This window comes from Schistocerca serialis, chromosome 1 (genome assembly GCF_023864345.2).
Source record: "Schistocerca serialis cubense isolate TAMUIC-IGC-003099 chromosome 1, iqSchSeri2.2, whole genome shotgun sequence".
NCBI lineage: Eukaryota > Metazoa > Arthropoda > Insecta > Orthoptera > Acrididae > Schistocerca > Schistocerca serialis.
In genome coordinates this window covers 157730281-157802369 of record NC_064638.1, presented here as the reverse complement: position 1 = coordinate 157802369, position 72089 = coordinate 157730281, and the positions used below count along the sequence as shown (strand labels likewise).

Below are 72089 nucleotides of genomic sequence, written 5' to 3'. Positions count from 1 at the left end.
AGGAGTCAATGTTCACATTGCCTACGATTAAAGTGTGATTTTTATGAAATGAGAGTTTATCAGTAAGTTACTCTACATGACAAAAGAATTCTTCCATATTACTGTTGTTGTTGTTGTTGTGGTCTTCAGTCCTGAGACTGGTTTGATGCAGCTCTCCATGCTACTCTATCCTGTGCAAGCTTTTTCATCTCCCAGTACCTACTGCAACCTACATCCTTCTGAATCTGCTTAGTGTATTCATCTCTTGGTCTCCCTCTACGATTTTTACCCTCCACGCTGCCCTCCAATACTAAATTGGTGATCCCTTGATGCCTCAGAACATGTCCTACCAACCGATCCCTTCTTCTGGTCAAGTTGTGCCACAAACTTCTCTTCTCCCCAATCCTATTCAATACTTCCTCATTAGTTATGTGATCTACCCATCTAATCTTCAGCATTCTTCTGTAGCACCACATTTCGAAAGCTTCTATTCTCTTCTTGTCCAAACTGTTTATCGTCCATGTTTCACTTCCATACATGGCTACACTCCATACGAATACTTTCAGAAATGACTTCCTGACACTTAAATCTATACTGGATGTTAACAAATTTCTCTTCTTCAGAAACGCTTTCCTTGCCATTGCCAGCCTACATTTTATATCCTCTCTACTTCGACCATCATCAGTTATTTTGCTCCCCAAATAGCAAAACTCCTTTACTACTTTAAGTGCCTCATTTCCTAATCTAATTACCTCAGCATCACCCGACTTAATTAGACTACATTCCATTATCCTTGTTTTGCTTTTGTTGATGTTCATCTTATATCCTCCTTTCAAGACACTGTCCATTCCATTCAACTGCTCTTCCAAGTCCTTTGCTGTCTCTGACAGAATTACAATGTCATCATATTATATTACTGTTAGGGGATCTGTACAGGCTACCTACTATTAACCTGTTTTTTCTGAGCTTTCTTCTTATTTCATTTGTTTTAAACACTATCCACATGCAAATTTATCTACCCAGTGAATTTTTTCGCATTGGACATTATTTTTGGCATAAATACCAACACCACCACCATTATGTTGCTTATTACAATACACACTTTTAGTTTTATAATTACTTAAATTAATACCACACATTTCCTCAGTTTTGCACCCCAGTTCAGTCACAAGATAAATATGAGGACTACTTGTCACTTAGAAAATTTGTTCAATTTTGTTGGTAATATATTGGAAGTTTTTTTATATTGTTTCGAGTTTACAATCATTTACAATTTTGTCATCAAGTACTTTGCCTTCACATATGCATAGTGAAAGTTGTTTTACTCTAAAAAAGTTTCTGTAGGACTGCTTTCACTTATGAATTAATTGTTTTTATATATAAGGCTTTTCAGTTTGATCCTTTCTTTTATTATTTGATTTAATTTTTCACACAAATAACGTCTTCCTGCATATTTCAAGTCCGACCTGTGGTTAGTGTTCTGACCTCTATCCGACTTTCCTACATCTAGAACTGAGCTACACAGTTTGAACATAGTGCCTTAATTAATATTTGTTTTTCTTACTTCCTTGTTTACATCCAAGTTATTGGTCAGGTCGTGCCGATGCAGGACAGTAGTGACAATCAAGTTATTTTATTCAAGGAAATTCTGCAGAGCTTCAATGGAGACACCAGCTTCATTACTTCCCACATCATTCCCACCACTTACACAAACTATAAAATCATTGCTACACAGCAATTTAATTTTCAAATCAGCATCTTGTACAATGTTTTTTGTTTTTGTGCTGGGTGCCACAACACTGTTCACTTGAAGATGTTTGCTTGAGTTATTTAGGATTTCAGCTAGATTTCTTCCATGGTTATATGAGAGTAAAATCACATTGCACTTTCATGTGCGTTTTGGAGTATCAGAATCATGGAGTTTATTGAAGGAGTCACGGACTGCATTGCCATGATTATGTTCGCACTTTTCCTGTATTCCTTATTAACTGTCTGTTTTTGATTAGTTTTTGGGAGCTGATTACACTTCATTATGGTAGTTTTCAGAGATTCATTACAGTTTTTTTCTACTGAGGATCTGGTGTTGTACCTTATTTTCATATTTGTCACTGTGTTTGTTTCAAAATTACATTTACTAAGTTTGTTATCAAGTTACGTAAATTTACTGCCACCATTGCAACCACTTATTGAGAGTACACTATACCTGTTTTTATCATCAAACTTTTGTTGATCTTCCGTGATTGATAATTTTTTTGCTTTTCAAGCACTTACTTGTTTCCAGTCTTGCTGTTAAGGCCTACTTGTTTGGAGGTCAGGAACTCATGGAGTCTGTAGTTTTCACAGCACTGAATTTTCACTTGTCCGGTGGGTGTTTTTGCATCTTAATGCATTCACTATGAACTGTAGACTTATTAAGCGCTTATTTAACTTCCGAATTTCTCAACTACAATCACTACAAAATTGCTTTTTCACCACTTCACTGTAACTTCTGTTCACTTTATCAACACATACATCTTCACATGACACCATCTTGAAGGCAAGATCTGTAATTCTGGAATGACAAAAATTGTTCACTAGCCCCAAATGTAACAATGATTCCAAGTTTTTCTTATTTTGGGTGCCTGAAATTCAGTTTTGGTAACAGTTTACCATGCCCTGGATGGTAAGAATTGCAGGAATATCACTTGTGAAGGCAGATTTTTTTGGTACAGACTGTTCTCCTCACTTATTCTGTCTGATTCTATGCAAAGATGATACATTAATATAGAGCTCTTCAGTACTGTGACCAAGTGCCCCTGCTGTCACCAAAACAATTTATACTGGGTGTTACAAAAAGGTATGGCCAAACTTTCAGGAAACATTCCTGACACACAAAGAAAGAAAATGTGTTATGTGGACATGTGTCCGGAAATGCTTGCTTTCCATGTTAGAGCTCATTTTATTAATTCTCTTCAAATCACATTAATCATGGAATGGAAACACACAGCAACAGAATGTACCAGCATGACTTCAAACACTTTGTTACAGGAAATGTTCAAAATGTCCTCCGTTAGCGAGGATACATGCATCCACCCTCTGTCGCATGGAATCCCTGATGCGCTGATGCAGCCCTGGAGAATGGCGTATTGTATCACAGCCATCCACAATAAGAGAATGAAGAGTCTCTACATTTGGTGCCGGGGTTGCACAGACAAGAGCTTTCAAATGGCCGCATAAATGAAAGTCAAGAGGATTGAGGTTAGGAGAGCATGGAGGCCATGGAATTGGTCCGCCTCTACCAATCCATCGGTCACCGAATCTGTTGCTGAGAAGCGTACGAACACTTCAACTGAAATGTGCAGGAGCTCCATCGTGCATGAACCACATGTTGTGTCGTACTTGTAAAGGCACATGTTCTAGCAGCACAGTTCGAGTATCCTGTATGAAATCATGATAACGTGCTCCATTGAGCGTAGGTGGAAGAACATGGGGCCCAATCAAGGCATCACCAACAATGACTGCCCAAACGCTCACAGAAAATCTGTGTTGTTGATGTGATTGCACAATTGCGTGCACTTTCTCGTCAGCCCACAGATGTTAATTGTGAAAATTTCCAATTTGATCACATTGGAATGAAGCCTCATCCGTAAAGAGAACATTTGCACTGAAATGAGGATTGACACATTGTTGGATGAACCATTCGCAGAAGTGTACCTGTGGAGGCCAGTCAGTTGCTGATAGTGCCTGCACACGCTGTACATGGTACAGAAACAACTGGTTCTCCCGTAGCACTCTCCATACAGTGACGTGGTCAACGTTACCTTGTACAGCAGCAACTTCTCTGACGCTGACATTAGGGTTATCGTCAACTGCACGAAGAATTGCCTCATCCATTGCAGGTGTCCTCATCGTTCTAGGTCTTCCCCAGTTGCAAGTCATAGGCTGGAATGTTCCGTGCTCCCTAAGACGCCGATCAATTGCTTCGAACGTCTTCCTGTCGGGATGCCTTCGTTCTGGAAATCTGTCTCGATACAAACGTACCGTGCCACGGCTATTGCCCCGTGCTAATCCATGCATCAAATGGGCATCTGCCAACTCCGCATTTGTAAACATTGCACTGACTGCAAAACCACGTTCGTGATGAACACTAACCTGTTGATGCTACGTACTGATGTGCTTGATGCTAGTACTGTAGAGCAATGAGTCGCATGTCAACACAAGCACCGAAGTCAACATTACCGTCCTTCAATTGGGCCAACTGGCAGTGAATCGAGGAAGTACAGTACATACTGACGAAACTAAAATGAGCTCTAACATGGAAATTAAGCTTTTCCGGACACATGTCCACATAACATCTTTTCTTTATTTGTGTGAGAGGAATGTTCCTGAAAGTTTTACCATACTTCTTTGTAACACCCTGTATACATAATCTCTTACACTTATCTATCCAATGGCAGCCCCAAACTTTTCAGCAGTAAAATCTTTGGTACCTCACCCAGCAGCATTCTCCAATGAACTACTCTCAGAAGTACTTTCAAATTACTTACCATTACCAATGTCAATTTCATCTGAACTTGAAATTCCTTATAGAGTTCAGATGATGATGAAAGTAGTATAGTGCAAGATGCAGAAGTAGATGCTGTGCGCTTTTGTTCCTCTTGACTTTTCTCTTCTTCCAATTTTCTCTGCCTCAGTCTACTCCTACAAGTTAGGCTTTATGCTCTGGCTTTTTCTGTTGAAGTAAAACCATCTTGTCTTCTTCCAACTTGATTATCTGTAGAACATGGGAATGTGCGGTATCAAATAAACTGTACAAATTATTTATAAACTTTTTTTCACAGCACTCAAACATGTCTTGAGGTGATTTTGCAATATCTCTTGCCAGAATTCTTGTTCTCTTCCAAAATATATGCACTTGGGAACCACAAGATCAGCACTTCCATTAATAGTCAACTGTACTTCTTGTATGTTGTAAAAAACTTCTCTATGTAATGGCTATTTGGCTTTTTATATTTCACACTAACAACACATGTCTCTTTGCACCACATAATTGTTTTGACATCTTAAACAGAGACTGTAAAATACATGTGATACAATCAGAAACAAATAAATAACTGACTGCACTGGACATACACACACTCTGGCATAGGTTACAGTGCTTCTACTGCAACAGAATTTTGAGTAGATGTGTTTTCGAGTCACATGAACAATACAGGATGGAGAACACACAAAAATATTAAAGTCAGAAAATATGGGACACCTTAACTGATACATTCCACAATAGATGAACACTGTTTACACGTTCTCAAAAGATTCCATCACACAAGTGACCATTGAAATCATGACATCACCACAACACACATAACAAAACAGCACATTCTGCTTTGTGTACTAGTGATTAAGCATTACATGCAGGTCCAGTGAAGTTACGGCAGTGGGATCACACCAGAAACCTATGCTTCATACACTTAAATTGGGTATAGAGTGGGATGAAACTACTGCTGATATAAATAGGACTCAAAACTCACAGCCTCCATCTTTGGCATCAGGGGCTATATTTTTATGTGGACTGGCACAGCCTCATACTGGCAGTATTGTACTGTAGCCAATGCTGTAACTTGCTACTTGACTAACCATACAGGCAGTGCCACCATTAGGCCTTTACTGTAAGTTCACAATTTTCCCAGCAGACTATAATACTGTGGGTGACTGACCTGTGTGACTATCAGTTGCAGTCACATCATGAACATCTTTCAGGTAAAGAATAATTGAACACTGCAGTCCCCCAAGGGAATGTGTTAGGCCCAATAATGTTTCTCATTTATGATGCCAGTGTGAAAAATTTGGAGTCATTACCACATACTAGAGCTAGTGCAGTGATGATCCCACTTAATAATAGGTCATCCTTAATGGGTAAATACATGATGTGTAAGTGCTCTTGGGCAGAGATTCATGGTGCAGATGTCTTCCTTAGCCCAATCATCAAACAGCAGAAAAAGTCAACTAGGCGAAAGAAATTGTGTAGTCACAAATTTTTGCACAGTTCTACAGGGGAGTGTCATGAACAACATACTAAAAATCCCGACTATTGGGATGTCATGGAGGAGGGATTGTTGAAATGTCACTTTTTGTTGTTGTTACTGAATAGCTCAAAAAATATTAGATATTAAATTTCCTGCAGAAAAAGTTCTATTTATTTTCCTCCATACCTGTAGTTTCCAGGTCACAGTGGACAGAAAAACCGCACATTGTCAAAATAATTGTTTTAGCAGTATAAAATCAATGTTTATTTTTAAATGAAGTGGGTTGATTACACATATTAAATGTATGTATCACATCTAAGTGCAGTAGAGCTGTATTAATGGATGTATTGAGTTCTGTGGGTGTAACCAGGGAAAGGGGGAATGTAGTAGAAATACGAGGGATGGTAGGTTGCCAGATTGTGTTTAGGAGCTTCCTTCCTTGAAAAGTCTGCATCAACTCAGCACTGAGCAGGTTATTCCCCATTCCATTTACCTCACAATCAAGTACAGGGTGTTCCACAAAGTTATGATTACTCTCCCCAGTGCCCAGACATATTCGGGGGATCTTTATTTTACAACAAATACATTAACACTGAATGGAATGCAGATATGAGTTAGTAGTAACACTAACACAAGAAATGTATATGGACCTAATCTACATAAATATCTGCACACTGTTCTACACTGCTAGAGAGGAAATTGATTCTTAGTCACCCTTTACAGCAGCTGTAGTTTTCTTCTGGGAAAGACGATATTCTTGACTGTGAGCACTGCTTGAGTTGGAGTTTACAGACAGACAATACCTCCCCAGCATTTCCTGTCGACTTCTCATAGGTGAGTAGACAAAATAACTTTCACTAAGTTCATGTTTATATAGTGGAGTTACCTTCAGTTTATCAAGTGAGTACTTACTCACAGTTGTTAAGTCAGCTATTATGTGAAACAATTCAACAGCTTGAACTGTCAACTCTCTATCACATTGAAGAGCCTGTCCCAAGCGTAATGTGCTATCCACATATTGATTTTATTGTATCAACTTTAACTGTCTGGAATACTTTTCAAAGCCTGAGGGGTATGAAATACATCACCCTAGCCTCCCAACATCTGAACTGACTCAGAGGAGTAAACTATACCCTTCTATAATAGAAGTGGTAGGTCACGTGTGTTATAGAATTTCAGATACTTCAACAGATACTGAGATGACAAAAGTCATGGGATAGCAATATGTACATATACAGATGGCAGAAGTATTCTCTACACAAGGGCATAAAAGGGCAGTTCATTGGCAGAGCTGTCATTTGTCCTCAGGAAATTCCTGTGAAACAGTGTATCATGTGATTATGGTCACACAATGGGAATTAAAAGCCTTTGAATGTGGAATGGCAGTTGGAATTAGACACAGGGGACATTCCATTTTCAAAATCAATATTCCATGATCCTTGGTATCAAGACTGTGCAGAGAATACCAAATTTCAGGCATTAGCTCTCACTACAAACAACATAGTGGCCAGTAGCTTTCACGTAACAACCAAGAGCAGCACCATTCACATAGAGATGCCACTGTTAACAGACTAACAACATTGTATGAAATGACTGCACAAATCAAAGTGGGACATACAACAAATGAATCCAATAGGTCAGTGTGATGAAATCTGCAATTAATGGACTATGGCAGCAGATGACTGATGCAAGTGCCTTTGCTAACAACACAAAATCACCTGCAGTGCCTCTGCTGCACTTGTGACCATATTGGTTCGAGCCCAGATGGCTAGAAAACTGTGGCCCAGTCAGATGATTCCTGATTTCTATAGATAAGACCTGAGTGTGGCACAGACCCTATGAAACAATAGACCCCAAGCTGTCAAGAACTGTGGAAGCTAGTGGAAGCTCCATAATGCTGTAGGCTGTGTTTATAGAGAACAGACTAGGTCTTCTGGTCCAAACTGATCACTAACTAAAAATGGTTATGTTTGGCTACTTGGAGACCTTCTGAAGCCATTCATGGACTCAATCTACCCAAATAATGATGGAATTTTTATGGAGGACAATGTGAAATTTCATCGGGCCACAAGTGTTCATGACTGGTTTGAAGAACATTCTGGACAATTCAAGTGAATGATATGCCCATCCAGATCACCTGTCATGAATCCTATCAAACTTTTATGTGATATAACTGAGAGGTCAGTTCAGGCAAAAAATCCTGCAGTGGCAATGCTTTCACGGTTATGGATAGCTGTAGAGGCTGAATGTCTCAGTATTTCTGCAGGAGACTTCCAATGACTAGTTAAGCCATGTCACTTCAAGTGGCTGCACTATGCCAGGCAAAAGGAGATCCGACACGATATCAGGAAGTATCCCATGACTTTTGTCACCTCAGTGTAAGTCAAGCAATCGATTATAGTAGGTTATTGTTCTAGACTGTAACATATCAGGTCCATTCAATCATACATATCCACACTTATCTTGAAGACACACCATGAATGTGTGGTTAGTGACACCACTTAGTGCAACCGGCTATATATGTGCCAACAATTCCTGTGTGGAAAAGATTTGTGCAGAAACCCATTAACACAATTAATCACATGAGAAGTGCAATAACATTCAGATGTTTCATTAATTCACCACCAAACGACTACAATACAATTACACAGCTTCTCAATACACTTTCCACAACAGGCAGCAACAGCTGTCACATTTACCAATACAATTCCTTTCCCACCGACCCTACACAGGACACTAACAATAGCCATTTACAAATTAAATACTCCTCAGTCGCTGTTTAAAGTAATGTATTTTACATATAAGCTTGCTTAACACCTGAAAGGAACTCTACTATCTACAAACAAGCTCAATGAAGTTATTTTGTCAATCTATATAGGAAAACTGGACAGGAAATGCATTTGAGGTATAGTCTGTACGTAAACTGAAAATCAAGCGGAGCCCATAGTTAAGAAAATCACCTTTCCCATAAGAATACCACAGCAGCTGTACAGGATGGCTAAGAATCTATTTCACTTCTGGCAGTGTAGAACAGTGGTCAGATATTTACATAGATTATAGAAACATACCTTTCCTCACACTCCATTCTGCACCCATGGAACACAATTTATCCCATACTATGGCTCTACCATACATAGATGTCATATACACATTTTGTAATTGTTTTTAACCCACTTTACTTAAAAATAAACATTACTTTTGTACTGTTAAAACAAAATTTTTACAGTCTGCAAAAATATTCTGCAGGAAATTTCAGGTAGTTTCATTTTGTACTTTGAAAGATTTTCAATAGGTTCCACAGTTTCTAAGCTATTTGAGAAAAACTTGAGGAGAATGTGACTTTTTAGCACCCCTTCCCCCTCATATACCAACACTCAGGAATTTTGGTATGTTGTTCATGACATCCCCATGTAGCGCCATGCAAAAACCTGCAACTACACAGTTTGTGGAGAATGGAAAATACTGAAATAAAGAAATGTATGAAACCAAAGGAAACTCATACTGATTTCTGGGCATACTGGAGGACTCTGCTCCTTCATATTCAGTGGTCATCAAGTGAACAAATAAGTTTAAATTTGGTCAGGAAAACTCTGATGATAATTTACTTAGTTATCAGCCAAGATATGCCACTAACCCAGAAATAAATGCAGATGCCACTATCCCAGAAGTAACTGCAGAAGTGCATAAAATTGTATCGGAGGAATGGAAACTGAAAATGCGTGAAACTGCTGAAGCTACAAGTATGTCACCTGAATGTCATATCACATTTTAACAGTGGAATTGAATATGAGAAAACTGTGTGCTAGATTGCTGCCGTGACTCTTAACACAGGATCAGAAATGCAACAGAATGGAAATGTGTGAACTATGTTTGACCTCTTTTCAGAGCAACCAACATGAATTTCGTTTCAGTCTGTAACCACAGATGAATATTGGGTCCATTACTATAACACACAGACAAAAGAACAGTCATAGCACTGGGAACATGATGATTCAACACAACTGAAGAAATCAAGGTATTGTGTTTCTGTGGTCTCCTACAATGCTACCAATCCACATTGTCACACTGCTATGTCATTGCTCCAGCCCCATAGGAACACTAGCAGAAGCCAGCTGAACTTCACCTGCCTGCAGAAAGCAGGCTAGATTTGAGGGCATGCACAAGAGGGTAGAGGCCACCACGTAAATGGATCTTTTGGTGTATCCGAAGTGCCATTTTCCTCAACCAATCTGAGCCCACATTGCCAGACCAATAGGTGTCTAGTAGTCATCTACCACCTGGGTATCACTGCCCTCACCCAGCAAGCAGCATTCAGTTCTGTCTCTGCCAGCAGAAGCAGAAATTCACCAGCACCATGTCACCGCCCAGACTTGATGCCGTCCTTGCCATCTGGAACCAATGCGCATTGTGGCTTGCTGCTCCAGCTGTGAAGTCTGAGCTGCAGACTCCTGGTATTGCTCATGAGATGGGATTTTAATTTTCTGCCTACTGTGCAATCTAAGAAGATAGCTACTTTTTTGCAAGAGAACTTTTCAAAGGATAGTCTCACACAAATATTTATTTGTGTTGTTTTCCTGAGAACTTTAAGTTGTCCAAGAAGTCTTCCCTTTATTGTCAAGAAGGATTTTTCCTATTTGTTTTGAAATGCCAACAGAGTGCAGAACTTACGTTTGTGAAGAAAAAATGATTGTGTCAACAAATTGATTCATGAGTATAATCACTTACTTACTGGAAAATTGCCCCAAGTCGGGACTCTTCATTTTCAGTAATATTACGTAACTGTTAAAGATAGGGCTCATGTGTTATTGTCACTATGTCATTGGCAGGTGTGCCTATAGACCTTATCCATCTGATCCTCCTTCAACAGATGTAGAGGGCCAACAGGGCTCTTCTGGTGAAGCTCATGGGTCGGCTGCACTTGTTACTGGAGGTTTCGAAGCACAGTGACACAACCCTCATCCCCAACCAGGAGTTCCCACAGCCACTGCCTACCTTCTGTGTGTTTGATCACAAAGTGAAGCCATGGTTGTGATATCTAATGCAGATGGAACATTTCCTCCTCCACAGACTGACAGGTGACACCCGGCAAACACTTATCATCGGACAAAGCCAGCCCCTTCGTATACCAGCTTATCCAACAGCTGCATCCTGAGGCTGGTCCAGACTTTGTTTTCTATGACATTCTGAAGTCCAGTGTCTCTGTGACTGTTTTGATTCCAATGTTGATGTGGCTGTGGCCAACTGCAGTTTTATTACTTGTCACAGTCTGTCTCATGAATCTTATCAGCAGAGGATTATGCGATTCTGGGGACACTTTCCTGATTGGAATTTCCAGTGTAAACATTCATGTTTCCTCCCTTGTGTATGAGGCTTTTCATCACAATTTCCTCAAACTTAAGGCTACCTCCCTTGAGTCTTTTATTCTTTCAAATTTCAAATAATGGTTAACAATTGTCAGATGCTAATTTAAATTAGTATATTGTATTATGTTCCTATTTGTTTGCTGAAGAAGTGTTCGAGGGTACTGTGTGGCCACAAATATCGCTACTTGTGTGTAGAAGTAGGCAATATTTGTCATTGGAACTACTGTCAACGAACATGATTTAGCAGGGTGTGGCGTGAGCTACCTACATTTCCGGAACATTCTAGATGAGTCTTGCTATGTTCTAATAGGAACATTTCCCATAAATATTTCCACATCCATCGCAAGAAACTGCTCCAAACGATCGCATGAACCTCAAAGTCGCTGGCTTGCGGTCTAATGGACACCGCACTGTTTCATTGTTGAAACAAAACCCCTCCCTCCCTCCCACCACTGTGATACGATTTCAGCTTCTGTTATTTAGTCATCGCTCAGCTAGGTTCGGCATCACATCGCGTTAAAGGTTGTGTAAATTCAATGTGACTTGTAAATGGACAGTGGTTTGCATCAATGTTTGTGTGTTGTGAATGTAAAAGCACAGCGTATACAGCGGCAAAATGACAGATATACATAAGTTTTTTGTACCTCAAAAGTGAATTAAAACTACAAATGAATGTGGAGGTGTCAAAGAAGATAGTGTCTATGATGAGGTATCACAGGAAATTGGTGAATCAAACGCAACCATCACTATTAAAAATTCTAGTAGTTATGCTGATGGAGAAAATAAAGATGAAGCCAGTACCTCTGCTGGCTTCAAGTGCATTGATGAAAAGGGTAGCAGTATCCTGGTCAGTATTCCCGATGTCTGAAATTACATTGAAAAAAAGGATATTGACAATTGCCTAAAGTATAGGATTTTATTGAATCCATGGCAACCTGAAAAAGTTATCATTTTAAGAATGATATAGACAGCACAGAAAGAACATTTCAACCAGACTGGCTGTCATTATAGCCATAGCAGTTAAAGGTGCCCTCTGCATGTGTTGTGTGCTTTTCAGCCCACGCATAACGCATGGTAGTCATCATGGTACATTCACAAGCTGCCCATTCACAAATTTCAAAGAGTTCCATGAATGTACAAAAATGCATATGAATTCCGAGTGGCATAAAGATGCAATAGAAAAGTCAAATAATTTCATTAGTGTTGTGACAAACAAAACTAAAAGTGTGGAAGAACTCGCCAACGAGAATCTTCTGAAATTAGTACAAACTAATCGTGCAAAGTTAAAATCAATTGTTTCTTGTGTATTGTTTTGTGCATTACATGACTTACCTTTAAGAGGAGAAACAAATTCAAACGCTGTATTTGATGATTTGTTACAATTTAGATTAGAGTCAGGTGACGAAACACTGTGGAAACGTTTTGAGGGTGCGCCTAAGAATGCTACCTATGTTTCCCATAAAACCCAAAATGATTTATGTGCCAAAGTACTAAGAAATGATTTGATTAATACCATCAATAACAGTGAATCAATTTCAGTTTTGGCAGACAAATCAATGGATATTGCAGGCACAGAACAACTTTCTCTTTCTGCACGTTATTTTGACCATGCAACTAATGTTCTCAGAGAAGACTTCCTTGGATTTACACCATTAGCAAGGTTAGATGTAAAACATATCTCCAACACAATAATATCTACTTTATCTGCTTGGGGTTTAAATCTAGATAAAATGGTAGGACAAGGCTATGATGGGTGCAGTACGATGGCCGGTAAAATTGGCAGAGTACAGAAGATAATTCCTGAGAAATATCCCAAGGCTCGCTTCTATTGTTGTGCTAGCCATAGCCTTAATTTAGTTGTGAATGATTTGAACACCTTACCAGAGGTTAGAAATGCCATTGGTACTATCAAAGAAGGAATTTCTTTTCTCCGGGGGAGCACGCAAAGGAAAGTCCTAGTTGGGAACCTTCAAAAACTGTGTGAGACAAGCTGGTCTGAGAAGCATAAGTCTATAAGGAAATTTAATGATAAGTTTTTAGAAATTGTTGAAGCATTAGCAATTTTACATAAAGCAGGACATCGTGAAACTAGTCAGAAAGTCTGGCAACTTTACTGCACACTTACTTCTCCAACATTTATTCTTACTTTAAAAGTCATAGCAAAATATTCAGCCAAACTAGAACCTGTCACCAATATCCTACAATCAGTAAACATTAACTTGTTAGAAGTTTCAGAACACATTCAATGAATTGTAAAAATGTTATTGGATGACAGAGAAAATGCGGAAGCCGAATTTGAAATGATAATGAAAAGTGCTGAAAGCAACTATAGTGCACTGTGAATAGATGTCACTGGCATTTGACAACTGTGAGTGTTGCACGACAAGTGCATCGTTCAAATCATCCATCAGTTTCTGTCACTGAGTACTACAGAAAATCTCTCTTTATTCCATATTTGGATTCCCTAGTCCAGTCCTTGCAAGAACGGCCTTCAGAAGATAACAAGGCATCTTTCGAGATTTTCTGCTTGCACCCAAAGGTAATGAAATCCCAAAGCAATCTAGATATGAAAAGGATAATTGAAAATATCAAAAGATTTTATGGCAATCTTTTAGATAACTTCACTGAAGAAGCATGGACATGGATCAGTATGTGGAAATGCAATAAAGTAACTGAAGGAGATATTGCTCAATTAAGCCTGACTGATCTACTGGACAGAGCCAAATTCATGCCCGCCGTAGCTTCAGCTTCAAAGATAGCCCTTAGCTTACTGGCAACCACCTGCTCTGCGGAAAGATCATTCAGGTACTTAATTAACACAGTAACATTTTTCTGATTGTAATTACTTAATTAGAAAGACTTTGAAACAATTTCTTAAGTCAGATGAAACATTTCTTCTAATTATTTTTAAATCTTGTTTGAAATATTATCACAATAGAGTAATTGAAGAGGGTTACACTGTATGAATTAGTATAGGCCTACGTCATGTTTGTTTGCAGCGCTCACAGGAGTGTGAAAACGTGGCTAAGAACTACCATGGTAGATAATCGACTCAGTTGTTTGTGTATGGTGTCAGTACATCATGATAAGATAAAATCAGAGGAGGAGTTCTTTACCGAAAAATTGGTAGATAGTTATGGGAAGGACCCGAGACGAATTCAATTTCTCTATAAGTAATGCAGGTATGTGAGTAGTCAAGTTTTGCACATTATTAGTAACAGAACTGATTTCCACAATCGTCTGCCTCCTTTTGTTCTTAATATTAAATTTACAACAGTATTTCAAACTACATTAATATGTTTGTAACAATAAAACAGACACATCATCCTTACAACCAAAGTTCAAAAAATTTGTTAAGACATGAATCTGTTATGGGTTGTGGAAATTGTTGTGTACATTTAGTTTTTACTTTACAAAATAGAAAGTAAAGCCCTGTTTTTTTTCACTTTTCAGGGAACTAACAGAGAAAAGTGCAAATAGCAAGAAACTGTGTTAAGGCAGGCAAAAATGAACAATTTATTCTTACTTAAAAAGAGAAAATAATTTATTTTTACCTATTTAACAATATGAAATTGTTATTATTTATTTTAAGCACCTATTAACATCTCCCAGCATTGGTGCACTTACTGACATGGCGTTGTGCCTCAAAATGTCCATTTACGAGAGCAATTCAGAATATTCCCACAACATTAACTCTTAAAATGAGACACCTTAACAGCAAATGTGTGAGGAACAGCGAATTCATCTAAAACCGATGTGGCTGACACTAGGGCATCTGCCTGTAAGAATACAGCATAGCACAAGAATCTAAATTTTGCAGAGCTGCCAAATTTTATTCGGAAATTCATTTCCAGTTTTATTTGTCTCCTCTCTATGACCATGTGGAGTCGCCACACTGGGACCAAGTTTGAAACATTTGCCAGTTGCCATTTACTTCAGTATTGCAAGCGAGGGTACATCATTAACCATCCAGGCATTTGATCACTATGGTATATTGTAGAGAGATGGTAACTAATAAGTGACTGATGATTAATGACACAATGATGGCTTGTTTGTGATAGTTTCATAATGACTTACAAATGAGTGGTCTCAATCCCTTAGGAGTCACAAGGGCCACCTGTGTTTCCAGGCTACTTTTCTGTAATATATCCCGGATGTGCCTGTTTCCAAACATACAGGAAAGATAAAAGCTGATTTTCAGTGTCTTGAAGGCCTGGTCAGACACAACGCCACAGTCTGCCTGTGCGGGCCAGGCACGGCGGATGACCAGGGCAAGGAACACCGGACAGGCAAAAGCAGTTGCTGCTGCGGCAGCTGTCACACCGTGGAAACAGACGGAACCTCATCACATAGCAGCCTGCACGTGTAGCGTTGTATCTAAGATCTGCCTCACGCCGTTGCTGTGAAATGCACCAGCAAATGCAAACAGCCGCTACGGGCTGCTGTGAATCTGTGTGTGTTGAAACTCGACGTCAGCTGGTGCGGCGAGCCAGCCAGAGTCGCGCTCTGTGTGACAGACACCTATATACAACAACGATGCGGCCTTTCCGTTGCCGTTGCTGTTCAAGGCCACAGGTCGGACCACCAGGCCATGATCTTTCTGACCAGGTCTTTAAGGCCGGTTGCACTCACAGCGGATATTTTCCGCCAGGTCAATTGACCGTCACCATTATCAGAAGTCCAGTGTTTACACACATGGCAGTAAAATCACCGTCGCCACTCCACAAGTCAGCAGATTAAAGGCAATGTACTTTCATCATCAAACCCATTCATTTAATTTTAGTGTGTTACGTAAATTATTCATTGTTTTTAAACGTACAGTTTTGTTTGAAATGAACAGACAGTAAAATCTAAGTATTGTTATTGTGTCGACTAATGGAAAGGAGAAGGAAAAACCGAACAATTTGGGATCATCATTCAGTTAATTTAAGAAGAGGGGAGGATGGGGCTTTCTAAACATTGTTTGAAGGGAAGAATGATGAGATATACTTCAGTTACTTCCGAATGTCGAATTTTTAATAGCAGGAAAACAAGTAGTTCAGAGAGAAAAAGCTTAGGACAGGATCAAACGAAAATGGCGGCAAAATGTACAGTCTGCTAATGTAAAAACAGGTTTTACTATAGTTATAATGTATTAATTTTTTATGTTCATAACTCTGGAATGGTACTAAAAGTGCATCGGTATTTCTGAATTGCATGTAAGGGTAAAACATCTCGCTTACCATAAAATGACAAATGCTCTTCAGAGAACAATTTTAATTCAGTAAGTATATTAGAATGTGTAAGCCTACTCCAAAACAGAGCTGTATGACATGAAAGAATTGTTCTTAGTTCGTACACAACACAGCTGCAGAACACTATTGTTAAGTGCATAAAAGAAGCTTTCACTGTAGTGTAAGTGAATTTGACCAGGTTTACACAGTTGAGTGTAGTGAACCATTTTTTCCCAGACTGTTAATTTAAATCCAACTGCGTTCACTGCATGAGCAGTGTTTTTAAGCCCTTAAACATTTATTAGTGGCAAGAAAAGAATTTATTGGCAGAATACAGGTCAGAAACACATCTGCAGCATTTTCAGTGTCATGGTCCACTCTTAGTCAGTAGTGGACTCTTGCCCTATCCCCTAAGCTAAGGAGATTTTGTCTCAACTGGGTGCTAGCAAGATTTATGCAAAAACTGATCTTTGTGACACATACCTGCAAATTCCTTTGGAGGCAGCCTCCAGGACATTTTGGTTATCAATATCCCATTTGGTCTTTTACAATACAATCAGCTCCCCTTCAGTATCATCAGTGTATTAGTATTTTTCCAGCAGTATCTTGAACAACTGTTGCTGTATGTTACCCAGGCTGCCAACTACTTGGACAATATCCTGGGTACTGGTGCCTTTGTCTAAGACTTCTTACACAATCTGAATCTTTTGTTTGCAGTGTCTGGTCATGTGGGTCTCCTTTGTAACAAGGACAAGCGTGACCTGTTAGTGCAATGAGATCTTGGCCACATCCTAAGTGCTTCCAGCATCTACCCTGTCATGCAGTCCATTGAAGTGATCCAGAAGCTTCCTGTGCTTTGCCACAAGAATGAACTGAAATCTGTCTTAGGTCATTTCATTCTCCATGCAACTGCTGTCGCAGGGATTCTTCTTCACTTCCTCTGAATGAATGTCCAGTGCCTCTGGTCCCCTGAGTGTGGCAGGGTGTTCTGCTTATTAAATCAGATGCTCCTCAAGCCTACCTGCCTTATGACATATGATAGCTGTGTACACTCACTACTGATACCTCCAATTATGGTGTGGGAGCTGTTCTTTTCCAAGTGATCAATGAAATGGTGCAGCCGATTGCCTTTGTCTCTAAAACTAGTCTCAGAAACTATTTTGCCCAGTGTAATTATGGCCAAATCAAAAAATAAGCACTGGCCTTTATTTTTGGGTTCAGAAAGTCCAATGATTATGTCTATGGGCGCCCATGTACCCTCAGTAGGTACCACAAGCCCCTTTGCCCTTCCTCTGGGTTTCAGCACCACACAGCCCACCGCCTCCAACACTGTGCCCTGTTCCTCTCTGTTTATTCCTATGAGACAATTTTGTGCTCCACCCTTCACCATACCAATGCTGACCTCCTTTCTCGGCTTTCACTAGGAGAGGACCCAGTGTTCAATACTGATCCAGAAGTCTACTGCCACCTTGACCGCTGTTGCTGCCGACATTGCACAGCTACTCCTGGATGTCAACCTTGCCTGACTCCACACTGCAGACAATCCAGTCTTCCACAACTCTTCCAGCACATCTGGCAAAGCTGGCCACCCAACACTAAGGCTGTGGCACACCCAGATCTTCAGCTGTTCTGGGATCAATGACAGGACCTCTCTTCCCGGGACAACATTGTCCTGCTCCAGGGTTAGAACAGCTGCACTTGGATGGTTATTTGGTGGCTCTCTGCAATTGCATCCTCCAGTTGCTCCACAAAGGACACTGGTGGACTGTTCTTACCTAGTGACTGGCTCACCATCATGTCTATGAGGCATGGATTCTACTATTTGAGATTTGGTCACTGCTTGCTCCACCTGCCAGAGTTGGTGAGGGCCCCACCTCAGCGTTACTTAACATGGCCTTCCACTGCCGGTCCTTGGTCCCACATTCATCTGTACTTCAAATACCCCATCCTTGACTCTATGTGGCTTACCACCATGTGTGCTGGGTCCTTTTTTCTGTTTGTGGTCTGCAAGTCTTCCAATTTCTCTTCCCACGCCATTTGGGCAATTACCCAGATTTTCGCACTAGAGGGCCTCCATAGATCTATTGTCGCTGACAATGGGCTTCAGCTAACTTCCTCTGAATTTTCTGCCTTCTGTGCTGCTCACAGCATTGCATTAATTCCCACCGTGCCCTTCCACCCTGCCTCTAATGGCACTGCTGAGCATTTTCTGCAGACTTTTAAATTTCAAATGTCTAAACTACAGAATTACCACTCCTCTCATGAGAATCTTCATCTTTTTCACAGATCATACTGAGGCACTCTGATGAAGGGCTCCTCTCTGGCAGAGAGGCCCCATGGTTGCCCTCTCCAATTTTCTCTGTCCATTCTCCACCCGACAGACCATCCCCCTTCTCCTCTTCTTCCCACCAGCATTGTTTGTCTCCCAGGGACCTGATGTGGGATATGAATTTTTTCTGTGGCTAGCCCCGGTGGCTGACAACCACTGTTTCCCATCTTCTGAGGCAAGCTATGCTTCTCATCACACTCCTTTAGTGCTCCCAACTCTTACAGCACATCAACCAATACTGCCCCTGCCATGGTTTTTGGCCTCCAACAGACTCTGCCACTCAGTTCTGTGTTTCAGATACAAAGAACTCTGAGTATCTTGCTGCTCACCTAGCAGATGTGTTGCTTCCACCTTCCAGTGTGCCCAGCCAGACGATGCCTCCATTCACCATCCCAATGGATGTCAACACACCAGCAACCCCTACGTTGCCCTCTAGCAATGTTTCTGGCAGTGATGATGCAATTGTTTCTCACTCCAGTCTCTGCCCCTCTTGGTCTTTCTCGAGAATTGGGGAAGATATGGTGTGTTTCTGGGGTCTCCTACAAGCTGCCAACCCACAACATTACACTGTTATGCAGCTTCTTGCTCCAGTTCTGCAGGCACATTGGCCAAAGTCAGCTGAACTTCGCCTGTCCTGCAGGAGGCAAGCTAGTTCTGAGGGCACCCATGAGAGCAGTAGACACCACCATGTATATGGGTCTTTGGGTGCAGCTGCAGTCCATATTCCTCAGCCAGTTTGAGCACACATTGCCAGACCAATAGCTATCTAGTAGTCATCCACCACATGGGTGTAACTGCCTTCACCCAGCAAGCAACAGACAGTTCAATGTACGCCAGCAGAGGCAGAAGTTTCCCAGCACTATGTCACCGCCCAGACTTGATGGTGCCCTTGCCACCAGCGACCAATGCGCATCATGACCAGCTGCTCCAGCTGTGAACTCTGACGCTCAAACTCGTTGTATTGCTTATAAGATGGGACTTTATTTTTTTGCATACTGTGCATCCTAAGAAGAGAGGCACTTTTTTGCAATAGACCTTTTCAGAGGATTGTCTCACATAAATATTTATTTACATTTTTTACCGAGAACTTTAAGTTGTCCAAGAAGTCTTCCCTTTATTGTCAAGAAGGATTTTTCTTATTTGCTTTGAAATGCTAAAAGAGTGCAGGGCTTGCATATGTAGACATAAATTGATTGTGTCAACAAACTGATTCATGAATGTAATCACTTACTTACTGTAAAATTGTCCTAAGCCGGGAAACTTTACAAAGACAATAACGTCAGCTTGGTAGGTCATGGTGTTAGTTTCCGGATATGCAAAAGGAATTCTGCTGATATGTTACCTTTACTCAGGTGAAGCAATTACTGGATAATGTTACACTAACTTCCTGGACCAACTACAGCAAAAGATATACAAATGAAGGCCAGGTTTGGCAGGAAAGAAAGTCATCATTCAACAAGACAGTATGCGCACACACAAGTGTCAATGCCATGACAAAAATACATCAATTTAGATATGAATTGTTGCCAACCTCGCCTTATTTGGCTCCATCAAACATCCATCTCTTCCTCAAGCTCAGTATTTTCTATGATGGATAGAGATTGTCTTCGAACGAAGAACAGACAGCCAAAGTTGACAGTGTTTTGCAGGCACAGAGGAATCTAATTTTTGAGTTGAGCTCAAGGTATTGGAATATCACTGGGCCACATGTATTTGTACAAAGGGATCCTACACTGAAACATAAAAAAGTTACACTTGTGTGATTCATATCCTTCTATTCCACTCTAAGAACTTTTCGAACTACCTCATACATTACTGGCTTGCCACTACAGGCCACACAAGATGAAACAGTGTTACTTGCTCACAACAATAATATAATAATTACAAATAGGACACCAGAAATGTTAGGAGAAAGCTCACACAGCACTTATGTCAGTCCCCAACAGGTAACTCTTAATATAAAGGAGACTAATCACAAGAACTTCTATATAAGTAGAAAACCTAATAGAAAAGCCTTAAAGTACAAAATGAGACCATAGAGGGAGTAGCTGTCCATAAATTTCTCAGTACCTACGTTGATCGACTATCAAAACAACATTTCATTTTATTATCAAGGTTATATATGTACAGATTTTTCGAATTTGCTATCCAAGAGCAAGCTACGTGTAGCTGACCATGAGAGGAGCAGAAGACTTTGAGGTTGATAGAATGAGATTTTCACACTGCAGCAGAGTGTGCGCTTATATGAAACTTCCTGGCACATTAAAACTGTGTGCCGGACTGAGACTCGAACTCGCGACTTTTGCCATTTGTGGGCAAGTGCTCTACCATCACTGGTAGAAAGCAGATCATTCACAGACCAAATCAACACCTCGAGGATCATTACTGAGCAATCCTTAGAATACTGGTCTCCATTGTACCTGGCTTTTGCTGACCTTGAAAAAGCCTTTGGTAGGGTGCAGAATGAAGTCATCTGGAAAACAATGCAGAGTTACAGAGTACCTCCAAAGATCATCAGTATCATGAATACGATGTACAGAGAATATAATTGCCAGGTGAAACATGGTGGAAATCACTCTGAAACATTCATTTTAAATTTGGAGTAAGGCACTGCTGTTTTTCTGACATTAGATGGTGTCATGAAGAAGGTAACCGGAGAGAAAAAAAGAATTATACAGTGGACTCAATATAATTGCCTTGAGGACCTGGACTTTACAAACAACATCTGTCTCCTGACCCATTTTTTCAAGGATATGAGTGAGAATCAGAAGCTCACAGAGCTGTATTATAAATAAACACAGCTAAGAGTAAAGAGCTTAGTATGAACACTAACAACAAGAATGAACTACCTGTGAAAGAAGAGGAGATTGACCAGGTGGACAGCTTTTGTTCTCTATGAAGCATTGTTTCCAAAAATGGTGGGGCAACTGAAGACGTCAAAAGTAGGATCCAAACTGCATCAGGATCCATTGCAAGTACTATAACAGTTAGGCAGGATGTGAGAAAACTTGAATTTCTTGGCTGAGTGGATGCTCATAAGCCACACATCACACCGGTAAATGCCAAATGACATCTCTTGGTATAAGGAGCATAAACACTGGACGATTCAACAGTGGAAAAATGTTGTTTGGAGTGACAAATCACACTACACAGTGTGGGAGTCTCATGACAGGGTGTGGGTATAGCAAATGCCTGATGAACTTCATCTGCCAGAGTGTCAAGTGCCAACAGTACCAGTAAATGCCAATAGGTGGTGGCTTTATGGTGTGGTCATGTTTTTCATGGAGCTTGCATCCCTTGTTGATTTGCATGGCATTATCACAGCACAGGCTTACATTGATGTTTTAAGCACCTTCTTGCCTCCCACCATTGAAGAGCAATTCGGGGATGGCGATTGCATCTTTCACTACGTTTGAGCACTTGTTCATAATGCATGCCGTGAGGGGGAGTGGTTATATGACAATAATGAGCCATTGTGTTTTTTATGTCCAGAATGTGCCTGTTGTGCTTCCTATGTGCTTTCACGCCAGATCAAAGCTATCACAGATCAGGTGTCTGCAGGTAATGAACAGCCAGCTAGTGTTTCCACATCCTCACTAGCATACACATATATGTTACTGTGCCAAAGACCAAACCAATATGTATTAGAATCACTAAATCTTTGTCAAGAAAACTTCCCAGTGTTGTCCACCACGTGACCAACCATAAGTCAGCAGCACCAATGAGTTGAGTATGTATAGTTATCAAACTGTGTCAAATTATTTGTTCATCTTGGATAGAAAGTCTGTCCCTTGTTTTCGTATAGAAATATAATCTGACATGTGAACTGTCCACACACAATGCTCATAGGGGATCAAACAGCACCATTTTAGCTATTGGCTACCAATTACTTGCCTGTCACCACCTACGGTGTCTGTCCTTCACAACTATACTAGGATTGCACTGCACCTTCAGCTGGAAACTCACCATTGCATTTATCACAGAACCAGCCATTGGTGCTGATCTCTTAGCACCTTTTCTGCTGCTCCCCAACATTTCTGGCTCTCATCTCATTGACAAGGACTCCAGTCACTTAACTGTTGGGTTCTGCCATGTTGTACAACATTTTGTACTGAAGCTCATCCATGCTGCATTACCAGGATCATCTCAACCATTTTCCAGCCATCATGCTCTCACGTGTAGCACCAAGAAAACAATGACACCGCACAGTACATCTCACATGCACCAAACCTAGTCCTCCAGTTTTCGATAGACCATGACCCTTCACACTGGAGCAATTTGTTTCTGCTGAAGCCAAATTTGAGTTTCCGCTTTGGAATGACATCATTCACTATATGAACAGACCCTTTAGTGAAGACCACATAAGGAGGTCCATGGCAGCTCGTAGCACTGTTGCAGGCTTCCAGCTGTGAAGTGCTAACAGCTGCAGGTGAAAACAATAGCCGTCTACTGAAGTGTTGCCACAGAGATGTTTATAAAATTGCATTACATTATTGGTTGACATAGCCCTGTGAAGCTGCTGAACCTAGCCACTGCAGCTGTCAGGGATCAACTTACAGCAACTCAACTATATCAACTATAGACCTCTCCTCTCCAGTTCATACTGAAAAGGGATACGTCCTGATAGACCTATGGCAAATATTGTGTATTGTGCTCATAATGCATCCACCATCCCAGACATATATCCTCTTCCAGGAGTTTGCTTCTTCAACTATGCCCTCAGCAGCACTTCAGTGTTCTTGGCAGCATGAAGGCATCTATGCAGATACCAGTCATCATGAAAGACAGCCCAAAGGCATCCATCAGCACACCGCTTGGCATCTTTGAATCACTTAAGATTCCATTTTATCTCCATAATGCTGCCAAATATTGCACTGATTCATCAACAGTGCTTCATCACCTGTTGCTTTCTTTACCTCAACATCATAGTAGTGTTTTCTTCTTCATCACAGCTACACTGAACCACTGATTTCTGAGAAGGTTATGCATTTTAGAATGGTATCTCACCTTAGGAACTATATCCTCAGTAAATAACAGTTTGGGGTTCAGAAAAGTTGCTCTACTGTTAATGCCCTTTACATGCCGACTCAACCAATGAACTCCGGGGACATAATTCGGACTGGGGAAAATCATGTATCGGGTTTCCCAAGCCTCCGGTCCACTAGTGTTACTCATACATGTCACCAATCTTCTGTCTAATATATAGCATGCAGAATTAGTTTCTTTTGCAGATAACACTAATATTGCAGGGTTCATACACCCTGCGATAGTCAGGAAAAACCTGGAAAATTTTTAGACTTCCAGAAATATTTCATTACATTACTTTTCATTTAAATTTTTGTAATTTCAGCTGGTAATAACATGTTACTCTAACAAAGAACTTTACTTAATCCACTGTTGCAGAATAATATTGCAGCAATAAAATATAAACAAGAGAATAAAACCAAATTAAAACTGTAGTTGCACATTAAATGTTTCCTTTAACAATTGCAAAAGACTGTGAACACACACAAGACTCTGCCAACTGCCAAATGTGTCAAAGACTGTGCAATACTTACTAACAACAAATTTCTTTCAGTGTTTCCGTCTCTTGGGCCTTGTTTCAATGAGTGTGACGTCACAACTGCTTACATTTGTAATAGGTCGAGGGAGAATGTTGCAAATGGTAGTGTGAAAAGTTTTACTTTCAATGTAATTTCCTTTTATGAAAGATGAATTATGTTATGTGTGAGAATGTGCAATGAATTTCTTATAAAAACACTGAAGATCAGACATTTACACTGTTATTTAATATTTTACTGCCACATTTTGTTTGATGTCTCTTAAAGGGTAACACAAGCTACAAAAGACTAAGTTTCAAGATTAGCTTTCCATATTTATTATAGTTCTTTCATAGAGTACAAATTAAGCACTAACTACAGCAAAAAGTATAACTATCCTTTAAAAAATGTGCAAAGTGAGTTATTGAAAAAGTCCATATGCCATTTTCTTTTCTATCATAAAGTCAAAATGTTTGATGGAACATATATTCTGTGCACAGCAACAACATTTATAATAATGCTTGACAGAAATATTCAGTGCCTGCAATTTAAGCTGTATTCTTAGTATCCTGCCTAATCACAACTTTTTTTGGGGGGGGGGGGGGGAACAGCAAAATACTTTTGTTAGCCAGTATTATAAGTAATAGCTTAGTTTTTTCTTGTAGCTATGCTGTATGTATAATAATGTAATTTAGCTTTTCCTGTTTGTGTGTTTGCACTAATGAAGAATGATGCTGCTATTGGCTGACTATATCAATGAATATCTGCTGTCTTTGGCTGGTAAGATCATGCGGCATAAGCTATGATTGGTGGACAAAAGCACATTGCTATCTCAATTTCAGTATTACAGAAATCATTTGGTATTTTTTCTTTTTTTTTTTTTTTTGTTGCTAGGTTCATTTTCTAAAATGCCAGCAAATTCTATATGGTGTATGAAACCTTCACCATTCAAAGGACATAAGTTTTACAGCTCAAAGGAAACTTATATTGTCACTTAATGCAGAAAAAATGTAATTTCACCGGGGATATAGTGCATTTTCACCCTGGAAAATGTGTATTTTTAACTGGGAAATCTGGTAAAAATCTGGGAATTTCTTTTTCTTATCCGTGTATTTTAATCAATCCAAGCACACATACAGAAACAGAAGGAATGGTAAACAATGTTCTTAAAAGTTTCATTGACTTGTTTTCTGTGAAAGAGCTCACTTTCAATTTCATATTCAGTTCTGCACATCCGAGGGTACTGTATTAATGACAATTGTAAAACAAGCTGAGAAAATAATAACTAGGGCAGAAACTTCAAAATTTCAAGGTGTCCATATTCGTGAGAATTTAAACTGGAAAAAGCACATTTTGGAATTCCTAAAGCAACTTAGTTCAGCCACTTTTGTACTTAGAATCATATCAAACCTTGTTGAGAGACAAACAAGTACATTGACATATTTTGCATATTTTCATTCAGTAGTGTCATCTTTAAGAACGAAAGTCTTAATTGCTCAGAAATATGCTGTAAGAATAATATGTGGTACTTATTCATGAACATCTTGTAATCTGTGTAAGGAGTTGGGCATTCTGACTACAAATTCAAAGTAGATTTTTTTCCCTCATAAAGTTGATTGTAAATATACAGTTCAAAAGGAACAGTTACACACATAATTACAATACTTGAATGAAAACTGGCATTTATTACTTCATATTAATGTTGTCTTTAACACAAAAAGAGATGCACAATGCTGCAAGAAAAATGTTTGATTACTTGGCCACTGATACAAAATGTCCGTCAGACAGCAAAGTAAAATTTGAAAACAAACTTAAAAAGCTTTATCCTTTACATCGCCTTCTATACAGCAGAACTTCTCACAATGTAATGTGTGAAAGATGGTGGATAGAAATTACAAAGCCAAGTCTATATACTAAAAATAAAGATTTATAAATGTTCAGCATGTAATGAAAAACAACTCATTCCACATCACTACAAATTATTGTGCCAAATGAGGCAAGGAACATAAAAGTAACTAAATAACAAAAGAAAATCCAGGATGGAATAATGACAAAAATACTATGAACACCCAGTCGGCACTGGTGGTTGACACCAACAACTGTGCCTTAGGAGCAGCTTTGCAACAACACTTCAGTGGTTCCTGAGAACCACTGGTCTTCTTTTCAATGAAGCTTATGCCTACAAAACACCAACGATGTGCCTATGACAGGAAGCTGCTTGTCCCCTATGATGTAATCGGGTACATTCGCCAAAAGCTGGAGGCCAGGAACTTAATGACATTTCCACACTACAGACCCATACTATGTACCTTGCAGCAGAGAAAAAGTCTCTGCTCACCATGTCAATTCCACCAAAATTATTGTGCCAAATGAGGCAAGGAACATAAAAGTAACTAAATAACAAAAGAAAATCCAGGATGGAATAATGACAAAAATACTATGAACACCCAGTCGGCACTGGTGGTTGACACCAACAACTGTGCCTTAGGAGCAGCTTTGCAACAACACTTCAGCGGTTCCTGAGAACCACTGGTCTTCTTTTCAATGAAGCTTATGCCTACAAAACACCAACGATGTGCCTATGACAGGAAGTTGCTTGTCCCCTATGACGCAATCGGGTACATTCGCCAAAAGCTGGAGGCCAGGAACTTAATGACATTTCCACACTACAGACCCATACTATGTACCTTGCAGCAGAGAAAAAGTCTCTGCTCACCATGTAAATTCCACCAACTGGAATATATCTGTCAGTTCAGCACAGACAATATAGCTGCCAATTGTCAGCTTGAGATGCTGGGATCACTGGTTGTATCAATTTCACAACAGTCACAGCAGCTCAAGAGGTTAGTATGGAGCTGGAATCTTACCACCAAAACCCAAAAACTGGCCTTCAGCTGGCACAGACACAAATTATTATGTGATACCTCCAATCGCAACTTACAACCTTTCCTACAAGATCCTTTCCCCCAGCAGGCCTTTGACAGTGTCCATAACCTGTGACACCCAGGTATTAAAGCTACTACCAGGATTCATCACTATGTGTGGCATCTGCTCAGATTATTGCAGCTGGGACCACTGCTGTGGTGCCTGTAAACTTAGTAAGGTTGACCTGCACATCCATGCCCCATTTGGTGATTTTCCTGTGGCTACAGGGGGGCTTATGCACGCCCATGTTAACATTGTCAATCACTTCCTCACCTCTGATGTTCAGCAGTATCTTTTACACATCATTGAATATTTCACACTTTGGCCAGGGGCAACACCAATTTCCTACATCTCAGCTGATACTGTGGCACTAGCATTTGTCAGTAAGTGGACTGATCATTATGCTTTGCTATTCCACATCACCAAAGGTTGTGAAAGGAAATTTGAATTCCAGCTGTTCAAAAAGCTTGCCAAATTCTTTGGCACTCATCATCACCATCCAGCCCAAAACAGTACGGTTAGTGACAGCATTAAATTTTGAAGGTGGCTCTAGTTTGCCACAACAAAGCAAGGACTACTGTACTCCTCCTCATACTTCTCAACCTCCACTTGTTTAAAAGACAGACCTCAACACTCCAGTGACTAGGCTCTTTTATGGTATATGGTGAGCAGCTTCAGATACCAGAGAATGTGTCAAATTCTCTGCTACCTCTTCTGACACTGACATTTCAGCATTCCTATATGAACTGCAAAACCATATAACATGCATACGGCCTCAACGTGGCTCTCAGCATGGCACCCCAACTTCCTTCGTTCATTCAGATTCAGCAACTGCCATGCATGTAATGGTCAGTGTTGAGGGGGTCAGGCCTGGTCTCCAATGTCCATTCTCTGTACCTCACAAGATTGTTAGTTGAAGTCATTATACCATCGAAGTTTCCCTAAATGGGAACACATAGACACTGTCACTGGAACATATAAAGGTGACATACACCTTCCCATTTGAACCCACTTCTATCCACTCGCCTCAGACGACCTCAATACCACCTCTCCAGTCAGTACAATCTTTGATCCAATCCTACTCTGGGCCGCAAGTGCACTTACCAGCCTAATTTACCTGACCCTCAACTAAACCCTCATTTTGGGAGGGGGGTTATGTTTTGTAGCCAGGATACATAATAATATAATACATGACACCAAACATAGAATGCAAGTTTGATGTCTAGGTTATATCACCACAGTGTGTCCAATTTAAGGGGATCCAGCAGGATTAGGGAACAGATGATTCAGATGTGTCCCTGCTGCTGCTGCTGCTTCACTGGACTGACCTGCATATAATGTATACTCTCACAGACATGAGGCAGAACATACTCATCCATTAAGTGTGCTGTGATGGAGTAGTGATTTCCTTGTTCACTTGTCTGATGGTATATGTTGTGATTTGAGTGGTCATCCTACAATGGAGTGTGCAGTGTAAAAAGTAGTTATTTGTGTGATGGGTCATACTGTGGTTTCAGTTGTCACATGAGTGACAGATTTTGTCATGCGCTAATGCCCACTCATGTGACAGGATGTGACAGTGAGCGCTGTGGTCACCTGAGCCACAGATTGTTCACAGTGTAATTCAGCATTTGTAACAGCCCCTGTACCATAATTAAGTGGTCACCCCTGCAACAGGTGTTTTGTGACATTGTCATCCATCATGTCTGTGAATAGTTTCTTGAACCAACAATCTTCTCAGTAACTTATAACATAGTGAGCAGATACATCTTTTATGTGTCACAACATGCCTGTTGTACTTCCTATGTAAATTATCCCAATATCATATAATATCAGCCATCTCAAATTTGGGAGATCTGTACCCACTGCGCACTGTTTGCTGGATAAGACATAAACTACTTATTTATGACCCCGTCACCCTTATTTCCAGTACTTCAGATTTACCTAGAAGTATTTCATGACTAACAATTTCAGATGCTTTGTTGAGGTGTGGGTAAATAACTGTTACATTTTATCCTTCATGTAGGGCTTCTAAAACTAATTTTGTAAAAATTCCTGTATTAGCTTTTGTTCCCTTTCTAGATCTGAAACCAAACTTTTCTTTCCACAGAAGTTGATATTTATTTAAATAATCCATAAGTATATTTCCCATAATAGTTTTCTATCATTTTTGAAAATGGAGGCAGTATTGAATTTGGGTTGTAATTCTCTATATTTTCTTTACTATCTTTTTTGTGGATGGGAAGAACTTCTGCTTGCGTTAGGTAATTGGGGAAGCAACTGGAAGTGAATGATTGATTTATTGTATCTGTCAGAGATGCTTGTATGCTGCTAATACAATCCCATAGTAGACACACTGCTACCTCACCTGGAGCTATTTATATTTTACTCTTATATTTATACACAATCCCAATGATGCATCGTTAGTAGCAGCAGCTTTATGTAAAGTACATAGTTATTTGCTGCTGTATATTTTATTTTTGGTAGCTTTACTTGAAGTTTGGTTGCTATGCTACTAAAGTAATGGTCAAGAAAGTTATCCTTAAGATTATCTATTAAACCACCTTTATTTTTAATTTTCATATTTGTCAGGTTTGGCTTGGTGCTACCAGTTTCTTGTTTTACTATATTCCTTGTTGCTTTGCTTTTATTGTTGAACATCTGTATAGCATTATCTTTTTGAATTCTTTTTGCATCCTGCAGCAGTTTCCTAGAGGTTCTTTTGCATTTGATAAAAAAAAAAGAAAAAAAAAAACTGTAAGAAGGCTGGGCTACTCTCATTGTCTTTCCTAGAGCTGAGGTATTTGAGTATTCTGGTACCTTTGTTTCCCAGTTTTTTCTGGTAGATTCTCCAACAGAATGTGCAATTCCAGGAAATGTCTCATCAAATTTTAGTTTGAGTATAGTCATGAAATTGCTCAGTTTTACATTTACATACTTCTGACCATGTCTGGCTGGTGCAGTATTTCTCAGCTTTTTTTAACAGTGTTTATCATTATACTTTTCTTTGTTTGTCTGATGATATTTCATGTGTAAATGTATTAGGGATAAACTGTGTTGTAATCTGATAGAAGACATTAGGCTCTAGTCGAAATTTGTTTCTGTGTTTTGGTAAAAACCCATTCTCAATATAAGATGGAGTTGGTGAAACTAGTTAATGTTCATTCAGTTGAGGATGTATTGGTGCCAGAGGTATCTAAACTGTAAACTCAAGATCTCTCACCTAAATTCTGGAGTAGTTGGGAATTTGAACCGCAAAACAAACACAAATGACCACTCTTGTTACAGCATTAGCCACAAAGCAAAAAGAAATGACTACTAGACAGGAGGATATGCCCACTAGGCAAGATCTGGCCACAAGTGAGCACTCAACTTAATGACTTAGCAGAGAAACTGGAAGCCAGATTGAAGGGACTAGAAAGTGACATAACTGAATTGCGAAAAGCTCAAGAGCTGATCCCTGGATCTATGGAGAAGCTACCAACAGAAATGAATGAGATCCATGGTAAGTAGGTATCCTTAGGTTGCACTGTAGACAATCTTTCATACCAAGTGATTAATTTGTCATTAGAGTAAGAAAAAATGGTACAAGAAGTGTTTACTGTGCACAGGCAGCAAGACACAGCACACATAGATGCTTGAGCAAATTCTGAGGGAGATCAGATCATAAAATCTGTGAACATGTGAATCAAGACTTCTATTAGTAATCTGTTGACCCTGCCAGCAGTGGGCTAAAGAAGGAATTACTCAAGATCAAGGAACAAATAGGATCTGATTCCTTTCGGTGGAGAAATAAAATAGTTGAAACAGTGAAAGCCCTGAACAAAGGGTTAATAGATGTCCAGGGGGCAGTACAGAAATGCTAATATTAATTGCATGAAAACATAATGACATATATCTTGAGCCCTAGATCAGACTATAACAATCTAAATGTGTATCAGCCTGTTCAAAATATTTCACTGTCTGCACATGGTATGCTGCTGGAGACAATGCTATACACAGTAATAATGATGGAAATGAAAATCCTTAAGCATAGAAACTTTTAAATATATTCATCAAATAAGATGGTATATCCTGTGGTACTCATTTGTGGCTTTACATATGTATTGCCATGGCCATGGACCAAGGTGCAAAAGATCAGTTACGTAACTGAATATATGCATGATGACAGGGCCCTATGGGCAACTGAAATAAATGCTTCATGCAAAACATATACCAAATTATCAAAAGATGTGGGCTAGTAATGTGAACACATGGGAGCAGCATCACATACACATGGTTTAAAAGGACAATGCATTGGTAGATTTATCATTTGTACTCATGTGATTTTTCTTATTTTTTATTTTACACATCTTGTCTGTAAGACCAAATTGAGAAGCATATATCCAAAGTCATGGAATGTGCCAGTACATGAAATTACAACATAAAAGTACTAACAGATAAAATAAAATTTGTATTAACCAAAAATGTCAAGTTATAAGTTCATGTATAAGCAATCAACAATATAACAGAGGAATCAGCATAATGTTTCAAGGAATTCCTTGACAGAATAGAGGGTGACCCATGAGGAAACTATTTAGTTTCAATTTGAAAGAGTGTGGATTACCGTTAAGATTTTTGAATTCTTGTGGTAGGTTATCAAAAATGGATGCAGCAGTGTATTGCACACCTTTCTGCACAAGAGCCAAGGAACTGTGATCAAAATACGGATTGAATTTCTGCCTAGTATTAACTGAGTGCAAGCTGCTATTTCTCAGGGGAAAAAAACTAATATTGTTAACAATAAATGACAGTAAAGAGCATATATATTGAGAGGCCAATGTCAGAATACCCAGACAAGTCAACAGCCAAAAGTATTCTTCAAGAATGGTAAGAGTTAACCAAAAATATAATACCATACATCATAAGCAAATGAAAATAAGCAAAGTAGACTACTTTCCATGTCGAACTATCACTTACCCCAGATATGGTTCAAATAGTGAAAATGGCAGCTTTCTTTGAGCAAGATCCTGAATGTGGGCCATCCATGACAGTTTACTATCTATCTGAATGTCCACCCCCAATAGCTGAGTGGTCAGCATGAGGAATTGCCGTTCTATGGGCCTGGGTTTGATTCCCGGCTGGGTTGGGGATTTTCTCCACTCAGGGACTGGGTGGTGTGCTGTCTTCATCATCATTTCATCCCCAGCCAGCCTGCAGATTGCCCAGTGTGGCGTTGAATGTAATAAGACCTACACCAAGGCAGCCAGACCTGCCCTGCAAGGAACCTCCCAGCAAATGACACCAAATGCTCATTTCCATTTCCATCTATGTGAATACCTAGAAATTTGAACTGTTCAGTTTCTTTAATCATATGCCCATTTTGTGAAATTGAAACATTGGGTTTTTTGAATTGTGTATTAGAAACTGTAAAAACTGTGTGTTACTGTGATTTAACATTAATCTGGTTTTTACAAGCCTTGAGCTTATGTCATGAACTGTGCTATTCGAAACAGAGCCAATGTAGCACACAATATCCTCTACTCCCAAGCTATTGTCATCAGCAAACAGAAATATTTTAGAGTTACCCATATAACATACCTCACAGAGGAAATAGAATATAGCATTTTCAATTGTTGAACCATTTCTTAAAATGAATTGTACATTTGACACCAAATTATGTGAAATAAAATGATCATTTATCTTTACATACAGAACCTTCTCAATAACTTTAGCAAACACTGATGGCATATAAATAGGTCTAAAATTGTTCACATTATTCCTTTCTCCTTTTTTACAAAGTGGCTTTACTCTGAGGACAGTAAACTGTCAATTCTTAAAGGAAAAATTACAAATATGACTAAGTACAGGCTAACATGTGCAGCACAATACCTTAATATTCTGCTAGACAATCCATTATATCCATGAGAATTCTTAGTCTACAGCGATTTCATTATTGATTCGATCTCCCTCTTGTCAGTATCACAGAGAAGTATTTCAGACATGAATATTGGAAAAGTATTTTTCAAGAGTTTTATATCATTCCCTGTAGAAACTAAGTTTTCATTCACATCACAAGCAATGCTCAGGAAATGACTGAAAAATAGTAATAAGAATAAGGATATCACATAGATCAAAATGGGAATTATATCAAAATGTTAGAAGTAGTCACAGTTAAAGTACAGTAGCACGTAACAAACACTAATGTAAAGTGTCTAAAAACGTTATTAGGAAGGCAAAGAGTATGTGCTACACAAACAGAATAGCTAGTTCGCAGGATAAAATTAAAACCATATCGTCAGCTGTGAAGAAAGTGACTGATCACAAGCACAGGGTCAATGATATAAAGGCAGTTTGTAGTAAAAATATATCTGTTTACTGGTAACTCATACATATTTCCAGTATTTAACAGTCTTTTCTGAGCATCACTTGTCATTTAAATAAAAACTTAGTTTTTCTAGGGAATTATATAACACCCTTGGAAAATACTTTTCCAATATTGATGACTGAAATACTTCACTGTGATACCAACATGGGGGAGATACAATCTATAGTTTAATCTCTGCTAGTTCCCTGTTTAGAATGTGCTAATGGAACGCAAATTCAAAAAGAGCATGAGAATTAGTTAAGGAACCCATAATATAGTTACTAGGCCACAATTGTTCACATCTGGTTTGAAGAACATTCTGGATAAGTTGGGTGAATGATTTGGCCACACTAATTGTCCAACATGAGTCACATCAGGATTTATGGAATGTGACTGAGAGGTTAGTTTGTGCACAAGGTCATGCTTTGGCAGCACTTCTTCATTTATGGATGACTATAGAGGCAGTAATGACTCGGTATTTCTACAGTGCACTTCCACTGACTTGTTAAGTCTATGACATGTTGAGTTGGTGCACTATGCCAGGCAAAAGGGTGTCTGACACAATATTAGGAGGTATCCCATGACTTTTGACACCTCAGTGTATGAGAATATTGAAAATGCATTTCTGGCCAAATTGTGGCCCAGTGGTGTGCAGGTAATATTACAGAAGAAGGTTTTTACTCAAAGCTTTTCTCTTTTCAAAATGGGAGCTTGCACCGGTGTTTCAAAAAACAACTTCCTAAGGCATGCTACTGGAATGAATCCATTTCTCATACAGATGTTTCAACAATCTTAAAGGCAACACTGCCTGTTGAGAATGGAGAGAAACATGTCATTGTGTTGGAATCTAGTTGTAATGAATTTATGTCTGTATTGGGATCTATGAATGTAACTGAAGGAGGCATTAAGTCGCAATCAGGACCCAGAGGTTATTACTCACAGAGTCCTAGTACAGGCAATGGTTGTAGTAGAGGACAGCTGCATGAACCATATGCTGGTTTCCTCAGCAAAATACCCACCTGGACAGTTATCAGAAACACAGCACAGTAGATTACAGTAAAAACTGAAATCATTGATAAAGGAGATACAATTCTAGCTATGGGACTAATAATAATATGTATTGGAATAACAAACAACTGAAAACACCATCACATTATGACTGGGGATCACAATCACCAGTGATTACCAAAATCATTGAAGACAGCAGTCATAGAACTGAACAACACCTGGAAACAACCACATTGAGCCCCAGAGAGTTCGACATGAAGTAAGATAGGGGGTGTGACAGAGCTGCAAAATTCTTTCAATGTATTAAAAGTACCAATATGATGGAGCAAGTAAATCAAAGCAAACAGGAGTAACCATTGTTGCCACAATCTGTGATTTGGGCCAGTATTGAGGATGTTTCAGTAACTATTGTTCTAGACACAGGAGAATTTGGCAGTGTGATTTCAAGCAGTTCTTTGAATAAATTATTCACAAAAACCAAGTTGCACAAGTATAACAGAAAGCAGAAGAGCCAGAAAGCTTCACTGGCAAGCAAAGACACCAATAGTTAAACCTCTTGAATCAGTATGGGGAGGTATTTGAAGAAAAACCTAGAATAATACAAAGGAAATACATGTCACCTTGATGAATTTCCACACAAAGCCTTGTTCAGCTGTTTTTATTTCACCCCATGGTCTCAGTGTAAAGCACTAGATAAAGAAATTAAGAGGATTTTTCAAGAACTTAACAGTTCATAAAGATGTATTGTCACTATAAACAGATGCTAGGGATTGACTATATAAAATTGTTTGATGAGATAGAAAACCACTTGCCTCATTTGTCAACACACTACACTACAGCAGAGCTAATATTTGGCAGGAGGGCAAAGAATGAATGAATGTATGGACCAGATTCCACAGGCTCCCAGTGATTGAGATTAGTGAGAAGAAGAGGTTTGGAAACCTTTGACCAGTTTGAAAGACAAAGCATTCAGAAGAAAGCACAATTATGACAAAACAGTGAAAATATAGTAAGGTATCAACTGAACAAGAAAGTATCATTAAGAAACCATCCACCTCTTGAATAAAAGTAACAAAAAGTGGCAGCGGGACCTTTCGTATTTCTAACGATCCCAAATCCTGGTGGATATTTATTAGGGTACCCAAGCAATCATCATATTAAAGGACTTTGTCCTCAACAAGATTTATGGAAATATTATTCTTGGTGGAATCAGTGAGCATAATATTAGGAACACAGTGTCAATAGGAATTTTTATCTATTGTTGTCCATAATAGATAAGTATTATCCTGTGAAATGCGTAGGAGCTCATGGATGATTCCTGAATTTTAATTGGTCATGTTATCAGAATACTCAATGTCATTTTTCTTCATAATAAGGTCTGCATACAAATGAAGCATATTATCACAAAATTGTGTAAGAGAAAGTTTTATATCTATGTAGATTGAATGATTTCCATCTGCCAGTCTTAAGATCACCATTTCCTACACCTATGTCTTCATACATGGTTAGTCTGCAATTCAGGTTTCATCAAACCACCTTCAAGCTATTTCTCTAGTGTTCCACTGTCAAACAACACAGACGTAACATGAACACTTATGTCTTTCTGTATGAGCTCTGATTTCTCTTATTTTATTGTGATGTTATCATTTCTCCCTATGTAGGTGGGCAACAACAAAATACGTTCACACTCTGAGAAGAAGGTTAGTGATTGAAATTTCATCAGAAGATCCTGCCACAATTGATTAGGCCTTTGTTTTAATGATTGCCACTCTAATTCACATATCATTTCATATGGCACACTCTCTCCTATTTTGTGATAATACAAAATGTGCTGCCCTTCTTTGAACTTTCTACATGTTCTCTGTCAGACCTATATGACGCAGAATCCACACCACACACCAGTATTCCAGAGAAGTAGGACAAGTGTAGTATAAGAACTTTCTGTAGTAGACCTGTTGCATATTCTAAATGTTCTGCCAATAAATCAAAGTCTTTAGGCGCTGTGGGATAGCCACACTGTCTGAGGCACCTTGCCACAATTCGCATGGCTACCCCCATCAGAATTTCAAGTCCTCCCTTGGGATGGGTGTGTGTTGTCCTTAGTGTAAATTAATTTAAGTTATATTAAGTAGTGTGTAAGCCTACGGACCAATGACCTCAGCAGTGTGGTCTCATCAGCGCTTACCACATATTGACTGGGACAAATAAAAGAAGTCTTTTGTTTGCTTTCTCCACAGCATTATCTGTGTGATCATTCCAATATAAGCTACTGGTAATAGTAACCCTAAGGATTTAGTTGAATTGACAGCCTTTACATTTGAATTATCATGTAACCAAAGCTTATCAGATTCCTTTTAGTACTCATATGGGTGACTTCACACTTTTCACTGTTTAGAGTCAGGTGCCTCATCTAGCACCATGCAGATATCTCATCTAAATCATTTTGCAGTAGGTTTTGATCATCTGATGACTTTACAAGGCATTAAATGACAACATAATCTGCAAACAATGTAAGAGGCCTTTTCAGATCATCTCCTAAATCTTTTATGAAGATCAGAAATACCAGAGGGCTTATAACATTTCCTCAGGGAAAGACAGACATTACTTCTAGTTTACTTGATGACTTTCTATCAATTACCATGAACTTGACCTTTCTGACGGGAAAGCATGGATCCAATTACATAACTGATATGATATTCAATAGGCACCAAATTTGATTAGAAATTGTGTGTGAGAAATGGTTTCAAAAGCCTTATGAAAGTCTTAAAATACAATGAAGATTAATGAATGCATCAAGTGACTCTAATATGGAGTACATTTGAATGATGATGATTATTGGTTCAGAAGGTGGTCTAGCTTGTGTTTAAAGCTGCACAAGCTTGGTACAGGTGGGATTTGTCATAGGGATTTGTGTTATGTGGTCTGCAGTCTTAAGTTTGATCTTTCTTCAGAGCCACATACTGAGTTTCTAAATATTGATCTTGGTGTGTTACTTAATATATTTTCCATTCACTAAGATTTAGCTACTTGCTCAACACATCAGCTCGTTGAACAGAATTCCTCAGGATTCATGGTGGTACTGTTAAATTATTTTTTATGGAACTGTTATGAGAGAGGTTTATCTAAATATGTGGAACAACAAACATCAAGAGAAAATGTTGTTGATTTTTCAATGCTAAAATGAGCATGCGAGTACAGGTTATGAAGAAGGGTATACAGTAATTGTGCATGAACTGATTCAAATGACAGCTGATAACTCATAAATGCATCTTGACAATTGACCCAAAAAGACTGTATTGTTGCCACTGAAACAAAGCTAGTGTGTATAAGAACAACGTTTTGTTTGAAGGATTTGTGAAATGTACCATGGACATTCTTTGACTGTGCTATATGGCCATTAACCAGTTGGCCAGTGAGACTCAAGTTTCAAGTGATGGTGTAATGAGAACCTAAGTAAAATTTACTGTTACATAATAGTCAATTATGTAATTACACCTCTCCCAATGAATTCAGCACAGCTGATAGTTTAAAATTAAACAGATATTACTCTGCCCAAAATATTATTTAGGAATTAATGGAGTCCCATACAGTTATTCATATCAATAAAGTTTCATATATATTTGACGATGTTGTATATTCACATGCCATTGGTACTGGCATGGCGTATTTAGGGTCTGACATCAAGAAGGGCAACTACACACAAGCACATTGACAAAAGACATTAAACCTAGGATATGGGATGGCCCTAAAAGGTACAAAGCCATTAGCTACCTGTTAAAATTGATACTTATTAGGTGATGATACCAACCACTAATAAGTGTTTTCCGCATGAACAAAGATGGGTACAGCTTTAGAATCACAGAAACTGGGAGTTGCAGTATGTGATATATGTAATACATAACAAATATGCAAGTAAACTTGCAATAAATATTTATTGAAATATAATTAATGCAAAATATACGTATTTCTAGCATTTATTACTGTATTCATGAAAAAGAAACAAAATAAAAAATAAATCATAACATGGAAATTGAAGATCACTGCTGTCAGCTGTAAAAGAACAGTATGTGGATTCAGTGCCAATGAGTGAAAATGTGTACTGGACTGGGATTCGAACCTGGGCCTCCTGCGTACTAGACAGTTGCATTAATCACTGTGCCACCTGGGATACAGGGTTATTGCAACAGCACGGACTACCTCAGCATGCTTAACAGCTAATTCACATTCCCAATGAGCATTACCTATCTCCAGTCCCCATCCTTTGACTCCTTGTTTGCTATTCTGATAGTCCCACAGGAGATTGAACATATATGTGCCTTTGCACTGAAGAAGATGGATCCATTGCCCAGCTAGGCATATCAATTATATGAATATGTGGTGTCTGTTCTTTTGGACATGTCTGAAAGAAAAGACACCATGCATTCATGTAATAAATCATAAAATGTGAATTCCAATCATGTCATTAAACCTGTGCACCTAAAACTGTTGTTGTTGGCATCATATATCAAAATGATATTGTCTGCAACAGATTTACATGCTGTTGCCTGCTGAGAAAGTCCTATGCCACAGGATATACAACTATATACCTAAACAATCATCAAAAGCTCTAGGTACAGATTAAAAATGGCAGAATAACCTGTACCACATATGCAGGTTTCTACAGACAGTTACAGTACAACATTTTTTCAACAACAACACTGCACACAAACTCATTACCCCAAATATTCCATGAGGAATGAAGAAGGATGAATTTGTCTCATTAAAAAACATGTCAGCTTCTCTATAAAACACACACTCTCACAGGAACTGATGTGGACTCAACCATAGATGCACTCTACAACCTAGTCACATAGATGCGAACACAATCAATTCATACAGCACTCACTGTAACTTTTAATCCCTCAAATGACCTGAAGAATCAAGAAAGAAAACCTTACATGAAGAAAGACATCCCTGATATACAAGATAATACTATGCAACTAACACACTTCAAAAAATTCAAAAGGGACACTGGCAAAACAACACAATGCAGCCTTATCACACAACTCACACTTTTTACACATTACAGAATTAAAACACCAGTCCCTCAAATAACATGAAGAATCAAGAAAGATAATCTCTGAGCATGAAGAAAGAAGATGAACATTCACCATGACTAGTGCAACACAAACATGCTTCCAGCTACACACAAGTACACCAACAAAGGACATGAAATGGAAGATATGGGGTGGTGACTGAGGCATATAAAACTATTAGTTACATGTAAATATTATGTACATATATGATGAAGGCACCTACCACTAATGAGTGTTTTCCATATGAACAAACATGAGTACAAGTTCAGAGACATGGAAACTGGGAGTTGTGTGGCAGTGATATTTTTCATATCTGGTGCAAAGTGATATCAAAAGTGCGTGAGAGTTTTTTTTTCTTTTGATCATGTGTTGTTTTTTATCTTTGCCGTAAGACCTTAGAGTCTCCTAGTTTTTGTTACTTCTCTCTTGTTTTTTAAGTTTCTTCTCATTGTGAGTTTTTGAGAATAAATAGTTTTTAATTAACTCATTATACCGGACGGCTATGCAATTATTTGTTGTAGGCAAGTCGCCTACATAATTGGTGACCCCAATGTGATATGAACACCCAACCTTCTGATCTGGAGTCAGATCAAATTATGTAGGCGACTTCCCTACAACAAATAATTGCAAAGCTGTCCAGTATAATGAGGTAACGAAAAAATATTTATTCACAAAAACTCACAATGAGAAGAAACTAAAAAAACAAAAGAGAAGCAACAAAAACTAGGAGACTCTAAGGTCTTACGGCAAAGATAAAAACAACACATGACCGAAAAAAAAAAAACTCTCGTGCACTTTTGATATCACTTTGCACCAGACATGAAAAATATCACTGCCACAGTTGCAATGCGCAAAAAATATAAAAATGAATTTAATAATTTAGTGGAAAAGATACATATTTCTTGTGAATGTTACTGAATTAATGGAAAAGAAAACAGAATAACTGATACATCTGAAAATGTGATTATTAATTATGTCAGTACACAAGAGCACCAGAAAATCATCGTTGTGCACAATACATACTGGAAAGATGTCCTCTGAAACAGAGCTAACTGCTGTTTAACACTGAGAGACTCATTTGCTAGAGAACATACAACTGAATATCTCCTCAATTTGCAAGAGAACATACAACTCTATATATCCAGAATTGTAAAGAATTTTATGTAGTATTTAAAAATGGCTCTATAGTCAACACCATGTGTCCTCCACACAAAGTTAAATAACGTTTCTACTCTTTCACACAACAATGGTCCCCTCAGGACCATACAACTCTTAACCAATAATTACAAGACAAAACTTTTTCGATAACGACACTGCTTGTGTTTTACTCCTTATACCCGAAATTACTTGAAGAATGAAGAAAGAAGATTTTGCCTCATTATGAAACATGAATATTCACAGTAACTCACTCTCTGTCCTACCTTCCTATTCATAATACATCCTATTTCTGTTATACAGTATTCTGCTCTTGTTGTTACCCTATGCTTGTCTGACTAGAAATACTTTTTCTCTTTCCATTTCACTTCATTAACACCCACTATATCTCGAATGAGCATTAGCATTTCCCTTTTTACATTTTCTAGCTTCCCTACCATGTTAAAACATCTGACATTCCATGCCACATCTTTTAGAATATTATCCTTTTGTTGGTTATTCCGTCTTTTTCTCCAGTCACCTTCCTCTTGACAATCCCCACCCAGAGATCTGAATGAGGGAGTAGTTGGGAATCTTTTGTCACTGGCGAGATCATCAAGACATTTTTTTTCAATTACAAGCCACACATCCAGTTGACACACATTGTGTGTCTTTAATGCAGTGGTTTCCATTCCCTTCTGCATCGCTGCATCGTCATGTTGTTGATCATTGCTGATTCTTTCACCTCTTTGAGACAGTTTCCCACTCTATGGGTAAGAGAGTGCCCTGGACTTCTGTCCACACCTCTGCCACTTTTGAGAAGGCCATTGGCAGTACTGGGTGACTCTCATGCCAGAAGTCTTCAGTCACCATTGCTGATAATTTTTGTTCAAAATTAAAGCAGTAGCATGGTTTGAACTTGTGAGTGAAGACTTTTGATTACCAATCAAATCAAAGGTGGTACCCCTAAACCAGCTCTTACTCATGAAGAATTGGCAGCTAAAGAAGTCATCTGAATTGACCTGACTCAGCTGCTGCTGCCTTGGTTCAGCAGATTTTTGAATTGGTGTGATCTGTCGCAAAACTCAGTGGACTGCGAGCTGTTGTATTCAAAGTTTTGTTTAATATTTTGAAAACTGTTCCATGACTTATTTTTACTTTTTCTGCTACTGCCTTGATTAAGAAAACCTGGTCTCTATACACCAAGGTTTGAATTCTCTAGTGATTCCCAGTTGTTCACAAAGAGATGAGCTGTCACTCTTATTTTTCATTCAGACTTCTTCACAGTACTGGAAGCACTTGTACCAGCTAATCACTGTGTTTTATGCATTCTACTGTACACTTCCACTGGCTCAGGATGGACTGTTGCTGTGTTGTTCTCCTTCAAATGCAGAAATAAATTACTGCATTCTACTTCCCTTTTAAATTTGATACATTGTTTTGCTTTGGCCGCTCTACTTTTGTGCAGTGGTACTATTGCACAGGCATTTCATTGTGTACCAGAACAACAGACAAGTACATACAAACAAACAGAACATTAGTTACATAAGTTTGATTTTGCGAGCTAGCAAGTAAAATACTTTTTTCCTTTGCAGAACCTGAAACCCCTAGATGGCACATCTCCAGGTGGCAGATTGGGGAATGCTCCCAGAAATGGATGGTAGGAGGGAATACCTCCAATGGACCAATAGGCAAATCAGAGTCTGGCCTAAAATAAATCACATGCTAAGGATGGCCTTGAGAACTGTGGAAGACAACAGAACACCTCTGCAATTTGTTTTCCCTGCATTTCCCTCCATTTTATATGCTAACTATGAGTTCCTCTTATGGTAAATCAATGTCCCAATGTAGAGTAGTCTCCTGCTTGGAAAGGTGTGTGTGTGTGTGTGTGTGTGTGTTTATTTATTTTTTATTTATTTATATACTTGTTCCATAGATCTGTACATGTGAGCAAGTCACTCAGATGTGGAACGTGTCAATATACATAATAATATTAATTAATATTTGTTTTTTGATAAATATACATAATAAAATACATAGAATAAAGACATTGTTATAGTATTAATAACAGTGCACAAAAGTCATACTTATTAGCTTAAAAACTAGTCAACATAAATGTGAAGATAGCAGTTTCATATTTAGGGCATTATTGCATTTGTTTTAACCTTGTACAGTAATCAAAACTTCCCACTTTGGGTTTAAAAGTGACCCAAAAATGGAAATGAGAAAAACAGGAATTTTTACATTAGGGCAATATTACATTAGTTTAACAGTAAACAGTGTCAAAAAATTTAAAAACATCTTTCCAATCTGCGTTTTACTTATTTCTCTGAAAGAATTTCGCTAGTGAATAAAGTGAGGTCTCAAGTAAATAATTTTTCAAGCTACGTTTAAATACTGATGCACTACTCCCTATACTTTTGATGCTGTTGGGTAGGGAATTGAAAATTTTCATTCCAGCATACTTTACCCCTTTCTGAATAAGTGTCAAGTTCTTTAACTCACAGTGGAAATCCTCTTTTCTTCTGGTGTTATGTTCATGATGTAGGCAATACCGTTCATACAGAGTGGGGTTATTTATTATGAAGCACATCAGTGAATATATGTACTGAGATGTTGCTGTCAGTATTTCAAGTCGTTTAAAAAGATTTCGACATGAGGTATGTGGGGGTACACCACAAATGATTCTTATTGCTCTTTTTTGTGCTGTGAGGATTTTCTTTGCGGCAGGTGTATTGCCCCAGAAGATGATGCCATAACACATGACTGAATGAAAATAGCCAAAGTAAGCTGACTCTGAGATGGTAATATGATTGAAACGTGACAAAATTCGTAAGGCAAATGTTGCCGACGTCAGCCGTTTTAGTGTTTGTAGAATGTGATGTTCCCAGTTCAGCCTACTGTCCACGTATACACCTAGGAATTTTGATAAGTAAACTTGCTTTATCATCTGATCAATCTGTGTGATAACTATTTCTTTTGGGTTTTTGTGGGTTGTCTGGAACTGGATAAAATTGTTTTTTTTTTTTCAGGTTTATTGAAAGGGAGTTAATACTAAACCAACCCAGAACTTCTTTAAGGATGTCATTGACCTCAGATTCTAAATCAGTAGTTGACACATTATCCACCACAATGCTCATATCATCAGCGAACATTGTAAATTTACACCGCTTATTGATGGATAAAGGCAGGTCATTAACATATATGAGGAACAGCAAGGGCCCAAGCACTGATCCCTGTGGCACTCCATGCTGCACAATTCCCCACTCAGAGTCCACTATATATTGTGATACACTATCTGAAACATCTAGAATAATCTTCTGCTTCCTATTTTCGAGGTACGATTTTAACCAGTTCCCTACAGGTCCTGTAATTCCATAATGACAGGCCTTCTTGAAGAGTATCTGGTGATCTACACAGTCAAACGCCTTTGATAGGTCGCATAAGACAACAATTGGCAGCCTCTTGCTGTTTATAGACTCTAGAACATCATTTGTGAATGAGAAAATTGCGTTATCTATTGAAACTCCCTTTTGAAAACCAAACTGCTGACTGTTAATGATGTTCAGGTCACCAAGGTGTGCCACAATCCTGTTGTACAGAGCTTTTTCTAGGACTTTTGAAAATGTTGTTAATAGAGAGATAGGGCGATAGTCTGACACATTTGTAGCATCCCCTGCTTTGTACAGGGGCCTGACAACAGAGTATTTCATTCTGTCTGGAAACACTCCTTGTTGCATGGATGTGTTGCAGATGTGAGACAAAACTTCAGTCACTTCACTACAGCAAGCTTTCAACAGCTTGCTTGAAATATTGTCGATACCAGCAGAATGTTTATTTTTCAAAGACTGTATGATTTTTTTGATTTCATTGGCAGTAAGCACACTTATTTGACTGAAAGGTTCTGGAAAATTATTTTTCATTATACAGGCAGCTTTATCTACAGAACCATGGCAACCTATCTGTGTTGGGACAGTTAAAAAATGTTGGTTAAAGATTTCAGCAATTTCCTCACTATTAGTTATCTCTGAGTTGTCAACAGTTAAAACAATATTTTTGTCTTTGGTGTAGTTTACGGTCCCTGTTTCTCTCTTTATCACATTCCAGATTGTTTTAATTTTATTTTCAGAATTAGTAATTTCGGATGCTATACACATACTTTTAGAGTTTTTAATACTTTGGCAAGAATTTTACAGTAGAGTTTATAAAGTTTTAGCTGAGCAGGGTTGTTAGAAGTCTTTGATGCTATGTAGAGTTGTCTTTTTCTCTGACAGGAAGCTATGATGCCCTTAGTGAGCCATGGTTTTTTTGCAGACCTAGCAGGTTGGACTCTGTATGACTTTTTTGGAAATAAACTTTCAAAGGTACCTGCTATCTCATTTGTGAATAAATTGTATTTTGAATTAGCAGTTTCTGCTAGATAAACAGGTGTCCAGTCAGTATGCTGAAGACATGATCTGAACGTCTGAATAGCTTCCTCACTTATTTTCCTTACTGTTTTCCATCTAAGTGAGGTGTCACTCAGAGGAATTCCCAAGCTTTTGAAAGTAACTCGTTGTCCGTCATGGTCAGACAGACCATTTATAACCATTTCAATATTAATATGGTTGACTTTACTCTGATCAACAAAAACGTTATCAATGAGAGTACTGGAAGAGGTTGTGGTTCTGGTGGGCGAGCTAACCACGGGAACAAGGTTGTACGTGCACATGAGATTTTCAAACTCCACCTTGCAGGGAGAATTAACCAAGAAATCTATGTTAAAATCCCCAACAACTACCATGCCCCTGTTTTTTCTACTTAAGTACAACAAAAGAGTATCTAATTGTTTAACAAACACTTTAAAATTACCAGATGGTGCCCTGTAAACTGCCACAACTGTTAATCTGGAGACAGTGTCTGGCACCTCTATAGCACATACTTCAAAACGTAGCTCAAAGCAAAATCTTTGTACATCTATTCCCATGAACAAGACATTGTTTTTTACATATACAGCTACTCCTCCTTTGTCCATATAGTTCCTGCAATAAGACGTTGCCAAAACATAGTTGGGAATAGGGACCACTTCAATACCAGCAGTGATGTGGTGTTCTGTTAGACACAGAATGTGGGCACTGTTTATACCTTTTGTGTCTTTTATATTTGCTGTGAACTGATCCAGCTTGCAGTATAGGCCTGTTATGTTCTGATGAAACACTGTTAACTTTTGTTTGTCTTTAATTGTATTGCTGTTTGAGTGAACTTTCGCTTGTGTATTAATTACTTGTTGCAGATTTTTGTCACTGGACCAAATCCTGCTAGAGTTGGCCCAGCTCACTAGTTTCCCTCGTTAGTTAGGGCTATGACTGGTCTGCTTTCATGATCATTATTGTTTAGGCCTATTATTTCATGAAAAGCTTTTCCAATGTCTGCTGCTAGTTTATTTTTGCCAAACTGATTTAGATGTAGTCCATGCTTTGTGAAGCAGTGTCTCTCATACCTGTCTGTATCCAGTAGTGTCACATTCGTAAACTTAGTGCAAAAGTGTTTCAGTTTACTATTCATTAGCCGAATTTCTCTGTTCACACAAGACCAGTCTGCCAGGTCATATATCGTGGGCACAGTTGTTAGTATTATGTTTGTATGCTGTAATAACTGCAGCAATACGAGTAGCTTTTTAATGAAAGTGCTGGCCTCGTTGCAATAAACATCGTTTGCTCTTGCGATTATCGCAACACAGTCTTTTTCCGTGAATGTAGCACATTCTGTGTGTATGTCTTCTACCACATTCACGAATTTTGCTCCTGGTTTAACAATTACTGATATACACGAACCATCTTGAGCAGAGTTCGACATGCATGTCGAAATATTGCGAGCATGACTGTCTCCAAATATTTTTACGTTATTTTTCCGTTGTGTTTGTTTACGTACGCGATCAGAACTTTTTCTTACACAACTACGCATGTTTTGTGTGCACGTGTTGCCGTCTACTACAATTTTAGATGCACTGTTTTTGTTATTTGAATTATCACAATTTATCAAGCACTGAACTTTGTCCACTGTTGAGGCTTCTTTATTCACTTGTGGGTGTGGGTGTGTGTGCGCGCGCACGCACGCAAGTGCTTGTCTTTGTAGGCTGGGGGAGGATGGGGTGACAATTTGAAAGGAGGGAGCATAATATTGGAACATCAATTGGTACTTTCCTCGATTGTCAAACACTGCTACAACCAAAACTAAAATAAGTTAAAAGAGAGATAAGAATGAATAATTTGAATATTATAAGAGTTGTTGAGCTGCAATGCAATGGATGTAAAGAATTGCAGTCAGGTAAAAAGAAAAAAAAAACAGTATTTCATAAGTATAGAAGGGTGTATTCTACATCAAAAATGGTGTGATTTTGTAATGTGACCAACTGGGTGCAGTCAGAAGTATATTCAGGAACACATGCAAACGAAAAATTCATGTGCATTAAAAATTAGTTTATACATTTCAGAAAAACCAGATTTGATTATTTTTATTATTTATTATGTTGATAATTTGGACCACGAAATTCATCTGCATCTTTAGTAATATTAGAATCTTTATGAGCTTATGTAATGCACATTTTAAAACTCCAGGTGCAAATCACTTAAAATGTCAGTGAAGATCATTAATACTTGAAAATGTTGTGTAATTCAATAGTTAAAAACTCTACTCACCAAGCTGTGACAAGTGACCACACATATATATGTACAGAAATATGCAGGTTTTCAGAGGCAGTTGCTCCTTCTGCTTGCAGAAGGGTTGAATGGGAAGGAAAATGTGTGAATGGAAAAGACTGGTCACAATTAGGAAATGGGGAGAGTTGGGAAGAGGAGGCCCCAGTCAAGGGACACTTACTGGCTAGGATATGAAGGAAAGATGGATTGTTGAGGACTGCATTGCATGAGATCTGAAAATCTGAGAGCTTAAAGGTGGAAGATATGGCAATATATAATACAAGTATGACTGACACAACATTGTGTACAAGCTAATAAGTTTAGAAAGGTAAGTATGTGGTAGTGACAGAGGCAAGAGGGGAGGAATGGGCAGAGGAGGGGGGGGGGGGGGGGGGAGGAAGAGGGCATGTTGGCAAGCTTGGAGGGGGAATAGACAGGACAAAAAACAAAGGTACACAAAACTAAAAGGAAGTGAAGAAATGAATACTGAAACCAAAGAAATTAACAAAAATGAAGAAGCAAGGACTTGTAATACCAGTTCCCACCTGTGGAACTCTGAGAAACATATTTCTGTGGCAAGAATCAAGATGGGATGTGTGATGAAACAGGCACTGAGGTTAAGACTGTCATGTTGCAGAGCAAGTTCTGTAACAGGATATTGTGTGTTTCCAGCAAACACACTGTGCTTATGAAAATTCATCCAAACTGATGACTTGGTGGTAGTTGTACCAATGTAAAAAAGCTGAAGAGTGTTTATGTAACAGATGGTACAGGAGATGTGTCATTTCACAAATAGTTCTCCCTTTGATAGAATATGTTTTGAGAGATACAGAGTTGGTATAAGTAATGGTAGGAGGGTGTATAGGTTAAGCTTTACAGTGGAGACGGTCACAGGGCTAGGAACCATAGAGTAGGAAAATAAGTGTGGAAGGAGCTTGAGGTCCGAGAAGAATGCTGCTGTTATTGGCAGGGACATGACAAGCTATTCTACATGTCATGGACAAAATGTCAGATAGAATGGACCTCATTTCCCGGTATGATTTCAGGGAGACATAGGCTTGTTGAAGTAGCTGATAAATGCTTTCAAGACCAGGATAATACTGAGTCACAACAAGTGTATTCCTAAGAATTTTTTGGAGATACCAGTAGTACCAGACCTGGATGTGATGGCCGAGGAAGTCTGCTTTTGAGCTAAGGTGGTGCTGTAATTATGTCGAGTGAAGAGGGAAGTGAGAAAGGTGATGTATCCCTGTAAAGAGCCTGCATCTGAATAAATGTGTTTGCCTTGCCTATGCTGTATTTGAGGAAACATTGGACATGGAATGGATGGCAGTTGTCAAAATATAAGTACCATTTTTGTTAATAGTTTTAAAGGGCCTGGACATCGTGAGGGTTCAAAAAATGAAAATTTTCTGTTTTACTTAATAAAATTCTGTGATTCTTCGTGATTCTTCAAACATGTACATTATGTACAATATGAAACCTCATGACTTTTATGTTCAAATGCCTTTTTAAAGCAGATGCAGTGAGCACTTTTTAAGTGCCTAGGAGCCCACAAGAAATCTGCTAATATCAATGATAGACTTTAATTTGAGGATGAAATATCTCAGAATGTATGTTTGAAGCGCAGAAGGTCTTTCAAAATCAAAATTCCTGCAAAAATGTTTACATGGTAAAATGCAGAATTCAGAAAAAGCTCTCAGTAGTTGCATTTGGGACCACTTGCCAAAACTGCATTCTTGGAATGTCAGCCTTTCAGATTGGTGTGATGGATGTCATAATATACATTAATGATGGAGTTACAAGCAGACTCAAAATCATAAACAGACTAATCATCTGGAGACACTATAAAAATGGGCTTCTACTGGTGGACAGTCAGTGTGTCAGTGAAGGTAAAAAAGCTGCTGAATGCATCACAAAGGAGGCCAGAGTAACAAAGAAAAGAAAGAAAACTAGAGAAAACTTGAAGAATGAGATTTTCACTCTGTAGCGGAGTGTACGTTGATATGAAACTTCCTGGCAGATTAAAACTGTGTGCCGGACCGAGACTCGAACTCGGGACCTTTGCGTTTTGCAGGCAAGTGCTCTACCAACTGAGCTACCCAAGCACTCCAGGTGCAAATCACTTAAAATGTCAGTGAAGATCATTAATACTTGAAAATGTTGTGTAATTCAATAGTTAAAAACTCTACTCACCAAGCTGTGACAAGTGACCACACATATATATGTACAGAAATATGCAGGTTTTCAGAGGCAGTTGCTCCTTCTGCTTGCAGAAGGGTTGAATGGGAAGGAAAATGTGTGAATGGAAAAGACTGGTCACAATTAGGAAATGGGGAGAGTTGGGAAGAGGAGGCCCCAGTCAAGGGACACTTACTGGCTAGGATATGAAGGAAAGATGGATTGTTGAGGACTGCATTGCATGAGATCTGAAAATCTGAGAGCTTAAAGGTGGAAGATATGGCAATATATAATACAAGTATGACTGACACAACATTGTGTACAAGCTAATAAGTTTAGAAAGGTAAGTATGTGGTAGTGACAGAGGCAAGAGGGGAGGAATGGGCAGAGGAGGGGGGGGGGGGGGAGGAAGAGGGCATGTTGGCAAGCTTGGAGGGGGAATAGACAGGACAAAAAACAAAGGTACACAAAACTAAAAGGAAGTGAAGAAATGAATACTGAAACCAAAGAAATTAACAAAAATGAAGAAGCAAGGACTTGTAATACCAGTTCCCACCTGTGGAACTCTGAGAAACATATTTCTGTGGCAAGAATCAAGATGGGATGTGTGATGAAACAGGCACTGAGGTTAAGACTGTCATGTTGCAGAGCAAGTTCTGTAACAGGATATTGTGTGTTTCCAGCAAACACACTGTGCTTATGAAAATTCATCCAAACTGATGACTTGGTGGTAGTTGTACCAATGTAAAAAAACTGAAGAGTGTTTATGTAACAGATGGTACAGGAGATGTGTCATTTCACAAATAGTTCTCCCTTTGATAGAATATGTTTTGAGAGATACAGAGTTGGTATAAGTAATGGTAGGAGGGTGTATAGGTTAAGCCTTACAGTGGAGACGGTCACAGGGCTAGGAACCATAGAGTAGGAAAATAAGTGTGGAAGGAGCTTGAGGTCCGAGAAGAATGCTGCTGTTATTGGCAGGGACATGACAAGCTATTCTACATGTCATGGACAAAATGTCAGATAGAATGGACCTCATTTCCCGGTATGATTTCAGGGAGACATTGGCTTGTTGAAGTAGCTGATAAATGCTTTCAAGACCAGGATAATACTGAGTCACAACAAGTGTATTCCTAAGAATTTTTTGGAGATACCAGTAGTACCAGACCTGGATGTGATGGCCGAGGAAGTCTGCTTTTGAGCTAAGGTGGTGCTGTAATTATGTCGAGTGAAGATGGAAGTGAGAAAGGTGATGTATCCCTGTAAAGAGCCTGCAGCTGAATAAATGTGTTTGCCTTGCCTATGCTGTATTTGAGGAAACATTGGACATGGAATGGATGGCAGTTGTCAAAATATAAGTACCATTTTTGTTAATAGTTTTAAAGGGCCTGGACATCGTGAGGGTTCAAAAAATGAAAATTTTCTGTTTTACTTAATAAAATTCTGTGATTCTTCGTGATTCTTCAAACATGTACATTATGTACAATATGAAACCTCATGACTTTTATGTTTAAATGCCTTTTTAAAGCAGATGCAGTGAGCACTTTTTAAGTGCCTAGGAGCCCACAAGAAATCTGCTAATATCAATGATAGACTTTAATTTGAGGATGAAATATCTCAGAATGTATGTTTGAAGCGCAGAAGGTCTTTCAAAATCAAAATTCCTGCAAAAATGTTTACATGGTAAAATGCAGAATTCAGAAAAAGCTCTCAGTAGTTGCATTTGGGACCACTTGCCAAAACTGCATTCTTGGAATGTCAGCCTTTCAGATTGGTGTGATGGATGTCATAATATACATTAATGATGGAGTTACAAGCAGACTCAAAATCATAAACAGACTAATCATCTGGAGACACTATAAAAATGGGCTTCTACTGGTGGACAGTCAGTGTGTCAGTGAAGGTAAAAAAGCTGCTGAATGCATCACAAAGGAGGCCAGAGTAACAAAGAAAAGAAAGAAAACTAGAGAAAACTTGAAGAATGAGATTTTCACTCTGTAGCGGAGTGTACGTTGATATGAAACTTCCTGGCAGATTAAAACTGTGTGCCGGACCGAGACTCGAACTCGGGACCTTTGCGTTTTGCAGGCAAGTGCTCTACCAACTGAGCTACCCAAGCACTCCAGGTGCAAATCACTTAAAATGTCAGTGAAGATCATTAATACTTGAAAATGTTGTGTAATTCAATAGTTAAAAACTCTACTCACCAAGCTGTGACAAGTGACCACACATATATATGTACAGAAATATGCAGGTTTTCAGAGGCAGTTGCTCCTTCTGCTTGCAGAAGGGTTGAATGGGAAGGAAAATGTGTGAATGGAAAAGACTGGTCACAATTAGGAAATGGGGAGAGTTGGGAAGAGGAGGCCCCAGTCAAGGGACACTTACTGGCTAGGATATGAAGGAAAGATGGATTGTTGAGGACTGCATTGCATGAGATCTGAAAATCTGAGAGCTTAAAGGTGGAAGATATGGCAATATATAATACAAGTATGACTGACACAACATTGTGTACAAGCTAATAAGTTTAGAAAGGTAAGTATGTGGTAGTGACAGAGGCAAGAGGGGAGGAATGGGCAGAGGAGGGGGGGGGGGGGGGAGGAAGAGGGCATGTTGGCAAGCTTGGAGGGGGAATAGACAGGACAAAAAACAAAGGTACACAAAACTAAAAGGAAGTGAAGAAATGAATACTGAAACCAAAGAAATTAACAAAAATGAAGAAGCAAGGACTTGTAATACCAGTTCCCACCTGTGGAACTCTGAGAAACATATTTCTGTGGCAAGAATCAAGATGGGATGTGTGATGAAACAGGCACTGAGGTTAAGACTGTCATGTTGCAGAGCAAGTTCTGTAACAGGATATTGTGTGTTTCCAGCAAACACACTGTGCTTATGAAAATTCATCCAAACTGATGACTTGGTGGTAGTTGTACCAATGTAAAAAAGCTGAAGAGTGTTTATGTAACAGATGGTACAGGAGATGTGTCATTTCACAAATAGTTCTCCCTTTGATAGAATTTGTTTTGAGAGATACAGAGTTGGTATAAGTAATGGTAGGAGGGTGTATAGGTTAAGCCTTACAGTGGAGACGGTCACAGGGCTAGGAACCATAGAGTAGGAAAATAAGTGTGGAAGGAGCTTGAGGTCCGAGAAGAATGCTGCTGTTATTGGCAGGGACATGACAAGCTATTCTACATGTCATGGACAAAATGTCAGATAGAATGGACCTCATTTCCCGGTATGATTTCAGGGAGACATAGGCTTGTTGAAGTAGCTGATAAATGCTTTCAAGACCAGGATAATACTGAGTCACAACAAGTGTATTCCTAAGAATTTTTTGGAGATACCAGTAGTACCAGACCTGGATGTGTTGGCCGAGGAAGTCTGCTTTTGAGCTAAGGTGGTGCTGTAATTATGTCGAGTGAAGATGGAAGTGAGAAAGGTGATGTATCCCTGTAAAGAGCCTGCAGCTGAATAAATGTGTTTGCCTTGCCTATGCTGTATTTGAGGAAACATTGGACATGGAATGGATGGCAGTTGTCAAAATATAGGTACCATTTTTGTTAATAGTTTTAAAGGGCCTGGACATCGTGAGGGTTCAAAAAATGAAAATTTTCTGTTTTACTTAATAATATTCTGTGATTCTTCGTGATTCTTCAAACATGTACATTATGTACAATATGAAACCTCGTGACTTTTATGTTTAAATGCCTTTTTAAAGCAGATGCAGTGAGCACTTTTTAAGTGCCTAGGAGCCCACAAGAAATCTGCTAATATCAATGATAGACTTTAATTTGAGGATGAAATATCTCAGAATGTATGTTTGAAGCGCAGAAGGTCTTTCAAAATCAAAATTCCTGCAAAAATGTTTATATGGTAAAATGCAGAATTCAGAAAAAGCTCTCAGTAGTTGCATTTGGGACCACTTGCCAAAACTGCATTCTTGGAATGTCAGCCTTTCAGATTGGTGTGATGGATGTCATAATATACATTAATGATGGAGTTACAAGCAGACTCAAAATCATAAACAGACTAATCATCTGGAGACACTATAAAAATGGGCTTCTACTGGTGGACAGTCAGTGTGTCAGTGAAGGTAAAAAAGCTGCTGAATGCATCACAAAGGAGGCCAGAGTAACAAAGAAAAGAAAGAAAACTAGAGAAAACTTGAAGAATGAGATTTTCACTCTGTAGCGGAGTGTACGTTGATATGAAACTTCCTGGCAGATTAAAACTGTGTGCCGGACCGAGACTCGAACTCGGGACCTTTGCGTTTTGCAGGCAAGTGCTCTACCAACTGAGCTACCCAAGCACTCCAGGTGCAAATCACTTAAAATGTCAGTGAAGATCATTAATACTTGAAAATGTTGTGTAATTCAATAGTTAAAAACTCTACTCACCAAGCTGTGACAAGTGACCACACATATATATGTACAGAAATATGCAGGTTTTCAGAGGCAGTTGCTCCTTCTGCTTGCAGAAGGGTTGAATGGGAAGGAAAATGTGTGAATGGAAAAGACTGGTCACAATTAGGAAATGGGGAGAGTTGGGAAGAGGAGGCCCCAGTCAAGGGACACTTACTGGCTAGGATATGAAGGAAAGATGGATTGTTGAGGACTGCATTGCATGAGATCTGAAAATCTGAGAGCTTAAAGGTGGAAGATATGGCAATATATAATACAAGTATGACTGACACAACATTGTGTACAAGCTAATAAGTTTAGAAAGGTAAGTATGTGGTAGTGACAGAGGCAAGAGGGGAGGAATGGGCAGAGGAGGGGGGGGGGGGGAGGAAGAGGGCATGTTGGCAAGCTTGGAGGGGGAATAGACAGGACAAAAAACAAAGGTACACAAAACTAAAAGGAAGTGAAGAAATGAATACTGAAACCAAAGAAATTAACAAAAATGAAGAAGCAAGGACTTGTAATACCAGTTCCCACCTGTGGAACTCTGAGAAACATATTTCTGTGGCAAGAATCAAGATGGGATGTGTGATGAAACAGGCACTGAGGTTAAGACTGTCACGTTGCAGAGCAAGTTCTGTAACAGGATATTGTGTGTTTCCAGCAAACACACTGTGATTATGAAAATTCATCCAAACTGATGACTTGGTGGTAGTTGTACCAATGTAAAAAAGCTGAAGAGTGTTTATGTAACAGATGGTACAGGAGATGTGTCATTTCACAAATAGTTCTCCCTTTGATAGAATATGTTTTGAGAGATACAGAGTTGGTATAAGTAATGGTAGGAGGGTGTATAGGTTAAGCCTTACAGTGGAGACGGTCACAAGGCTAGGAACCGTAGAGTAGGAAAATAAGTGTGGAAGGAGCTTGAGGTCCGAGAAGAATGCTGCTGTTATTGGCAGGGACATGACAAGCTATTCTACTTGTCATGGACAAAATGTCAGATAGAATGGACCTCATTTCCCGGTATGATTTCAGGGAGACATAGGCTTGTTGAAGTAGCTGATAAATGCTTTCAAGACCAGGATAATACTGAGTCACAACAAGTGTATTCCTAAGAATTTTTTGGAGATACCAGTAGTACCAGACCTGGATGTGATGGCCGAGGAAATCTGCTTTTGAGCTAAGGTGATGCTGTAATTATGTCGAGTGAAGACGGAAGTGAGAAAGGTGATGTATCCCTGTAAAGAGCCTGCATCTGAATAAATGTGTTTGCCTTGCCTATGCTGTATTTGAGGAATCATTGGACATGGGACGGATGGCAGTTGTCAAAATGTAAGTACCATTTTTGTTAATAGTTTTAAAGGGCCTGGACATCGTGAGGGTTAAAAAAATGAAAATTTTCTGTTTTACTTAATAAAATTCTGTGATTCTTCGTGATTCTTCAAACATGTACATTATGTACAATATAAAACTTCATGACTTTTATGTTTAAATGCCTGTTTAAAGCAGATGCAGTGAGCAATTTTTAAGTGCCTAGGAGCCCACAAGAAATCTGCTAATATCAATGATAGACTTTAATTTGAGGATGAAATATCTCCAAATGTATGTTTGAAGCGCAGAAGGTCTTTCAAAATCAAAATTCCTGCAAAAATGTTTACATGGTAAAATGCAGAATTCAGAAAAAGCTCTCAGTAGTTTCATTTGGGACCACTTGCCAAAACTGCATTCTTGGAATGTCAGCCTTTCAGATTGGTGTGATGGATGTCATAATATACATTAATGATGGAGTTACAAGCAGACTCAAAATCATAAACAGACTAATCATCTGGAGACACTATAAAAATGGGCTTCTACTGGTGGACAGTCAGTGTGTCAGTGAAGGTAAAAAAGCTGCTGAATGCATCACAAAGGAGGCCAGAGTAACAAAGAAAAGAAAGAAAACTAGAGAAAACTTGAAGAATGAGATTTTCACTCTGTAGCGGAGTGTACGTTGATATGAAACTTCCTGGCAGATTAAAACTGTGTGCCGGACCGAGACTCGAACTCGGGACCTTTGCGTTTTGCAGGCAAGTGCTCTACCAACTGAGCAGGAGAGCTTCTGTAAAGTTTGGAAGGTAGGAGATGAGGTACTAGCAGAAGTAAAGCTGTGGGGACGGGGCATCAGTCGTGCTTGGGTATCTCAGTTGGTAGAGCACTTGCCCGCAAAAGGCAAAGGTCCTGAGTTCGAGTCTCGTTCCGGCACACAGTTTTAATCTGCCAATGCACCCATGTATTTCCCCCCAGCTGCCCAATCATCTGTCTCCCTCCTGACTGTGCCTAACTGCCCAAACCTCTTCACAACAGGTCCCTGTCTGCTCCTAGAGTAGAGCCACTACTTGGTCATCCCCATCCCTACCCTACTATGCTTTGATGTCCAAATACTTATAATACAGGTTACATAAAGCTATTCCATCTGTACATTTTGCAAATGTTTCTTGGATGAAGGTTTATGTACAACACCAACATTTCAATGAAAATGGAAACAATATTAATCAGATGTAATAACATCAATATGATGTCCCTAAGAAAACTGAAGGGAAGGTGGTGATGAATTTCATGTGCCGGACAGTGAAGCCCTTCTTGATTTCATCCATGATGTGGACGGACAGGAAATAGGGTGGATCAAGGAATGGTAGAATGATGGTGATCTGACCCACATTAGGCCACGTCAGCACTGATGGCATGTGAATATATAACATAGTTGAACATAAAAGAGCAAAACTTCATTGACATGAATCACTTTAAGGGAATTTATTAGTTTATCAATGATAATTTGTGCAGAGTAATTTGTTTTTATTTATTTATTTATCCATCCATAGACAATCAGGATTGTATGGATGTTGTCAAATGAGTATATACAATAGGGAAACAAATTTATAATAATCACAATCAGAATTCATGAATATTGTAACATAAAGATACATTGTTAAATCACTTAATAACACAGTTGATAATTTTTACATATTGCTGTATATTTACATCATTCCAAGTAATCCTTGACAGTATAAAAACACTTTTCCAAGAGATAATTTTTAAGCAATTTCTCATGGAAGATTTTTGTATAATTTCATTCCATTGTGTAACATGCTGTTTTGAGTTTTTGATTTGTTTTTCCTATAGAGGTTAAAGTGTTGCCTGTGTCTTGTTTCATGTGCATGTATGGAACAGTATATCAGAAACTGTTCAATATGCTTTTTATGTATATCACTGTCTGCAAAATGATATTCACAAAAAACTGTCAATATACCCAAAGATTTGAATAATTCTGTGCAATGGGATGTATTGCTACTTTTTGTTATGATTTGTACAGCCCTTTTTTGCAACTTAAATATTGTTTGTCTGTTCTGCTCATTTGCTCCCCAGAAGGATATGCCATAATTATTTATAGAGTGGACATATGCAAAAAATGCATTTCTAGTATTTGAGCTACTACACATTGAATTTATTATCCTAAGTGCACAGCATGCTGAAGCTATTCGTTTTCCAAGTACCACAGGCATGTGACTACGGCCTCCCATCGGGTAGACTGTTTGCCAGGTACAACTCTTTTGATTTGACACCACTTCAGTGACTTGCGTGTCAATGGGGTTGAAATGATGATGATTGGGACAACACAACACCCAGTCCCTGAGTGCAGAAAATCTCTGACTCAGCCGGGAATCAAACCAGTGCCCTTAGGATTGATATTCTGTCATGCTGACCACTCAGCTACTGGAGGCAGACAGTGCCACAGTGTGGTCAATCCAATTTAGTTGAGAGTCGACGTGCATGCCTAAAAATTTTGTTGTTGGTACACATTCTATGTGCTCGTCATTAACTTTTAGCATCAGCAAACAGTACTGATTCACCATGTTTGACAATTCATGGAAAATCATTGATGTATATTGAAAAGATGATTGGGACCACAAACTTCCTTGGGGGACTCCTATGATGATGTATTCTGGGTCTGAAAGGTATGAAAAGGTATGATTGGAGTTAGTTTGAGTGACCTCCACCTGTTGGATGTTTGCAGGTATGAATGAAACCACATGGTTGTTACTCCTCTTACTCCTAGTGCATTTAGTTTGTTTAGCAAAATTGTGTGGTCTACTGTGTCAAAAGCTTTGGTCAAATCAAGGAAGATCACTGTTATGTGGTCTCCTTTGTCTAGTGCTACAAGGACAACACTTTAGAAATGAGCAACAGTTGAATTTGTGCTTTTGCCAGCCCAGAAACCCAATTGCTCTTTACTCAGAAGATTGAACTTTGTAAAGTGCCCCATAAGCCTGTTTTTCATTATGGTTTCTATGACTTTTGAAAAGGATGAGAGTAACGAGATTTGTCTTCAATTTTCTATGAGTTCTGGGTCACCTTTCTTATGTACAGGTAGGATTTTTGCATGCTTTAGTACGTCTGAGAAGCAACCTGTGGAGAAGAATTAATTGATGATGTGACTTGAAGAGTCTTTAATGCTGTCTATGTAGTCCTTCAGTAAGCATGCAGGTACTTCATCTATGCCTGCTGAATTTTTACATTTTGGGTTACTCATAACATTGCATACTTCTTCTGCTGTAGTTGATTGTAGCATCATTGTGTGTGGTATTTTGCTCAGCGTTTGTAAATGCTTTGTTTTGTTGAACTTCTGTTGTAGTTTGGTTTGTATGCTGCTGAAATACTGATTGACAAAGTTTGCTAGTTTTTTGGGGACATTTATTTTGGTATCATTGTGTTGAAACTGCATGTTTATTGGCTATAATTTTTTCCCATTAGTTTCCTGTTTGGTGATTTTCCAAGCTAATTTGATTTTATTATTAGCTTTTTCTACAAATTTGTCTTTTTGGTACCTTTTAGCTGCTAACAAATTTTCTCTATACATCTTTCTGTATGTACGATAATATTTATGAAATGCTGAATCATTACGGTAGTTTGTCATTTAGCTAAGGTGCTTGGGGGTTTAAGAGGATTTCCTTATCCCATTGGTTACCCAGAGTTTGTCTCAGAGAAAACCCTACTGCACTTGTGTAATTTAGTGTTATTATTTGATTCTGTGCCTAATTTTAATAACTGACTTGAATGGTCTGGGATACCAAGGTCATCTATGGCAATGTCACACCTATCTTTCTCTATGTCCATTAGCATATGGACAGTACTTGATGCTGAATGTATGGTTATCCTAGTGGCAGAGTTACTTAATGGTAATGTACCATAGGTATACGTAATGTTCAGAAAGCTGTTGCACCACATATCTGGGTCCATCGTGTGAATGTTTAGATCTCCAAAAATGATGATTTTGCTTTTGGGGCTAGAGACCATATCTAATGCTTCAGTTAATTTTGTAGTGAATGTGTCCATGTCACCACTGGGAGCACAATATATACACAGTACAGTTAGTCATTGGAATACATCTAGGTTTTCTTATCTCTAAAGCTGATATCTCTACGCGTTTATCCTCACTTATTGCCAAAACATCATTTCTTATTTTACATATAATCCCCTCCTTCACATATATGGATGATCCACCACATTTCACAGTGCTTCTACTGCAATGACAGGCTTGACTGTACGAATTTAGTGCTACATTTGTTAATTCTGAATGATTACACCAATGTTCTGTTATGCAAACAAGTGAGTTGTCAATGACAGTACAGTTAGTCATTGGAATACATCTAGGTTTTCTTATCTCTAAAGCTGATATCTCTACGCGTTTATCCTCACTTATTGCCAAAACATCATTTGTTATTTTACACATAATCCCCTCCTTCACATATATGGATGATCCACCACATTTCACAGTGCTTCTACTGTAATGACAGGCTTGACTGTACGAATTTAGTGCTACATTTGTTAATTCTGAATGATTACACCAATGTTCTGTTATGCAAACAAGTGAGCTGTCAATAAACACTTCTAATTGTTGCACTTTGTTTCTTATGCATTGCATATTTTGGTGGAAGACTGAGAAGCACTGAGCACTGCTTACCTTGAAAACTTTATGTTTCTCTTGCCTTGGTCTAAACATGCTTTTGGTGATGAGGTGTCACAGTTATCCTACTGATTGATGCACTGACCACTGTTTCTTCTGTTGGACCCCCACATTTTCTTTCTGTTTTTGCTGAAGATGATTCTGGCACTGCCTTTTTTTGTTCAAATGATGATCCTGGCTGAGCTGATACTGTGGCTGCGACTGACTTTCTTGTTATGGAGTTGTTATGGTTTTTCCCGTATTTCCTTCCCTTGACTGTGCACTTTACTGGGTATTTTGTCACTGATTTTGGTTCGCCATCCAGGCAATGTTCTGCCATTGCAGATGTAGTTACCTGTCGTGGCCTGGTGTGTCTCTGTTGTTCTTTACATCTTATTTCAACTGTTCTGGTAGTCTGACTGATGTTAGACATCCCACATTCACAGGGTGTATGGTAGACACCAGTTTTCCTTAACCCCAAATCATCCTTGACAGCTCCAAGGAGCGTCTTTATCTTTCTAGGGGGGCAGAACACACTCTTGATGTTTTGTTTCTTCAAGCATATGGTAGAAAGGCTACTTTCCTGGTCTCTTCTTCCTGCTCCTCTCCTGCTGCCTCAGGCCATCTGGTGGGTTGGAGGGCTTTGCGGTTTTTCCTGGTGGAGTATCCGTTGTCTGTGAACACTCTTTGTAGATGTTCTAATTCTGCTGTCAGCCTGTCTGAGTCAGAGAGTGTTTTGTCTCGGTGTATGAGTGTTCTCAGGACTTATGCATTACACTCATGAAAATATTCTGCTCAACCATTCCAATTGATCCTGTGTTCCTACAATGATGCACACAAACTGCACATGTAAAATTTAAAAAATCCAATTTTATGCATTACACTAATGCAATATTCTGCTCAGCCATTCCAATTGATCCTGTGTTCCTACAATGATGTACACTAATTCCACTACATATAACATCTCCACAAATCTTGAAGAGGGTCAAATCCTTTAATTCAATGACAACTTGAGTTCCCTAATAAATGTGCACCAGGATTTGAAATTCTTAGAATGAAAAAATTGTCCCATATACAGTGGCTGCCACATTTTGTTCCTTTTGTTCAAAAGGTGGGTGGCTTCTTAATAATATTTTCTTCACCACTTGATACCTTACTATTTTTACCACTTTCTTTTAACACTTGTGCTTTCTTCTGAATGCTTTGTCTCTCAAACTGATCAAAGCTTTCTGAACCTTTTCTCCCACTAATCTCTGACATTGGCAACCTGTGGGATGTGGTCCATCCATCCATTCTTTCCCCTCATGTGAAACATTAGCTGTGCTGTTGTGTAGTGTGTTGACAAATGAGGCAGATGATTCACTATCTCCTCAAATGGTTTAATGTAGTCAATTTGTAGCATTAGCTCGTCATGAGAATATGTCCTTGTGAACCTCTTACATTCTTGAAGCATCCTTCCAATTTCATTATCTAGTGCTTTCCACTGAGACCATGTGGTAAGATAGAAACTGTTGTACAAGGTCATATATATTTCCTTGGATTATTCCAGGTTTTTCTTCATTTGTATCCCCACACTGATTCCATGCTACTGCTGTCTTTCCTTGCTGGTGAGGTTCCCTGGCTCTTCTACTTTCTGTTATACTTGTAACGTGACTTCAACTTCTTTGTTCAACAGTATTACAAATGCTCTTATCCACTGTTGTTCCTTAACAATAGAATTTGATTTGAAAACTTGGGCACTACCATCTGTGGCTACCATCCTTCCACAGTAGCTCCACTTTAGCTCTTTCACTGCCAATGAGAAAGAAAACCTTACCAGTAGAGAAGTCAATATTGTGTCCTCACAGATAAAATAAAGGTTCAGAATACAGTCAACAATCAAGTCTTCAGCTACTAGAAGGGTGCAGGGTATTGCTACATTTTCTAGTTTTACTGACATCTCCATCATTCTAACATTTTTGGATCACACATTGCAGTTCTGAACAGGAATGCCATGAAACTTGGTTTTTGTGGACAATTTACTGAAAGAACTTCTTGAAATGACATTGACAAATGATCCTGTGTCTAGAACAATAGTTACTGGAACATCCTCAATCATAGTAGCATGCCATATTAAGTTATTTTCCAAAATATTTGCACAAGCTTCCAATTTGAACAGATTAGGCTCTGAATAAAAACTTTCTTCCATAGTATTACCTGTACACCAGTGAACCCTGATTGGGCAAGAAATGCCTTTTGAAAATCCTCATACATTGAGGGGTCAAAAGTCATGTGATACCACATAATATTGTGTTGAACCCCCTTTTGATTGGATAATGGATGGAGAGGGTTGTATGGGTGCACGACGGCAAGGTCTTCAGTGCCCGCTCAGTAACAGATTGAGACGGGTGTCAAGAAAAGACTCAGAACAGTAAGATAAAACAGAAGATAAAACAGAACCTAAAACATAGGTAACAAGCTTGGAAAAATGTGGGCCTACGTACACTGAAGTGTGGGATGAAGCATGCCGCCAGCAGTAAAACATGGACAACACAGTAAGAAAGTGGTAAAGGGAGCTAAAACAATATAGCAGATGGAAGTGGCTGGCTGACTGCAAGGAGTAGTGCACCATCTCAACATGGCATGGACTCAACAAGTCATAGTAAGTCCTCTGCACAAATATTGAGAGGTACTAACTCTATAACCATTCATAAATGCAAAAGTGTTGCCAGTGCAGGATTTTGGACATGAACTGGTTTCTTGATTATGTACCATAAATGTTTGATAGGATGCATGTCGGACACTCTGGGTGGTCAGATTATTCACTCAAGTTCTGAATGTTCTTCAAATCCACTGCAAATAATTGTGGCTCAGTGACATGGGGTACTGTCATCCACAAAAAATCTACTGTAGTTTAGGGACATGAAGTTCATGATTGACTGCAAATGGTCTACAAGTAGCTGAACACAACCATTTCGTGTCAATTGTTGGTTCAGTTGGACTAGAGAACCCAGTCCATTCCATGTAAATACAGTAAACACCATTATGGAACTACCACCAGCCTGCAAAGTGTCTTGTTCACTTATGGGGTCCATGACTTCATGTGGTATGTGCCATACCTGAAACCTACTGTCAACTCTAACTACCTCAAATTGGGACTCATATGACCAGGCTTCAGCTTTCCATTCATCTAGAGTACAGCTGATATGTTCAAAAGCCCAAGACAGGTGCTGCAGGCAATGTTGTGCTGTTAGCAGAGGCACTCATATTGGTAGTCAGCTGCCACAGCCCATTAATGCCAAATTCGACAGCACTGTCCCAACAGATATAATTGTTGTATATCCCACATTGATTTCTGTGATTATTTCATGTGATGTAATTGTCTATTTGCATCTCTGCACAAATGCTGCTGCTCTCAGTCATTAAGTGAAGACCGTCAGCCACTGTATTTTCCAAGGTGAGAGGTAATGCCTGAAATTTGATATTTTCAGCACACTCTTAACATTGTGGATCTCATAATATTGACTTCTCTAATGATTTCTGAAATGGAATGTCTCATACATCTAATTCCAACTACCATTCCACATTCAGTGTCTGTTAATTCCTGTCTTTTGTCCATAATCACATCAGACACCTTTCCATACCAATCATGTGAATACAAATGACAGTTCTGCCAATGCCTTGTCCTCTTATTCCTTGTGTATGTGATGCTGCTACCATCTATATCACTATCCCATGACTTTTGTAACCTCAGTGTAGGTTTCACATGAATCATTTATTTCAGTTACCCATAGGGCTCCATCACCATTTATATATTTGTTTACATAACTTATCTTTTGTGTCTTGTTGCATGATCATGGCAACACAACTGCAAAGTAACAAATGAATACCACAATACATACCATCTTCTTATCTGATGAAAATATTTAAAAATTTATACTCTTAAGCATCTTCTATCATTACTGTTGTGGGTAGTATTGTTGCCAACAGCATGTCATGTGTAGAAAGTGAAATATTTTGAACTGGTTGATTTGCATTCAGATTGTTATAGGCTGATCTGGGGCTCAAGGTCAGTGTCATTTTGTTATCATTCTATTCACATTGACATTACTGCACTGCCCCCCCCCCCCCCCCATTCCCCCCAACATCTATTGCCTTTTTCTTCACAATTATGACTGTTTTTTCAACTATTTTACATCTCCACTGAGAAAAATGGATTCTGTTTGTTCCCTGATCTTGAGTAATTCACTGTTAACAGGAACTTTATCATCAGATAACTAACAGCAGTCTTGATTTCCTCATTCACGCATTGTGGGACTTGATCTTCCTTAGACTTTGCCTAAGCATCTATCTCTATTGAGACTTGCTCCTGTGCATGGTCTGCTGTTCTTGTATAATTTTTTTCTTGCTCTAATGACTAATTCATCACTCAGTCTAAAAGTCAGCCTACCGTGTCACCTAGGGATTCCTGCCTACCATGGTTCTCATTCACTTTTGTTGGTAGCTTCTCCATAGATCCAGGAATTCTAATTCCTTCACTCTACCTTCCTGTTTCTCCACTAATTCATAATTTGAGTGCTCACGAAAGCCATATCTCGCCTAATGCGTCTTGCTTCCCCACAAGTAGTCATACCTTTTGGCTTTGTGACTTATGCCGCAACCTGAGAGGCCATTTCTGCTTGTTCTGCAGCTAAAATTCACAACTGCAGCAGAATTTCATTTTAGGAATCTTGAGTTTGTGGTCTACATGCCTCTGCTTTCCACTACCTCTTCAGCTGAATGAATATTGACTAAGTCCACTGACTCCATATTGTGTTGAGCATAGGTTTTTACTGTAACACATAAACAAATTTGGATGAGAACCTTGAGCCTACTATTAGATTACAACACAGTTTATCCCTAACACACATACACACAAAATATCATCACATAGATAACGTTGCTATATTGATAATTGCTGTTAAAAATAGATCAGAAATACAGTTTTCTATGACACATATTGTGAAGAATACTACTCTGAAACTGGAGAAAAATCCCAGAAAGACACAATCTGTACCAGCTCTCTATCCTAGAAGATTACCTAAAACCCTACAGCTTGATACAGGAACAATCTAGTCAAGAAAGCAGGAGTTATATGCTCTGATTTTACTTGCTGCTGCACTGTGAAGTTCATCTGTAAAGGACACGGACTCAGCACAGGTTGTACCTGACCTCCAACCAGAGAATTTTCAATACTTACAACAAAAAATGCAATAAATGGTTAACAACAGAATACAATAATACACTACAAAGTGATGTCTCCTCAAGACCTTTTTAAAGGGGCCCATTAGAATTTAATTGATGCTGTAAGGGTCTACGGGCTGTATGCAGCCGTACGGTATGTAACACGCGCTCGCCAGCGGGCCTATCTGGAATGCTGACAATTTGCTTGGTCAGTACACACAGCGTCCAGCTGGAGTGCAAGGCAGTGAGTATTCCACTGGCTGCAGTCCGCAGTATTAACTAGCGCGTCCTCGGGTGCGAATATGTCTCTTTTCTTAGCTCAACATGGACCCTTTGAATATGGCCATAATTAACCGCTGTTAGGATGTCACACACAGTGATGATGGTTATGCAGGGTGTGCATGTTTTATAATCTGCCCTTGTTAATAAGACTGTTTAAACTTACTTCTTGGTGTTTGTGTATTGCCGCCGTACCTCAAAGACCCACAGCTTACAAATCCTGACAAAATATTCATGTAATCATCATCCGGGGCAACAATACACAACACCCTTATAAATGTGGTGTCAACATGGGATAATTATGGAAAATCTACAGTTCTGAAGAGGTGCAGCACAACATGAACTTCGAGCATCAGCAGCCTTAACATCTTTCGACTACTCAGGGACATCCAACGCTGGAATTCAGGTTGGTCTACTGCAGTTTGGCTAGAATACAAAAGGCAGTGATGGATTTTTATTTTACATTTGAGTGACTCATTGGTGTTAAATTAGACAAAAGGTTGCAATCCAGTCATAGTAACATTCTCGGTCTACAAGCTGTTATTAATGAACTGCAATAAGAGATTCAACAGTTAAAAGCAGAAAGAAGTGAGAGTAACATTCCAAAAGACTTAGTAAATGATAGTTCATGCAGTACAGGTACAACTACAATAAAGAATTTTTCATTATTGCCATCAGTACCAGAGTTCAGCGGGAAACCTGAAGATGATGTGAAACTGCTTTTTCGTAAACTTGAAGGTGACACCCTGTTAGGATCATGGACAGATTCCGATAAGTTAGTGGTTGCCAAATTAAGAATTCAGGGAGCAGCACTAGATTTCATTATCGTGGAGCCTACTTGCATGAAAACAGAAGATAACAATGACTTTAGAACGATTGTTGTTCAGAGATATAAACGTAAAAATGCAATCAGATTTTACAGAGAGCAGATTTACAGTATGCGAATGCGACAAGATGAATCTATCAAGCAGTTTGCTAGCAGAATTCAAAATATCAACTCTCAAATGTACGAGCTAGTAGAAGATGAAAATTAAGATCACATTCAGTTGTTCGAAGCCAACCAGGGAGCCTTGGACACATTCACTCATGGGTTGCATGGAGAGGAAGTAAGCAAAGCTGTTACATTGGCACAATGCAAAACGTTTCAGGAAGTAGTAGAATCAGCTGTTGGTTTTGTTGAAGCATTGAGACGCCCAAACGAGATGCAGAAACAAGAACACAGCGTTTTCAACACAACAGTACATTGTTACAGATGCAATAATCTGGGCCAGAAGCATAAGGATTGTAAAGGGAATTGAATCTGCTATCATTGCGGGATGCAGGGTCATGTTTTGAGAGACTGTTGCAACAAGAATAAAGGTAATGCAAACAACAGACAATCTGCCAGATCCTTAAACGAGTACATGGACGTACAGGCCACCACTTCGTCTGCCCCTTGCCAGAGACAGTGATTCCTGTTAGTTCCAGCGAAAATCAGACCAAAAATGACTTCATGATAGGTGCTGTATACCATGGGAGAAACGTCAAACTACTTATTGACACTGGAGCACAGACCTCATTAATGTGGTCTTGCATAGATAAATGGGATAAATTGAAACCACCACTATTAAAAGTGTGAGGGTCAAATGGAGGAAAGCCACGTAACTATGGAGAAGTTGATGTAGAATTAATTCTTGGCCAACACCAAGATGAAGGTGAAAATAAAGATAAAGGTAAATACACAGCAAGGGTGTAAGTAGTTTCAAATAATGGAATGCGTTACAATGGTGTACTTGGATTTGATTTCTTGTCCACTAATGAGGCAGAGATATTTGTCACACAAAGAAAGATCAGACTAGGCCGTAGCAACTACAACCTAGGAAATCGTTCTTCAGGTCGAACTCAAAGGAGCAGCAATATTGACATCATAGGAATGGACTGCCCAAACAATGCATCAGTTCAAACCATCCGAGTTGATGTTCAAATTGATCAGCCTCAGCAAATTCCAAAGGGAGCAAGAAAGACCAATATATGTTGAAGTTACGTCACCCCGATGCAAGGAAGGAACTTTGTTATTAATTGAGCGACCCAATAAAAGTGAGTTACTAGATACAATGAATTGCTGTGTTGCTAGAAGTGTAGGTGGTGCTACTATGGTGAGACAGAATGTCACAATAGTCCTGGTTACAATACCGAATAAGAGCAATGAGGATGTTGTTTTGCCACAAGGAACAAAAGTTGCTGAAGTGTCGAGTGTAACAGTGACGGTACAGACTGCAGATGAGGTAACAAATAGTGCAGTTATAAATACAGATTTTTGGAACAGTACCACAAAATTACAATGAGGAGATATAGTTAATAATGAACTGAAGTGCAAGATTTGGAAGAAGATAGAACATTTGACAGCTGATGAACAGAAGATTTTAGCCCCTGTTTTGTTGGAGTATACAGATTTATTCTGAGAATGTACAAATTTACCTGTCACTCATTTAGTTCAGCACCAAACTCATACAGGGAATGTGGCCCCAATCACACAAAAACCTTACCGAATACCATTTAGTCAAAGAGAGTTGGTAGAAGACATGGTTAAAGAACAGTTAAAGACGGAATTATAAAAACCAAGAGATCCTTTAGACCCACCATGGTGTTCACCTGTTGTAATTGTAAAGAAGAAATCAATTTCTGGAAAATCATAGTTCTGTTTTTGCATTGATTACCGATCTTTGAATGCCGTTACCATACCCAACATTTACCTCTTACCAAATTTAGTGGAAACCTTGGATTACTTGGGCAGGTGCCACATTTTTTCAGTATTTGATTTAACAAGTGGTTACCACCAGTTGACAGTGCATCCTAATGATCAAGCAAAAATTTCATTTGTAACAGCAACAAGAGTATGCAACTATCTTCGTATGCTGTTTGGACTTTGTAACACTCCAGCTACATTTCAACGCCTGATGGATTCAGTTTTACAAGGGCTCATCCCAACACAAGCATTTGTTTATCTTGAAGATGTAATAATTTTTTGGTGAAAACATGAAACAGCATACTGAGAGACTACAAGCTGTTTTTGAGCATATAAGAAGCACAAACCTGTCTTTATCAATAGATAAATGTCATTTTGCACAAAGTAAAGTTAACTATCTTGGTCATGTTATAACCAGTGAAGGTGTTCGACCTGATCCAAAATAAATTGAAGATGCAAAGAATTTTCCTGAACCACAAAATTTGAAAGAACTACAATCATTCTTGGGATTGTCAAATTTCTACAGATGATTTATAGTCGGTTATGCGAATATGGCATGTCCAGTGACACAGCTCCTGAAGAAAGGAGCCACATTTAATTGGTCAACAGAGTGTAAAAAGGCAATGGAAGAACTTAAAACTGCTCTAACTACAGCCCCAGTGTTTGCCTATCCAGATTTCAGTAAACCTTTTATTCTTTCAGCAGATGCATCCAATTTAGCCATAGGTGCAATCTCGTCTCAAGAAGTTGATTGTCATGAACGTCCAGTCTCATTTGCTTCCAAACAATAAAACAAAGCAGAATGTAATTATAATACTATTGAGAAGGAGCTTTGTGCTTTGGTTTTTGGTATAACACATAACAGATGTTTCTTAACAGGAAGAGAATTTACAGTTATTACAGACCATGCCACACTTAAATGGTTATTGAGCTTAAAGGATCCAAGTTCCAGATTAACAAGATGGGCATTAAGACTGAGTGAGTACCAATTTAAGGTTATTCACTGACCTGGTTAACAACATGTGAATGCTGATGCAATGAGTTGAAACATCAATGTTTGTCTTACAATAAGTCGAGAAGAAGAGTTAAAGGCAGCTCAAGAAGAAGATCCACAATGCAAATTATTGAAAAATGATCAACAGTTTGTCAAAATAGATGGAATATTGTACAAAATCATTAGTAAAGGAAATTACCTAGTTATTCCAGTAAGCATGAAAGAGCAAATCATGAGAGAGCAACACAATTCTTTGTTATCAGGACATTGCGGTAAAAAAGCAACAAACATTAAAATAGCTCAAATATTTTGGTGGCCAAGCCACAAAGTTGACATTTTCGAGTTTGTTTCACAATGTGATTCCAGTAACAGATGAAATAATGTAGGAAAAAGTAGAGAACCATTGCAAGAACTGCCAGAAACAAATGAATGATTTGAACGAATAGGACCAGATGTCATAGGACTATTGCCTAAGACTAAAGAAGGAAACAAATACATATTGACAATGTTGGATCATTTCTCTAGATACCTTTTCATGATACAAATACCTGATCAGAGCACAGAGACTATAGCTATAGTTTTTGTAAAAGAATGGTTTCTTAAGTTTGGATCACCATTAAGTATAATTAGTGATCAAGGACCGAAGTTTATGAGTTCATTACTTAAACAGACTTGTAAGCTCATGCAAATAACTCAGTTAAGGATTACATAAGCACACCCTGAAGGAAATGGCAGAATCAAGCAAGTCCACAGAACAATTATTAAAATGGTTAGCCATTATGTGAGCAGCAAACATGACAATTGGAATGTCTGTTTATCATACTTGGTAAGTAGTTACAATGCCAAAATGCACAGCTCAACTGGCCAAGTCTATATGAGATCGTCTATGGAAGAAGAATGCATTCACCCTTAGACTTTGCACAGTTAGCTATTTGAATCACCAATGAAAACATAAGGTTCTAGCATGCAAGCTAAAGGACGCATGGAGGGGAGTAAAACAGTGAAATTATCAATCCTTTCTTCAGCAAGGAAGACAACACGACCACCAAGTAGCAGTGTCTCAGTATCAAGTTTGAGGTCTTGTGTATCTGAGCAACGTGGTGTTAAAGAAGAGTCAAGTCAAAAAGTTTAAGATGTTTTGAAAAGGACCATATCCGATCTCGGAGGTGTTGTCGACAGCCACTCTTAAGCTCCAACTGCCTTTTTGTTTGATTGTCATACATGTCAATCATGTAAAGCCATTTCTGGGTAGATTTCCTGTAGTATCACAATATGACGAGGACCGACCAAGAGGTTGACTGTTCTCAAACCCAGGAAGCAAGTATAGCGAGCTCGCAGTCCAGACTTCAAGGCCAAGGCATGACCACATTCTGAGCAATCCTGTAATTTCTGTAAATGTGTGTATTGTCTGAGAGTGCAATGGGAGTGTTTATTTTAGCCATGTGCTTATGTGAATGTGAAATACTGAAGCTACTGCACAAGCGCACAGAGAAACTAAACCCTTTATTGCACAGGTTACCACAAGAAACTCATTTATTTTACATGCATAGTTAACTCTAGTATTTAGAACTAATTAACCATGTTCATTAGATTCATTTAGAGTCACTTAGATCCAAACACTCTTTTGTTAAGGATTACTGATAGTGTATCAAATGCTAGAATTAATGCTCTTAACTAAGAAAAGCCTTAGAAAGTAGTTCAAATGATTGTTTGAACAGTGTACTACTACATCCAGAACAATTTTTACAGATCCTACAATCAATTGAGCGAAAGCTAGATGCAATCTATACTATGATTTACCCAGTTAACTCTTACAATTTATATGCTTACAATACGTTAACCACCACACACTCTTTAGTGATTGAAGATGAATTAACTGTTATTTTGTCTATACCCATTTCTAGATCAGAACATAATTTTGAAATGTATAAGATTTATAATTACCCTGTGAAATGGAGACAGGCAGGTACTCATGTAAAGTACGTACTGAGTGAATATCTACTGATCAGCAAGGATCAAAGATATTTTGTGTCCCTAAATAAAAATGATCTGCATATGTGTAAACATAGTCATAAGTTAATTTCCCTGAATCTTAGATAGTAGAGTGTACAGCTTTGAGAAAGAATTGTTTATGAATCATCCTCCAAGAAATGATTGCCCTAGAATTTTAATGCATCTTTATCATCCATTTCTTAAACAATGTTCTGAAGGTACAATTTTCTCATTTAACTCCACCCTTGATGTCACATTTACATGTAAAAATTATGATATACCTGAGCTACCTTTTACACTCATATTGAATAATAGTGTATTAATCTTGAATGAATTGTGATTTATCATGTTAACTATTTGATATGCCTAGTGTATTGCCAACTACGTTTCATGCACTGGACATTTTCCATTAATGTGAATGTTATCTATTTATTACTATGATTCATACATATTAAAATAGGGAAAGCATTCCTTATCGTGTTTTTCTGAAGACAATAATTTACTTAAGGATGGCCATGAAAATGTAATTTCTTCCAATAATGAGTTAAACTTCAAAGAAGCAGGGAATAGATTAAATCCTTCGATTCATCCAGTAATGTTAATGCATACTTGATTATCAGTATTGTGTTTCTGTTACTGTTGTTAATTTGTCTTTTGTCAACCACATTTGTCATGCATGAAGTTGTCATCCTGAAGGCACACTTCCCTGTCCTGAACGTTACTGTGTCTGCACATGAAA

The 72089-nt window shown here is 38.7% G+C and overlaps 3 non-coding genes across 3 annotated transcripts; all 3 read right to left on the bottom strand.

Moving 5' to 3' along the window:
• Window positions 1-49625: 49625 nt before the first annotated feature.
• Trnac-gca (transfer RNA cysteine (anticodon GCA)) lies at window positions 49626-49700 on the bottom strand. The gene has a single exon. It is a non-coding gene; the product is annotated as a tRNA-Cys (tRNA).
• Window positions 49701-51817: 2117 nt separating this feature from the next.
• On the bottom strand, window positions 51818-51892 carry Trnac-gca (transfer RNA cysteine (anticodon GCA)). Its single transcript has one exon. It is a non-coding gene; the product is annotated as a tRNA-Cys (tRNA).
• A 2118-nt stretch (window positions 51893-54010) lies between these two features.
• On the bottom strand, window positions 54011-54085 carry Trnac-gca (transfer RNA cysteine (anticodon GCA)). The gene has a single exon. It is a non-coding gene; the product is annotated as a tRNA-Cys (tRNA).
• Window positions 54086-72089: the final 18004 nt, after the last annotated feature.